The 72,089-nt window shown below is 43.0% G+C and overlaps 1 protein-coding gene across 2 annotated transcripts; it reads right to left on the bottom strand.

The window, feature by feature from the left end:
- Positions 1-14,847: 14,847 nt before the first annotated feature.
- PTBP1 (polypyrimidine tract binding protein 1) lies at positions 14,848-65,287 on the bottom strand. 2 transcript variants are annotated; one of them, XM_065422144.1, is made up of 15 exons: positions 65,164-65,287; positions 59,536-59,566; positions 43,568-43,643; positions 42,139-42,311; positions 40,387-40,533; positions 30,304-30,474; positions 28,187-28,297; positions 27,600-27,774; positions 26,426-26,500; positions 24,560-24,708; positions 21,732-21,765; positions 21,134-21,226; positions 20,445-20,661; positions 18,554-18,631; positions 14,848-18,088 (listed from the first exon to the last, which is right to left on the bottom strand). In XM_065422144.1, the coding sequence occupies exons 1-15, from the start codon at positions 65,169-65,171 to the stop codon at positions 17,956-17,958; spliced, it is 1,671 nt and encodes a 556-aa protein (XP_065278216.1). In that variant the 5' UTR covers positions 65,172-65,287; the 3' UTR covers positions 14,848-17,955. The 2 variants fall into 2 exon arrangements, with proteins under 2 accessions (XP_065278216.1, XP_065278217.1); XM_065422145.1 differs by lacking the exon at positions 43,568-43,643 and having other exon boundaries at positions 65,164-65,226.
- Positions 65,288-72,089: the final 6,802 nt, after the last annotated feature.

Genomic DNA, 72,089 nt, shown 5'->3' with positions numbered 1-72,089 from the left:
GAATACAAGATCACAGAGGGCCCAGTTAACACAAGAGATCAGCTTGGGCTGGCTCTACCAATCACTTCTCTACCAGCCCGGTCATTTGCTGCAGAATTTAAAGCTTTCATGATTGTTTTTTAAACACGTTTTTGGTTGCAAAGCAAACTCCCCCCAGGTGAGCTGAGGCTGCGCTGTTTGATAGTGTGCAGGACCAGAGGCCATGCTCCTCAAAGGCGTTTAGGTGCCGAACTTCAATTTAACTCAATGAAAGTTAGGAGCCTACATACCTTTGAGGATCTGGGCCATAGAAACCATGGCAGTGGCTCTGAGAGAGGTGTGAAGAGTCTGCATTCATCTCCATGGGTGTTAACTCTGAAGCTTAATGATGACACAACAGCCACACAGACCCCCCATCCTGCAGACATGTACACAGAAACAGCATGATAGCAGCACACTGTCCCTACGGGAACAAACAGATGCACGTGGCCTATATTTATTTGTATTATAGCAGCACCTAGAGACCCCAGCTGAGATGAGGGCCCCCTTGTGCTAGGCACTGCACAAAGTGTAAGAGACAGACCATAGCCATCTAAATAGACCCTGGCAAGGAAGTATCAGCACCTCCATCGTATGGATGAAGAACTGAGATAGACAGACAGAGTCTAAGTGACTTGCCCACCTCACCCAGTGCTCAGGGGAGGGCAGGGAATTGAACTGCGAGCTGTTGAGTCAGACCAGTGCCTCTTAGCTACAAGACCAGCCTTCGGCACAGTACAGCTATGGCTGCATGCAGTGGTCAAGTCTGCCTTGCCAGCCCCTGTGTTTACTCTCTGCTGCTCCTTCTCCTGGGCCCGCAAGCCCCCACCCCAGCCATTTCCATTCAGTGTCCCAGAGGCTGGGCACAGCAGAGGAATTTCCCAGAGACTAATTCAAATTCCGCTCAGCCTACCTCCATTTCCCCAAAGCTCCTCTCGAGACCGTGGCAGAAAAACTGAATCAGACCCCGGCCCCTGCTCATTGGAGCATCTGGTCCCATTTGTCACGGTTTATAATTCCGCCTAGGGGGCACTGGCTGTTACGCACAATATCCAGTGTCGTCCTTGGGGCTTTGCAAACAGGGAATGAGAAAAGCCAGGAAACGAAGGGAGTGGAAAACCAGCCCATGACATCAGGGAGTAGAGCCAGGTTGCGATTTATTCTGGGTCCCTCCCAGGGTGTGAAGCCAGATCTGATCAGATCACAATTCTGGGCCAGCATTAATGTAGGCATATGTCTAACAAGCCCAGCGCGTGGCTATCAGAGAGTGAGCTAGGAGTGATAGATGGATGGGTGTATATGGGGATGTATGGGGGTGTGTGTGTATATATGGGGATAGAGAGACAGATAGGGGGTAGATAAGCAGGATAGATTTTTGTCCTCAGACAATTTGACCTGGGTGGGTACCAAAACCCGGAGATAAAAGGGAATTCCGATCGTTCCGGAGTTACTGGCACGTGAATTTTTTTAATGCCAATCGGTCAATGAGCACAGCAGCCGCCCCCTCCCGGGCAGAGCTGCCCACGTGCCTCGGTGCATGGGGGAGGGGGGCAGCGCTGATCGAAAGAAAACGAGCTCCAATTCCATTTGGGGCGAGCTCCCCAGGGCCGCCCTTGGCCCGCTGTTCTCTTCACTTATAACACGAGCCCATTGGCCTCCCGTGTCAGCCCCTCATTGGCCAGGCCCCGCTCTGGGACCACCTCTGCAGTGCCAGTTTCCATCAAGTCCCCCACCCTGGATGGGCGCCGATGACTCAGTCTGACTGTGGGACGTGAGTTTGTAATTGCGTCCCACCTAGGGCCAGCCCCCGAGCCGCCTGGTGGCTGAATGACATGGGAGGGAACACGGGGGAAGATTACTACTGGGTATTGAGCCCCAGCTATTGCTCAGGACGATAGGAAGTGGGCAGGACTTTAAGCCCCTTTCTGCCACTCTGGCAGTGTAAAAGGACCTTACGGGGGTGGGAATGGCTCCTTGAGTATCCACACTGACTGTTGTAGAAGTGGGATGAGGCCTCTCCTCCCAGGTCCTGGATCGGGGGGATTAGATTGGAGGCACGGATAAAGTGCCCTACACTTGGTCTATTTGCTTCCCAGAGCATAAGTCAGAGCAGCCCTGAGGCTGCTCTAATTTACACCAGGGTCTGGGCAGGTGCCTTCACAGCCCCAGAACACAGGGAGCACAGAGGCGGCTCAAATCCAATGTCACACTCCAGCTGTTGCTGTCCCAAATGTAGGGATGCCGTAACTGTGAATCGGGGCCAAAAATGCAGATGGGCCATGAGCCAAAACACATAAAACCTAGGAGCTGGACTGGAGGCAGTGGGACACATTTCTCCTGAGAACGGACCCCAGCCTGGTAGGGACTAAACTAATATCACACTAAACTGCTCTCACACATTGGCTTAGCAACAAATATCCCAAAGCTTCAGGCTTGCAAACCTATGGATTAACCATCACAGCCCTGACTCTCCACACTGGAGAAGCCACCCAAAGACTGTGGGCACTGCCTGATGGCGTGGATGGGCACCAACTCACGTGGTTTTGATCTTGTCTGCTGCACGAGCCGGCTGGCTGGTTGCTGGGTGAGTTTTTTGGCGAGGGAGTCAGGTGCATAGTTACGCGATGCTTTAGCCGGTGGATGAATTGACTGGAGGGCTGGGATAGCAGGTGGCCGTTCGGTGGACTTGTTTGATTAGATGGTGGAGAGCAAGTTCTTGGCTTTGTCACTTAGTTGCTGATCAGGAGAGGTGTAGCTAATACATCAGATGCCAAGGAGGCCAGGAACCTCTCTGGCCTATAGATATGTAGGGTGAATATGTCAAAAGCAGCCACTGAATCTGGGTGCCTAATTTGAGAGCCCCGAGGCTAGCGGATGCCAGAAGCTCGCCCCCTGATTGTTAAGAGGTATTTAGGCATCGCTGCAAGGCCTAAGTGGTTTAGACACTGACTTTCAATGGGACTCGGGGCCTAAATCACTGCGGAAAATGGGGCTTGGCTTTGCAACGCTGAGCAGAACTATGTCTCATAGCCGGGCATCAGCTCCCGCGCAGGCACCAAAAGCAGCATCTTCACTGGGTGCTGCCTGAGCCTGATTTTCACCAGAGCGGAGCACCGGCAAGGCCCAGGGAAGCCAGCGGGAGTGATGGGGGAAGGGGCTCAGCGCTTTTGAAATATCAGGTCCCTGGTGTCTCAGGTCATACAACAGCTCAGACCAACCCGACCCCGATTATTCCCCCCCCCCCCCCCCCCGCTATTCCGGGTGCAACATTGGACAAGAGCGGCGTAACCACCCCCCAGCCACCCCCACGTCTTCATCCTTCACCTGCTCAAAGGTCAGTCCCAAGGCTACGGAAAAGAAACATTTCATACACGAACTGGCCAGGTCATGCAGCAGGAACAGGGAGAGGCTTCGCAGCTGCCCCACTGCAGCACGTGAAACCGACAATAGCGGCTGGGGATGGGGAGGCCCAGTGCTAAGCCTGGGGGCTGGGGGGTGTGTGTGGGGGGGGGGCGGGTGCTTCGGGGGGTACCACACAGGGCTGGGAGCTTCCAGCTACACAGAGTGTTTGTGGCATAATCCCCCAGCCCCCCGGATCCCTTCTGATGGGGAGAGTGAGACACACACAGGGGCTATTTGTTTTGAATGGACGCCGGGGGTGTGGGGTAGGCAGAGGGGGATGGGATGCTGCTTCCCTCCCCCGCCCCAGAACAGTTCTCACCCCTCATTAAAATGATTAATGGTTTCACACACTGCTTCATGCTTTCTCTGACCTCGCAGTTTCCATAGCAACAGCCATCCCCTGCTTTAATTTCCTCCCCCCTCCTCCTCAGCGTGCTGCACGTGTCCTCCTGGCTCCCCCCAGACCCTGGGCTGCTCAGGGAGCCGAGGTCCGTGTCATGCTCTGCATAGCAGTGGGGGCCAGGTCAGAGTCGTGCCTGGGGGGCCAGGGCGACAGGAATCCCCCTTCTGCGGAGATCTCCGAGCTATCCTTAGCGAGGCAACTCCCCCTGCCCCAGGGGCAGTTGCCTATTCTTCGCATCCCCATTTTACAGATGGGGAAACCGAGACACAGGGAGGGGACGAGGAGTCCTGACACCCAGCTCCCTGCTCTAGCCACAAATGCCACCAGCGCTGGGAAAAAAAACCAGGAGTCCAGACCTCCAGTCCCCTGCTCTGACCCCTAGACCCCACTCCGCTCCCAGAGCTGGGACTAGAACTGGAGTCCTGATGCCCAGCCCCTGCTCCAACCACTAGATCACAACCATGTAGCACTCCGAGCGCACAGCCCATGCTGGGGAATCGTCCATGACATTCTCATTACCCTTCGGCCTTGGGGGACACGCAACTCTTCTGCCCTCAGTCCCACCTCGAGCCAACTCCTTCCCCTGGCTGAGGGGAAGGGGCAGGTCATTGAATAAACCACCAACTCTGCCCCTGGACTGAGCTCCCTGCTGTTGCTTCTCCAGCCAGAGCTGAAGTCTCGAGATCCCCACACAGGAATTATTTTAGGGACGTGCTCCGGCCTGCGGCATACAGGAGGTGAGACGAGGTCTCAGTGGGCCCTTCTGGCCTGTGGATCTATGAAGCTCAGGGCACTACACTGCAAGCGAAGATGTGATTGTAACCTGCCCGTGCTAGCTTTGATGTAGCACAGGGAATAGCCACAGCATCAGTGTTACAGCATCGGCTTCAGCATGCGCTAGCAACCAGACTACACACTGGTGAGCCTGTCCTCTGCTTTCTAGAGCATGCTGAAGGCCCTGCCACCTCACTGACACTGCTATTTTTACCGGGCTAGCTCAATTAGAGAGCGCACAGCGATGCTACAGTGTCACCTTCGCTTGCACGACAGACATACCCACGGGGGACCAGCTCCCCTGGTTAGTTAGGGTGAAACAAAGGGCCACCTGGGGGAGACACACGGTACCTTGCAAGGACCTCCACTCTGCTGGGGGAGTGGATCTAGCTCCATTTATTCAAAGAAGCGTTTGCCTGTGAACTTGGGAGCCTTCCCCCTCCTTTTCCCTCTCTCTAGCCATAACTGGCTGCAGCAGCCAGGGGAGAAAGAGCCTCCTTTGGCTCAGGCAGGGGAGGTAATGAAGACAACCTCCTCGGGGCATTGATCAACCCTGACGTTCTTATTAACCCCATGAGCGGACGAGCGCTGCTCCGGCTGCCTGGCGGATTGGAGCGGACGGGGCCGACTGTAGGAGCTGGCATGAGGGACTTGCTCCATGCTCAGCAAATAGTTTTGACTGAAATGCCAAGAACCCTTTGAGAGCATCCCAGAGCCAGGACGGATTGAAGGAGACCACAATGAGGGGGGTTAAAGGAGCCAGATTCTTCCTGGCCTTGTGCCTTGCACAAGCATTTTGGCCTGTCTGAAGTGGCATGTCCAATGTTCCTGCTTGTGGGAGTAGAGAATTCTGATCTGGGAGCATTTCGTATCCACTATTCCTAGCTATGTCCTGGGCCAAGTCCCTGTCTGCCCGTTGTGATTCTGCGTCCCCTCCCACCGTTTAGCTGTCTTGCCCCCAGAGAATCGACAGTCAACCCAACAAGGACCCTCTCTCACTCTGTATCTACCCAGCATGTGGACAATGGGGCCCTCTTCTTGCCTTGTCTAAGTATTATGGTCGTACAAATAACTGATCAAAAAGTGCCCATAAACCCACCAGTAACCCTGTGCCACTGCTGTTGTAATGACCTCCCCCCGCTCCATTTACTGGCTAGGAGGTGTCTGCAGTAAGACTGCAAACTCCTCCCAGTAGAGATCATCTCTTTGGGAAGCAACCAGTACATCTTAACTCCCTCTCCCCCCTCTCCCCAAGCCGGTAGGATTCAAGTCAACACACAAATTGGTTTGTTCTTGTAGAGTCACGAAATGTTGTCAACACTGCAGACAAATCACACCTGCCCTGGGGCTTCCTAAAGCATTTCAAAGGCTGTTGCCGCCTAACAGAGCTGTTACATGTTGCACTGGTTTAGTCTTATGGTTAGTGGCTAGAGACCCCTGAGCCAGACCCCTTTGTGACAGGCACTGTAGGTGCAAGCGGACTAGAGCCCCTACCACCAGAGAGCACGGTGGAGAATCAGACCGGGCTGGGGCAGAGAACAGGGACCAGTAAAACAAAGGTCCCAGTTCTCCATTAACCCAACCCTCAGGCAACCGCTTACAGCGGGGCAAAGTGGGTATAAAATGCAACCAACACAAGATGATAGGAGTTACACCCCACTTTACCTTGGTGGAAAATGACTACAAGGTGCAAGAAAATGGAAAATCCAGCTCTGTATCAACAAACCATGTTATGACCGAAATGAAGCCCTTGGCAGCAAAGAGTATGGATTATCTGGGCTACCTTCCAGGTAGGGGGTGGATTACCTAGCAACAGGGGATGAATCACTCGATGGTTGCCTGTTCTGTTCATTCCCTTTGAAGCAGCTGGCATGGGCTACCGTCGGAAGACAGGATCCTAGGCTAGATGGACCTTTGATCTGACCCAGTATGGTCATTTTTATGTAGGTTTCAGAGTAGCAGCCATGTTAATCTGTATCCGCAAAAAGAACAGGAGTACTTGTGGCACCTTAGAGACTAACAAATTTATTTGAGCATAAGCTTTCGTGGGCTAGAGGTATGATGTAGGTATTGGCTGGTCTATACCAGAAAAGTAACATGGTTGCAAACGCCTAATGCAGACGAGCTTCAATTGGTTTAAACCTCATTTCGGTTTAGTTTAAAGCAGGAAGATCCATCTACTGAGGTCAGCAAACTTAACAAGGTATAAACTGGCTGAAGCCTGCTTATGTTAGGGGGGTTGCTCTGGTGAAACTATATTGATTTTCAACAGAGTGCATTTCTAATATAGACAAACTCAGTAACAAAGTTTCAGCTTTAAGGAAGTGTTGTTTACTACTTCTCATAAACACAAGAACTAGGGGTCACCAAATGAAATTAATAGGCAGCAGGTTTAAAACAAATAAAAGGAAGTATTTCTTCACACAACGCACAGTCAACCTGTGGAACTCCTTGCCAGAAGATGTGGTGAAGGCCAAGACCATAACAGTGTTCAAAAAAAGAACTAGATAAATTCATGGAGGACAGGTTCATCAATGGCTACGAACCAGGACGGGCAGGGATGGTGTCCCTAGCCTCTGTTTGCTAGAAGCTGAGAATGAGCGATAGGAGATGGATCACTAGATGATTACCTGTTCTGTTCATTCCCTCTGGGGCACCTGGCATTGGCCAGTGTTGGAAGACAGGATACTGGGCTGGATGGACCTTTGGTCTGACCCAGTACAGCCGTTCTTACGTTCTTGTTTTTGCTAGTTAGTTTTAAAAGAAAAAGGGCCCTATCTGTACTGGAAAGGGAAAATATGTCTCCCCCGGGCTTTTATTGGTAATATGGTAGCATCCAGCAGAAATCAAGCTGCTGCTGTGCTAGGAGCTGTATGTATCCAAAGGGTAGGTCTACACTGCAATGAGAGGTGTGACTGAAGTGCGCACGCACGCACACCCCCACACCTGCTTTGATCTAGCTAGCGTGAGCAACAATAGCAGCAAAGCCGCAACTGTACAACCCTATCCTCACCCCTGGAGCAGCTCGCCTGTGCTGCCATGGCTTGGGTGCTATTGTTAGTTGTTCGCAGTAGCTAGATCAAAGCTAACTTACCTCTGTCCATAAGTGCTGCATTCACCCCTCCGATTGCACTGGAGACATACCCCTAGTGACAGTCACTGCCCTGAGACGCTCACAGTCTAAAGGCAGATCAAGGATGGGTGGGGAAACAGGCACGGAGTGAGGAAGTGATTTCCCCAAGGTCACACAGCAGGTCAGTGACAGAGTCAGGAACAGAACCGAGGTCTCTTTTCTCCCAGGGCAATACTCTAGCCAGCTGACTACATGCAGCTGGGTGCATTCTTCCATATACACAGTGGCTGGAGTCGCTCTGCTGTTGGGTCTGTTCAGAAGTTCATCGGGGAGGTTCCCGTCGCCTGAATCCTACCGGTGGACCGTACTGTTGCCAGCTGCGATTTGCAAAGGAGCCCAAGTGATGAGGCCCACCCCCTTGCAAGTCTCTCTCTCTCTCCAGTGCTTAAACTCAAAATCCAGACAGCCCATAGCTACATTACAGCATCCCACGGGAAGTGGTGAAGAGAGAGAGAGAGCTGTGGGAGATGCAGAGGACTTTCTCCAACCCACTTTCTGCCCCCTTGCCTTTAAGATTCTACAGCAGAAAGCCTCTATTAATTCCTCTCTCAAATCATGACGACCTCTTCCTGGAGAGAACTTTTAAAGGGTTTTGTTTTCTACACAGAGTCAAGGCTATTGCACATACAGTCCAGTAATTCTCAAGCATCATTGGTCCACGCCTCCTTTAAACATTGATCTTTGAAGTCCCATTTGCAAATTTCTTTTAGTGCCCAATTATTTTGAGCCTTAATAGGCTTACCTGACGCATTTCCAGATGATTGTAAAACAGTTGCCTAAGGAAGCCTAAAAGTTTGATTTTCAGCACCTCAGGTTTTTTGTAAGTGCATCAAAAAGGAACAACGAAACAGCCATTGCTACTACTTAAGTCTTTTGTGTTACTCAAATGACAAGAAACAATTATGTACGTCATAAATGACGTCGATATATTTCGGTCGGTGCGGATGAACTATGTCAATGGCTCGACTTTTTACCTTGTTACAATTAGCAGCAACGCTGAATTTAAATTGATCTCGATTACTGCTGAACAGGAGCCAGCGTTGGCTAGAAGTGGGGAGACTTTACCTGGGCAGCCGGCAGCTTCTGATTCACGAGCTCTCTTGCTCCTTCAGTAGCTCTGGACCCCTGGATGCTGGCCCTCCAGTGCTGGGCAAACCACATCGGGGCTGACCCAGCTGGAAAGGGGTTTAAATCCCTGCCAGTGAGCTTTCCTTAGTTTGTAGGCAGGCTTTTATCCATCAGAGCTAACTGGCCTCTCCAGCATTGCCAACTGTGGTGATTTGGTCACGAATCTTGTGAATTTTGGTGCGTTTCTTAAAGGCCCGGCTCCGGGAATCAAGACATTTGCAGGAGGATCTCAGCTTTCAGGAAGGAAGGTTTCTAGCCCTCAGGGTTACAGAAAAAGCTTGAAAATGTGAATTAGGGCACATGAAAGGCTCAGAAACCAGAAAGCGAAGAAAAACCCCATTTTAATCATCTCAATTAATCATCAATAATCATCTCATGATTTTTTTTGGAGCCTGATTCCTGGATGCTCCGGGTTGGCAATACAGCAACCCTACTCCTCAACAGACACAGGAGGGAATTCCCCAGGTGCCTCCTGGCTCCCAATCTTGCATAGGCCAGGCTGCCGCCTCTGCAGGAAAGGGAGTGGGAGGGGGAGCTCCTGCTTTGCAGCCATGTCCTATATAGATGTGGGGGCCCACGTGTTTCATTTCAGGGCTCCCGGCAGCTGCAGGTTTTGCAGCCACACTGAACTGGCCCTGAACACACACGCCTTGGTGCTCCCGTGACGTGATATGGAACTTCGAAGTCAGCCTCAGTACTTCGAGTCACAGGGCAGCAGCAGCTCACCTTGAATGGGGTGACAGGTTTGGGCTCCTCAGTGCACTTTCCCAGCCCCGCTCCTGCCCTGTAAGGGAAACAGCCATCCCTCCGTCCCTGGTTATGTGGCTCCAGCCAGCTGCTCCTTCCCCACCCAGCCCAGTTCCAGCCTCTACCTCCCGGCAACCCCACTCCTCCGGCTGAGGGGTCCAGTCTACCCCATCTCACATGCTCCCTAGGTACAGTGGGCATACTGCAGGGGCAGACCCCACAATATTTCTATCATGGGGGTGTCAGTCCCTATTGCTCCCCACCCGGTTTGAGTTGTGCAGCTCAGTACGAACACCTAGCAGCACACTACCCAGCTGAGAGTACAGCACCCACGCGCACAGCCCCAACACTCCACACAACACTACGCTGGCACGTTCAGCCAGTTATACGCCATTACGTGACTGACAGCAAGCAGGAGAGGGCACCTTGAGTCCTAGACATTTCAAGGCACGCTGCAGAGCATGGACTGTTATTACCTTCATACTGAAAGATTTTTGAGTTCCACTTTCAAGCTCACCTACCACAGCCAAGGAACCCCCGTCTAGTCTGACCTCCTGCCTAACCCCCAGGCCAGAGAAAGTTTGCCCTCTGAGATGTGGTTTAAAAGTTTCCAGGCATTTCCTAAAGTTTTTCCCTGTGTGTTTGACCCCCTCCCCCCACTACACACACTTTCCTCTCCTCCATTTCTGACATTTGAAATCAACATGTGTTTTTGTTAACTCCCCTTCCTCAGGGGCCCAGCTTCACAGTTGTCAACCCAGAAATGTTTAATTGTTCCTGCCGAGCCAGGCATGAGCAGGCTTTTTTTTTTTTTTAAAGCAGTTTCTTAATGAAGATCCCGGTTGTACCTAAAAAAAAAAAAAAATCTGTATCTTAAGGTCTCAGAAAGAACAGTGGATTAAAAACAATCCAGCTGTTTAGAATCCTGCATCATAAAGTCAGACACTGAGATGGAAGAGACTTATTGATCTAGTCGAACTCCCAGTATAGAATTCAATAAAACTGTAGGAAGTGTCATGGAGGAAAGTATAATTTTTAAACTAATCTGGCAAATGGATCAGAATATAATCATTTTTAAAAAGGTAGGTCAGTTTTCTGACCTCACTATCAGAAGGTTGTTATAGCCTACACAGTAACAAGCCTGTACTGAAAGGTTAACACTGGAAATCTACCCTATGCTGTCAATTAGCATCCTTAGTTCTTTAAAACCAGCAGGAAAGGAGAGACTAAAGGGCCAAATAAAACCCAATGAAAGGCTGAACCAACAGATAAGGAGCTTGTGGCAGGAAAGGCAGATGTGGAAGATTCTAGGACAAACAGTAACCAATAATCCAGCACCACTTCTACACATTTAGAAATGAGAGAAGGGGGTTTTAAATCATTGAAGTCATCTTGTGGATCTCTCAGGATGAATGCAGTAAGACAATCTAACCTCAGTACAGCACGCTGGCTCAGGCCTTGCCAAGTCCACCTGGGGCACTGTGGCGGAAAGGAAAGGTTACACTTCCCCTCAAGTGCTTAAGTTTCTTCTCGCTAGTACTGTGAAGAGTTTTGTGACCAGCAGAGAGCCTGCTGAGAAACGCACTCATTCCTGGGTCAAGGGGCTTGTAAGCCATACAGCAACGCTTTAAGCACATCTGCATTTAACTGCTTCTAAAGACATAGCTCAGTGCCTCATGGAAGTTATTGATGCAGACAGGTTTATTCTTGTGTCAATATCGCAGTCTGCAATAGACGCTGGTGGGAAGAAATCTTGAGGTCAGCAGCTGCCTAGGTGCCTCCACACTGGTGTATTAAGACAAAGATACATAGCGCTTTTCCATCTTCAAAAAGTTTTAACAAGCAAGGCCTTGGCGACACAAGTTGTATTTTGTCTTTGCAAACATGGGTTCAACTGCACTGGTATTAGCAACATTGGAAGTGCTCATGTAGAATAGGTGCCAAATGTTTCCAACACTGGATCACGTAGACCTGCTCGAAGGAGGCTTAGAGGACACTATTTACAGCCCTGTTGATTGGTTGAAGTTTGCATAATTTCCTTACTGTAGGCAAGACATACCTAGATGCTTTGGGAAACTTAGTTTTTCTCCCACTAGTGCTTGATTGTGAAGTTTATTCAGACTGCAGGGAGATGCCCACCACAAGGAGGTCAAAGGAGATTGCACCTTTTGGATTGCGCAATTGGTTAGATCAAAGCTTTAGCACAAACCACATGTGTATGACAACTCTTACACGCTTTCCCTCCTCTCACACAGTCTTAGTCACACCTGGTCTTATACTTCACCTGGGCAGCATGTCTGTGTTGGGGAGTCATCTGGCAGGTGCAGGAGTCTTAGCGCTTTTAGACTCTCAGCAATTTAAAAAGTCACAAGAGACTAGTGGCGCTTATTGCACGTTACAGAGGGAGTGACGGTCCAGTTTAAAGCATGTGAATAGGAAAGAGCTAATTCTAGGGGTTAGAAGCAAACCTAGAATAGAAACTCCCATCATATATCCACATGGGTTTATGCCCAGACCAGAATGCACATCTGTTCTCAAGTTAATGCGTTGTCCCCTTTGCCTTTCCTACCCTCCACTAGATCAGCATGCCTCAGCAACCTAGTTTGGACAGACCACCCGTCAAGCTGGTGCCAGGTAACCGCTACAAACTAGATAAACATCAGTAAATGGCCCTTTAAAGAACCCTCCTGGCCCAGCTCTCTGCATTGTAAAGCTGTGCACACGCTGGGCCCCAGCCAAGGAGTTTCCATGGCAATGAGCCAGGCTGCTTAGCTGCATGTGCAGGGAGAGACAGGAAGTGTGTGTGGGAATAAGATGGAATAGCTGCCGGGAGCTCAGGATACACGCATTCTGATAGCCGCAGCCGTCTCCATGGAGATATGGTCCCAACTGTATGCTCCTGCCTGTCCCTTCAATCGATATTTGCTTTGCCCAGAGTGGCAGATCTGGGAGGGCATAATTACTGCACCAGACAGCTGATAATTAGCAATTCATTACTGTGCAAGGCTGAGAGGGACAGGAATGCAGGACAAGCCCTGATTCCTCTCCTCCTAGGCAGTCACAGTCTGCTCTAGGAAGCGCAATACTTCCCTTTCAGGCACATTTTCTGAAGGGGGAGGAGATCCCCTAACACAGGCCTCAGACCAACAAGACATTGCAGTGTGGCTGGTGGGATTTCAGCACAGCAGAAGGGCCCTCTAGAAATACCAACCAACTTCTCTAACTGGAAGGAAGAACTAAATGAGAAAAGGAAACAACTTTTCAGGACACAGCAGGACCCCTGGGGGCTTGTATGTGCCTGCTGCAGCACAGGTGTGGTCTGAGGGCCACACGTGTGCCTCTGTACCACAACCACAATTTACTCAGCATGGGTCAGGATATCGGAATTACCTGGGCACAGTAGCTGTGCTGCATTTGCTCTTGAGGAGCACTTTCCTCTTCTACAGCAAAGGTCAGGTCATAATGGACTTCCTGACAGTAATGAATGGAGACAGGAGTTACACCATCTGGAAACTTGATGGCAAGGATAGACCGGACCAGCTCCAGGGTTTTTGCCGCTCCAAGCGGCAGGGGGGCAAAAAAAAAAAAAAAAAAAAAAAAAAAAAAAAAAAAAAAAAAAAAAAAAAAAAAAAAAAAAAAGCGGCCGCGATTGCAATTGCGATCGGCGGCACTCCAGCGGCAGCTCCACCACACCGCTTTCTTCTTCGGCAGCAGGTGCTTCCCTCCGAGAGGGACCCACCGCCGAATTGCCACTGAACAGCCCGATGTGCTGCCCCTTCCCCTTGGCGGCCCCAAGCACCTGCTTGCTGGGCTGGTGCCTGGAGCCGCTCCTGAGGATAGAGGATCCACTCTGCCTAGAGTGGCTAAAAAGAATAGTTTTGTCTAACTAAATCTTTGACATTTGGCACTGGGCTACAGCCCTGGTAACCCTCCCATCGACAGAAACTTCTCTTGCACACTACTTCCATGAATAGTGATTAGCTCACTGGCTCATGGGTGATGCTGTTTATAGCTTGCGTGACATATCCAGTTCAGCATGAGCCTAGGTGGGGGAATGTTTAGTCAAACGCAACTGGGTTTTCATCACTTACTAGGCCCAGAGCACAACAATGCAGCCCCTCGTGCTGCACCAACACTTCCTTCCGGTTATGGACAACAGCAGTGACACGTCTCTGGCCGTTTACAGCACTGAACCTATGAATAAAAAGGATGCAAAGCATGTTTTTCTCAAGCATTTCTCTGTTACTGTATTGAGAGTCTAGGGATGAAAGTATATTGTTAAAGAACTTAGGCGAGATGTATTAATGGAGCAGCCACCCATCACACTTTCATAGAAATGAGAATACCCAGTTTGCCCACGATATATCAACACAGCTTTGTTAAGTACAGTCTAGTTTTAAGTGTTTGGATTACCACAGCTTCCTTTGGGAAATTCACCAACATTTTTAAATGAGATGTAAACTCAACAAAAGAGAACTAATGTTTTTCACTTTATATCCTTAAATCTCCAGATGAATTGGTTAAGGTTTTACCTTTGGTAATCCAGAACTGTTAATTCACTGAGTTGTTCAAGAAACACATTCTTATCGTCATTGTGATAATCACCAACTCAAAGAGACCCAGAATATTGGCTGTCTGGGCAGGTGCACACTGAAATCACATGCAACCATCAAGAGCATCTCTCATATTACCTCTGAAATGTGCTATACTGGTGTGACTGGAACAGGAGTCTTGCTGGGTTAGAGACAAGAACATAGGCTGTGGATCACTCACTGCTTTGATATCAAGCTAACCAAAAGTTTACAGACATCTCTAGAGCAGAATACTGCAAAGGGTATTACGTTTAACTTGAAGGTTAGGTTATTCCATGGATATTAGCTAGAGTATATGGAAAGTTTAGGAACATGAAGTAAAAAGTGTTGGAATGTGACAAAGGCAGAGCATCAGTTAAGGACCCTGTAACCTCATACCTCTGAACTTCACCCATTCAAACATGGAAGGACTGGAGTGTGAAGAGTTTGGAGTGGATTATTTAAATGTGCTATATTTGTCCTTTCTGGTTCTTAATCTGTCTCTCATTATCACCCTTTACTCAGTGTAGTCAAAAATGCTAATGTAAACACTCCACCAGCCCAGAGGTATGCGAAAGTCAAAGTTATATAAAATGAGGCAGCTGAAATTACATTAGAAGGAAAAATCAGAAGCAAAAACAAAAAAAGCACAATAAAAAGATAGGAAAATCAGAAGCAAAGAATACAGAAGAAATTTATTGAAAGCACAAGTACAGACTGGCCAATAACTGCTTTCTACAATCTGAACAGTAAATAATAGATCTACAGAAAGGTACAAAGTTTGTTATAAAATAGTTTTAATTTCAATTCTTTTTGCATTACAAACATTCTTTGAAAGAGGCAATGGAATTTTGATGTTATGTGTGGTCACCCTCCCACAATACTGAACCTGTAATAGCTGTTATCAAAATATACAATACATCTGTTCACCATAAAAAACTGGGTTTTGCTGCCCCCTCATGTCTTACAACAGGTATAAAAAAATTATAAATATTTACACCCTTTTGTTACTCATTCTTTACATGCAAACATAGGGATCCAAAGGATAAACCCACAGTTGTCTGGGTTCTAGGGTCACCTCAATTCATTTGCTTGCATCTTACAAAATATATAGTCTGTTTGCTGACTGATCCAATGTTAGCAGCTAGCAAACAGGTTTCATTCCAATAAGCCTCTTCCCAGTTTCTTGGGTGAGGTTGATTGAATGCATTTAAAAATTAAACTGCAGCTGTTCCACTTGGGTTGCGCATGGATCTCTCTTCAAGGTAGAATGCTGCCTGTGGCATGTTCAAGGGTACACATTCAATAGCTAGTGTCCCCTAGCTACAAGGGAAATTGTTTTACTGTTTTTGATTTGAGGGAAGGGAGATGAAGCAAATTAACTCTGGTTGTTAGCAATGACTAGAACGACTTAATTTGCTCTATTGAGTGCAAGATGCTGGCCAAGGAAATCTGGAGCTTTTCAGATAAGGAGATCATAAGACTTTTCTGTAACAAGCTTATAAGGATCTATGGTAATTGGAGCCGGCATCTACTTGTTAGCGGAGCCCTTTTTCAACTCGAAACTGTGGGCAACACTATTGTTTCATTTAAGATGGCTTCTAACTCCTTTCAGCCACAAGCAAGGAGAAGATGGAGATAAGGCAGGCCAGTACTACCAAGCTCATGCCAGCAACCCAAGCTGAACCCTCACTCAGACATTACACACTTCTCCAGCATAGTTCACAACCACAAGAGCTCAGAGAGGAACTAAGAAAGGTTAAGACTTTTCCAACCCCTCAGTGACAGGCAAGTCAGGAGCTTCCATGCTAGGCAAGGAAAACATAACTTGCAACACAAAGAGAGACAATTAAAAAACAAACTTTGGTCCACTATTTGCAGAAAAACCCTGAAAAAAGTATAAGATTATTGTTATTTTTGCATCCAAACAGGTTGCATGTTAAAGGGAAATGTAAGGCAACATCGGATTATACAAAATAGAAGGCAGAACGGCACGGGAAAGAGTTGTAAGCCAGAGGAATGGTATTTCAGTTTAACAGTGGTTTTGTCATTGGGAAAAAACCAACTTGCCGCATTCTACTTCTTTTAACAAATTTCCTTCCTATAACTTAAAAAGATCTGGGCTTATAGGTTTTTAAAAAAAAAAAAAAAAAAAAAAAAAAAGTAAAAACTTTAGCCTGGTCCATTTACTCAATCGTAATCAGAAGTCACTGGTGTTCACTATTTTGAACACCTTTTGCTTTTTAAAAAAGCTCTGCTTAGCTTAACATGTTGTATCTGTTTCATTACATTACTCATCCTCAGTCATGACCTCAGCCTGAAACTAAATTCCTGCCCTACAGTTTCAATTACAAAAAAAGAATAAAATAAGTACAGTATACAAGGGTAATACCAACAAAAGGAGTAAATTTAGATTACGTTTATATCTTATTGATCTATAAAAAAGTTACTTAAACTATTTCTTTTGCATATAAAGAGATTAGAATATTTGGTCAACTGGAAATATTGCTAGGTACAGATGACAGCAACTGCATCAAAAAGTATAATACAAGGATTAAAACAAAAGCTCAAACGCTGAAGACATGCTACAAGAATGATGGCGGAGCTACACTGGTCTTGTTAATTGTCAAATTAGGGGCATGAAGGTGACTCAGATAAACACCTTTCTAACCATGGGATATCCAATAATTCTTCAAATCCTAGTCAAGTGTTTAGATTTATGTACAATTCAGACAAGCTCATACTGATTTGTTTTCTTCACAAGTTTCCAACAGTGGTTAATTTTATAGCTTGATCAAGGCTCTTGTGAAGAGGGAGCCTGTCACCTTGCTACCAATATTGGAATATAATGAGGCCATAGGAATGTTTCCCCATGCAGACCTTTCTGCTTAGTTTGAATGAAATAAACCAAGCATAATTAACTCCCACCTAGAAGAGTATAGAGATGGAGGTAAAACCACATGCGGACTAGAAAAGTGGCAAGAAGATACATGATACTATGCAGATTATTAGACATTTCATGGACAGTGGGACAATCAACTGCCTAAGGAATTAAAGCCCAATATTTTCTTTATCCACTCTGCCAGCTTCACTTGTCCTTCATTATGAGTTGATCCAACAACCAGAACTCACTTGTTCTCCTCAACTCCCCCAATCTAATCTTTACAGTTCAGATGATGTTCTTCCCCCAATAAAAAGAATTTAAGGCACAGGATAGCAGATGCGCAGCTTAGAAAACATTACCCTAAAACCCTTTGCACTGGGTGGGTTAGGATCTCCTGCAAGATCCGGACTCAAAGGCGCTAATGTGAATTCACACAGTGGTTTCTGGGTCTTCCAAGGCTTGCATGGGTAAAGAAAATAAAAAAGGCATCAATGTGAAACCTGATAAGCTTGTTAGGATCAGTTTTTTTTGTTGGTTTGTTTGTTTTTTTGAGGGGGACGCGACGGAGGGAGGAAGAGGAAAATTCCCAGAGCAGTTTCCAAAGTGTAAACTTTAACTTGTGATTTTTTTTGTTTGAACAGCCATCAAGATTGTTATCCCATCACCGCAAGGTTAGCAATATGAATTAGATTTAATTTTTTTAAAAACCGGTAAACTGATTTCTCTTTAAAAAAATAAAATCTCTGGTCTTTAAGGTCACTTCAGCTGCATTTTTAAAGTGGCTTTTTTTTTTCTGGAATGATGGAAGTTGTCTCCTAGCATTCAGCCCTTTAAGGTCAGGGCTGAACCCATGAGGTTTTAGTCAGGTCCATTCTGTCTCATGCCCTCCAAAGCTTTAAATGGTGGACTTTGAGAAGGACACACGCAGGTGGTGATTCTCACCAAGGTCATGATTATGGAGCTCGATGAGTGACTGAATGGCTTCTTCCACAGAGCCCATCTGGATTAGAGCCATCTTACGGTCCTTCCTGCCAAGACAAGTCAGTCAGTTTTAGGTCACGTTTGGTACTGCGTCTGTATAGCCCCACTCTCACTGACTCAATAGAAGTTTTCTTGTTTGATGCTGAAAGCCAAACATACATCTCAGCAGGCAAAACTGCTCATTAAAAAGGTTTATTCCTTTCCTCCCACAGGACTGAGTAGTCTCTACGATGAAAACATGCATCCAAGCCACCAACCCAGTCATCTTAGATTAAATTTCATCTCCAGCACTCTATGTGCACTTATTATCCTTGCCCCCATTCCCTAACCCAGAGATATCCAGGTATGACAGTTCCATACAACCAGTAATTCAGCCAAGCTAAATTTCTGGTCTGAGACAGTTACTATCCAGTGCTTTTAGCATCTTCAGATTTGTGGAGAACTCACTGGTAGATTTCATTTAGCTTTACCAGTTTTCTCCCAAGAGGACAGTTTTAAAATCTTAGACTTACTGGAAGAATTTGAATCCCTTCACCATCCCACCATTGCTTGAGAACAGCATCTTAAGGTCTTCTTCAGTTATCGAAGGTCTAAAAAAGTAAAGAAATTATAGTCAGTTTTCCAGTCAACTGGTATGAACTAGGAATTTATGTCTTAACTATACATTTTACGAGTTCCTTTCCTGAGCCCAATTTCTTCCAAGCCATGGCTTCCTAAAAGCAGACTAATGGGGAAGCTCTGCTGGATACCAGGGGTGAAAATCCCTTGGGAGAGTGATTGCATACAACTGTGACATAAGATTCCACTTCCAACTTGAACTATGAACTGGAGTCATCTGAGCAAGCAGGCATGGTGCCTCTCTGAACCAAGGAGTTGTGCCGGCAGTCTGGAGAGGATGGCATTAAGGAAATCATAGGTGGCTTGCCATTCAACAGCACAGTACAAGAGGTACCAGAGTGGGCAGAGGTGCCCACGGTACTTGGCACTGAACCCAAGGGGCTGGCAGATCCACGAGTGTCTGTTGGCACCACGCAAAATGATTCTTGAACCACTGGCAAAGCCAGCACCAAGAAACTTAGACTGGGTGCCATGGTGTATGTCTCAGACATTGATGGCACTGGGAGATTCTCTTGCTGCTGTAGCAGCAAAGAGGAGACAGACTATAGCACCACTCAACAGGAAGGTGCTCCTTTAGAGATTGGTCTCCATGGCATCAGTACCCATGCTGGAGTTGAAGACTCTGCCGGAGGTGCACTGATATATGCACCAGTGTCTCAGCACCAAGCACGCACTACTCTCCTTTCCAGCTGGTTCACTGGACTTTCATGCTGGGGACCTTAATTTCCTGGATGCCAAATACCAGGCAGTCCTCCTTTTTCAGTACTGGAGAAGGAGACTGGCACTGAGACTCTCCCATGACTGGAGGAGTGCTGCTAACTGAAGCAGAGGCATTCTATGCCCACCCCAAAGGGAAAGGTTACGAAGATGGAAACAGGGTTCCTTCCATAAAGAGGTGCTTTGATGTACTGTCTAGTCCTTTTTAGTTCTGGGCTTAAAGTATACGGTGCAGATGTGGCACCCGCCCTGGTGTGTGCTTCTCCTAGATACTTCAGGCATCAGCTTCTTGCATCTTTCAAGATTTGAAGCCTGGGGACCAAAGCATACCATGGCACCGTGTGTTGGTACCTCAAACGGGCAAGAACCAGGAGTTTACACTAAGTACACTAGAACAAAAAGGAAATCACTAGTGTAGTTTATAGTCCTACTGTAGTTCTATCAACTATTAACGAGTACTAACTATATACAATAGAAATGCTAAAAAAGAGGGAAACAGAAGCAAGGTAGAATGCTCCAACTGCCACATGTGGTAAGAAGGAACTGAGAGGGGGTCGGGGGTAGTTCTGCCTTTTATACCACCAAGCAGGTACGCGAGGCAGAAGAGGGCGCATGTGCCACTCCAAAGGTACTACTAGGGGAAAAAAATCTGACTCAAGTTCACTGGACGCATACACACCTGAAGTTGGACATGTGCAAATCACTCTAAGAAGTGCTACCAGTATCAAATTATTTTCTAAAAGATCAACCATAGAAGCACAAACCTAATCAAGGACTGATGACTAAGGGGACCAACTTGGACAGCTGGTGTCTTCAGGTTTCTGGAAGAAATGGACCTTAGAACTAGAACTGCTGTGGGGAAATCTAGATGAGTTGACATAATGCAAGTTAGGCATGTGGAAGAGTTGACTGTCCCCGTTTTAAGATGAATGTGGCCAAACTCCACTATACCTAGAGAATGCAGATCTTAAATTAATGCTCCACAGAACCTGGTACCCAATATCCTCTCCACTGGCAAAGTGTGTCCCTTTTTCAGAGCATATGTACATTCCTCACATGGGTACTTACGGGATATTGGAGAGGTGAAGGGTAGCAGAAGGCGGGAAGATATTCTGGAAGTTTTTGGAGCCTGGCTTCTTGAAACGATGTAGAGGAGAGTTTCCATAGTCTTTAGTCAATCCTTGGTCTTCCTGTCCCTCACGGGGAAGCTGTACTGTCTGATGCTTGGACAGGGTGATACGGATGGGTTTCCCATTAAGCTTCTGACCATTTAAGTGACTCATTGCTACAACAATTAAAAATAGCGTAAGGGGAACAGAAGTTGAAAGACTAGTTAAAGCTGACGTTTAACCCAAACCTAGAATTTCAATCAAATCCACTTCCTTATACAGACTGTCCAAACACCAAGACACCTATCATTACTACTATTGATTAACCTGCACCTTTTTATATTCTTTGCCCTCTCTCATTTTACAATTAGCAGATTGTCCGGCATAAGAATATCTACTTGAGTGTAACACCAAACCCCAGCCTACTATGTAGGCAAGCAATTCAGCGCATGGATACTTATTCTGCACCTTTTGAAGAGCAACATTAGTATTGACTATCACTCTTCCACGGAGGAGGTGTTTTTGATTTATTGCTAACTTGACTGCCATAACAATATGATCCTTAGTTGGATGTTAAACATTTAAACAAGCAGAGAGTGCTATGAAAGACCACTATGCTACCAGAGCGATGCAACAGAACATGCTTACCAAGCTGGGCCTGGTTTCCATCAGCCATTTGAACTAAGGCATTCTCCTTCTTATTAAATAAGATCTTCACCCTTTGCACATCACCATAGACTCCTTCAGAAAGTGAGGAGACAAGGAAAAAAAGTCTTTAGGTAGGAAAAGAAAAGTCTCATCCAACTTTATAACAAATCAATTCACCACCACAATCATCCACAACCAGACTGATCTCATTCCAACCAAGTTGACTTATTCTGCTCTACTTAGGGGGAGAAACTTATATACAGCAGAATAATAATGGAACAATACATTAAAGAAAACAGATACTGGGTTTCAGCAAAAAGAAAAAAATCTAACTGCCAAAGGATTGAACTGGACAATTTAGCATGCTACCACAAATTTTAAACTCCTATAAAAAGACATGCAAAGCAATAAACCATGCATAACTGAACATAAAAATAAAGGCAAACTAAACTAAACAGCAAACTATGTAACAATGTAAAAAAAATGAAATTATGCATTCAAAAATGGCAAACTGCAAACTGTACATTTTTGAAGTATCAAAAAAGTAATCTCAAATAAATGAAAAACAAGGTAATAAAAAGTGTGAATAATAACATACCGAAAAGAATAAAGAGGCATTGGGGTGTAACTCTCTTTAGAGAACAGCAGAGCAAGGCAGCGGAGGGACAGGGAAGAGGTAAGGAATCGAAGGGGAGAGCGAGGTTGCACAAATCGTCCACAACGAGGAAGGGCAGAGTCCCCGCAGGAAATGGCGAAATTGGTTGATGGATGATGAAGTTTTCAAGATGGTTAATATTGAAGGGCAGGTTGGTTTCCGAAGAGCAGGGTTTTTTGGAGGGGGGATTTTTTTTATTTTATTTTTTTGTTTCAAGCAACAACAGGAAGCAGAAGTACCGTGCAGTCAGTTGGCAAAGAAATTCCGGATCAGGGGAAGAAAAAAAATTCAGGGATGGGGGAGAAAAGAAAAAAGTAGCAAAAAACACAGGTCAGTAAATACATAAGGAATATGTAGTGTTCCATCAGTCAGATTTACAGATTTCTACATACAATACTTGTTTTACAGGAATAGTTAATAGGTTTTACCTAGTGGAACACAATGATAAAGAAAAGCATTTTTACTTAAGATATACATAGAAGGTAAGAGACCGTATCACCGCGGAGTGACTTCTAGAACGATAACATTAATGATATCCCAACTGTCCTTCTCAAAGCAATGGTTCAAGACTTTTTTGGCCTCTAAAAGAGGCTGAAACCTGTACTAACGGTCAAACTAAAAACAGCGTGACAACACTCTGAAGTATCTGCTTAACATGGGAATGTTTAGTGGAGATGATTCGTGTTGCACACTTCACTGCAACTAAACTAAAGGAGTGCAGTCTCGACATGAATCATTGCTTCCAAAGCCAAAGATTAACTGGAATAACTGCTGCACCACTGCTACCTATATATCAGAATGAATTGCTAAAGGAGAAGTGTCTGCTGTAAGGGGACACTACCCACAGGTACTGGAGGGGAACGGAGATTTCCACACACTCAGCACATTAATGAAGCAAGTCTCTTACTGCAGAGGTCAGTGTGCCAATACTCATCAGCAAGGACAGCAAGCAGGAGGAGCCTGTCCTCCCAGGGCACAATGATAATTCAACCTGCAGGCAAACACCAGCACACCCAGTCTACAATAAACATGGAAACAATGCAAATGGGAGAAATTGGGACTGCTCCCTACTTATCCCACTTTAGCTCTTAGGATTTAGAAAGAAATTTCACATATTACTAGAGGGAGAGAGTCACTCCAGGGAAATACGGTCTCTTAACTATCTAGTTGTCGCATAGGTAAGTTTCTAAAATACTGATTACACAGGCAGTGAAAAAAGTTTAAGTCTGTTAGTTCACTATAGGTATCAAAGTCTCTCTAACCCAAAGACAAGCTGGATGTATAGTGAAGAGGTCATCAAAAAATGCAAGGCATGACGTAATTGCTTAATTCCTACATTCGGCAAAAACATTTGTTCACACTGTTCAGAAACGGCTCTTTAGAAGCCTAGTCAGGTTACAAAAATTTAATCAAAATTCCAAATTTTTAATGCCTATACAGAAAAATGGATTATGCTGGGCCTGTCATTGACACCTGAGCATAACACAACATCCGGAATCAAAGTGCACCTAATTTCACAATATTAATCTGAAAATTATAATGCCAGCCCTTTGCCAGTTAAGGGGCTCTCCATTTGTTTTGTTTAGGAAGTCACTGTTAACTCCTGAAGCATCATAAGAAGAATTTCCACTCTAGGGACAAGATCTAGCCTGTAATCAGACCACCCTGAGAGTGCCACTGGCATTATCTCATGCCCCGAAGAAAACCGTAATGATAGTCAGGTGAAAAGAATAATCTGAAATTTGATAGATTAAATTTGTTAATCAATGAATTAAATATTTTGATTATTCCTTATCTCATCCAGACTTCTCTTTTGAAGCAAAAGAGGTTTTACAGTTACTCCGACATGACTGATAAAAGTTTTATAATTACACGTAGTAGGAATTAAGTTTTATGGGCAATCTTACCAGATATAGTAAAGCATTATTTTTCAGGCAGTATAGACTTATCTTCTAATGCACACAAACTGAAATATAGTCTACACTTTCAATCCAACAAGCAGCCAAAAGTTGACTTAATTCTTATCAAATGATCTTTTATATTTCATCCTTTATTAGGATTGTTCCAATTTTACTTGCCTTCATTTAAAAAAAAAAAAAACAAATATTTTCAACTCTGAGAAAAGTTAAATGGAATTGAAAATGTAAATTTGTGAGTTAAGAGCATAAATAAAGAAAAACTTCAAGGAATCTTGGAAAGGAAAAAAATACATGTGCGAGTGAGCACATGGCAGAGGGAACACTGCAGAGGTACAATGAAGCCAAGCTGGCGGGGGTCAAGACATTAAACAGAAAGAGTAGAGGGCAGAATGAACTCTCTCTGTAGTTCTGAATTAATGTATAAAATTAGAACATGCCAAGGAAGGAAGGGAGGGACTTTGCTATTCTGTGACCCAAATCACACAAGATCCATGGGAGTGGGTGGGAGATTGTAAAAAAACAACAACAAAACAACAACAAGGGAGGGACACACTCTGTAGCTTTATGGGACCAGAGCAGAGAGGCAACACCCTTGGCTATCAACCAAGGAAGAGCGAAGATTTCAATTTAAAAGATAGACCTTCCCATTTCCCTTTAGTGGCTAGAGTATTGATCTGCTTTGAGATTTAAGACTGGCAGAGCACACTTCATCTGCTTTTCTAGTTTTGCCGTTTCCTTTAGGACACAGTAAGATTTCACTTTCAGTAAGTTCCACCACAATCTTAGTGTTCAGAAAGTGAAAGCAGAGGTAACTGGAAGGAGAAAAAAAAGTGAAATTACAACTCCACTAACCTCAGGGTTCAGATTGCTAACCAGCAGAACGGAGTTCCCTGCCCCAGTGAGGCCGGGAATGCCCATCCGTCCTGCTGCAGCCGCTGCAGCTGCTGCTGATGGGATAGCCAAAGGAGCAAGTGCTCCATGAACATTTGGAACTGACAAGCCTGGAAATTAAAGAATATTAGCCAGTAAAGAAATTAACAGCATGTACTCCAATGTGCCTGCTGCACTAGAAGGGAGCGCTTCAAACCCCACCAATCACAGTCCAAAAGCATTTACTTTAATAATGACAAGTGCCTCCAATTCTGATACTACTGATCGGCTCCTCTAACAGTGTATTTCGCTCTCTTGTGGTGCCGGCTGCATGACAGATGCCTCTGGATGTGATCTGGCTGGTTTTAATATTTTACATGTTCCACAGGCTGCAGAATTGTATGAGTGCAAAGCCTCAATTCTGTGGGTGCAGGAAGGGTACTACAAGCAGTGCATTTGTAACACTATTCCAACCAATGCATGCTACAAGTGCTTCATTCAGTTACCATGCATGCAATGAAAACAAATATTATACACTCCTACCAGTTATTCATTACTCAATCTGAGAAAGGATTAATTTTATGTACAGGCATTTCTATGGTGCTCATTGTAGGTACGCGATGCTCACAATATCAAACATACATCACAAAGTTTTTAAAGGTATATCTATACTGAAAAAAAACAACCACCTGTGTAGGAGCAAGTCTCAGTGCCTGGGTCGACTGACTTCGGCTTGTGCTACAAGGCTAAAAATAGAGATGTTCTCCCTCAGGCTGGAGCCTGAGCTCTGAGACGCACCCCCCTCGCCAGATTTTGGAGCCAGGGACAGCTGACCCAGGCTCTGAGACTGTCGAGGTTTGTTTGTTTTTTTACAGCACAGACTCCTTTCAATTTAGAGCTTTCCATCTTTAAGTACTGGTAGAGCTACTGGTTGATTTCTTTCATAAATGATTAAAAACATCTATGGGGCATATGTACAACCTCCTTAGAGGGATGACACATTAAAGAGGAATTGATGGCCCGACAGACCACCTGGTTCATGACTAAATTTTTACATAGACATCTCAAATTCCATTTAGCTATGCTGTTTCTACAGTTTATTGGTAACTCATTCCATAGTTTACTATAGTAAAAAGGAGCCAACCTAGTGCTTAGCCTACTAGTTGAAGTTCAATACAAGTATTTACTATCCAAAAACTGAGAAGGGTTTGAGAATGACATTTATTAAAATTGGCACTTCAGTCATATATGCATCATTTTGATATCGGCAATGAGCCCTGAAGTTCATAGGGCTGTCTATTTACCACACTTAAGTTTAAATATTAACTTTATTCAATTAAAAGTATTAAAACAGAATGGAAAGTGGTTTCCAGTTTCAGAAGAAGCTTCCATGTAAGTGCTAGAAAGTTAAAATTCTAGTGCCACTAACATACCAAATTTGCTACGCTTGGTAGAGAGTTCAGAAACAGATGTAATTATCTTTACTTTCAAAATACTACTCATGACTACTATTTGTGTCTTGCCTTCTTTCCCCTCCCACTACGTTGATTACTTCATTCACTACAGCCACACGTGTCCATGTAGATGGCTTCAAGGACTTCAGTATCTTCCATTTCCCCATTTTGTCTACTTATTACAGGATCATCTCATTCTATACCCTGTAATCAGCACACAGACTTAACAGTTCAGAGGGAATTAATATTTATTTTTCTAACCTAATGATCTTGAGACAACTTGGGTCGAAGTGGCTGTTCAGTGACAAAACGTTTAAAAAGGCACTGCTCTAGCGATGGCCAGCAATTGCAAGGCAACCTAAGGAATTCAAGTTTAATGTTTGAAATACAGTACCTGCTTGAGGAATTGCAAAGGCAGGAGGGAAGCCAGCTCCTGCATATGGAGAGGCAGAAATTATTCCTGGAGCTCCTGTGAAAGAAAGAGTAAGACAGTAAGTCTATGAATCTAATTCCAATAGACAAGACAACCCCACTTCAGACAGCCAGTTTGTCTCGTCACATGTCTTGAAATGTATGTAACGGAGGACAGACTAAGCTCCTAGACACATCACAAAATTAGAACTGTCTCTACAATCCAATAAAGCTACTAAACGTTTCTTTTGAGAGAGTGTCACCACTGAATGCCAAGAACCAGTTTCCTATTCCAAGTTTAGCTTTGAAGACACTTTCCTGCTTTGAAGCAGCAATTAAAAACGGTTCTCTCTATCTACTTTGCACTTTTGAAAAGGTCTGCTACTTTTTCCTATGTCATGTCAGTTTCAGTATAACACCACTCTCAAAGAGCCAGGGATATAACTAGTAACACCAGCCACTCCAAATCATTGACAGAACAGCAGGTGGCACTAATAGCACAGCAAATGGACAAGCATCTGCAAGGATTCTTGGTAAAGAGAAGCGAGATGGCTTATCAGAGATGCATGGTCTTTTTTTTTTTTTAGTACAACCATATTAGTGTTCCATGTTATTAGCTTAAGACTTATATGCCACCAAAGAGACTAAATGGAGATTAAATTGACTGATCCAATGCAGAATAATCTGTTGGTTAAGCAGTAAATCCAACTTTGGATACAAGAAGTCTTGGTTACCGCACAAATCAAACTGGCAGGAAAAAAAGACTCACCCCCATAGACAGTATTTGAAACTCTTCTGAATGGAGGTAAGGAGCTGTTGCTAAAAATGCATTCATGGGTTAATGCCAACATTCCGCATTGTGAAATGCAGTTTCAGAGCCAACAGTTAATTTCACTATAGAGGGGGTCATTATGAAATGAAAAGGAGGAACCAGATGTACTCCACTAAAGATTGATACTTAGTATTGTTCAGGGAAGAACAAAACATCTCATTCTGTACAGAAAGTGGTTTGAATCAACAGTGCAATGAGCAATTATGATTTGTGAGGTGTCAACACTCAGATACCTTCACTACTTGACTCAAGTTCTGAATGTTGAAGCCCACAATACACAGACTTTTAGGAAGAAGTCAATATATTCTTAGAGGGGCTTTCTTACCAAAAGCAGCTGCCATGGTTTGATCAAGAGAGGGCTGGCTATCCCCAGAAGGTAAATCTGGTCGTGTGTAATCTCTGCTCTTATCATTGTTGTATTTAACATTGAGGCTTGTGAGTTTGGAGAAGTCGATGCGCAACGTGCAACAGGCATTGTAGATATTCTGCCCATCTAAAGACTGCAGAAAAACAAACCAGAGCTCTTTTACCTTTGTCAAAGGTACCTTTATGCTAAAGAACAAATCTGATTAACTTGGATAGTTATTCAGACATCTTAAAGCTGTAAGAATAAGCGCAAACAGCTTACTTAGATAACATGCTATAAAATTATTTAACAAGATCCTGACACTGACTTTGTGTTAAAATTTCACTTTCAATGCACTTTTATTGGTGAGTCTCTCCCAATTACACACAGAAAACCTCAGTGAAACAGTTGCACATGTGTAACAGAGCAGAATTTGACCCTGTACTATTATAAACATTTCCATGTGACAGAAGCAAGACACAGCTGTTCCTAGATCTGTTGAAACCCTCTCTTTTACAAGTCATCCCTTAACGAGTTTAGGTGTGTGGAGCTGCCAGTGTACTCACCAGTTTGGCATGCTGAGCACTCATAGGGTCAGCATATTGTAACAGGGCCTGGAACTGGTTGTTCTTGGTGAATGTAATTATTTTCAGCACTGTGCCAAACTTGGAAAAAATCTGCAAGATAAAGTTTGTATACCATGTCATCTCACGTTTCTAATAGTTGTTTTCTCTTTGTATCTCTGCTTTTCACAATAAGAAACTGCAAATAAAGCCACTTTCATCTTTTAATCTAATTTTTATTAAGATCAGAATGGAAAAGTAACGTAGGAAATAGTTGAGAAATATGTTTTAACACCCTATGTTCTGATTCTGTTTAATGAATGGCTTGTGGATCTCTGCAAAGGCTTACTGAATTTGAATTTCCAAAGCTGTATTATGCATGATTTTAGCTTTCCTGTGTAAAAAACTTTACGATAATGCTGAAACCCTGCTAAGAGAAATACTTTAGTAGTTTCCCTGAAGAGTTATTTACTTCCACTGGAGTTAAAGATGTTTAAGCAAAGGCACTTTCCTGTTTTGTTAGGTTAAAAACTGGTAACTTTAATTTGCATCTTTGTCTTGCAGTCAAGGTGACTAATACTATGTATGGTAAACAAACAGTTTAATATGGATTCTTCACAAAAGAGACCTGAATGCTTCCTCCAATGAATAGAAACATCTATGACAGTTTTGTACGTGCCACTGCACGCATGCTTACCAACATGAGAAAAATATTATGCATGCATAACTAGCTACCTTTTAAAAGATACAATTAGGCCCTTTCCCTTTGTTTCTGAATCACGACCAGCTATTATTTTGAAGTGTGGCTCTTCTCGAATGGCTAGCCAACTACAAAAGCAGTTTCTCCTCCCTTGGTGTTCACACCTCAACTGCTAGAAGAGGGCCTCACCCTCCCTGATTGAACTAACCTCGTTATCTCCAGACTGATTCTTGCCTGCATATCTATACCTGCCTCTGGAATTTTCCATTACATGCGTCTGACGAAGTGGGTATTCACCCACGAAAGCTTATGCTCCAATACATCTGTTAGTCTATAAGGTACCACAGGACTCTTTGTAGCTCTTCTCAAAATTACTTTAAACTCAACTTCTAGCTGGATAACTTGTGCTGTTAAAGCATGTGTTGTAGTATTTGCACTTAGTGTATTTTTAAATGAGGGTTTGAAGGAAGAGGATGCTTCACATACAAAAATCAAGCTTTGCATTTTAAACTGAAAAGACACTGAACAGAGCAAAATTATTGTCCCCAGTGCCCTTTGCAATTAAAAAAAACTAGTGTAGCACAAGTGCAACAAAAGCATATGTTTAAAATAGAAACAAATTTTTACTCTTGTGCAACTAAACCAGGCTAATTTCTTTGTTATGGTTGACAGCATCTATAAGAATTTAAATGTGGCACATTTTAGTAGCATTATATGTAATGCCCATCAACTAAAGTTTCCTGGTTTAAGCCATGACACTATTTCACTGACACAAACTCCCTAACTTTACCAGTAGTCTCATTGAGACAGTTTTGCCCAGTGTAGTCTGCCTTACCGCTGCCTACACTTCGAAGTTTTCCTAGACAGAATTTTTTGCTTCACTGCATGAAGGATGCTCTTGTGTTTATTGGGCCACAAGTCTTGAACGCCTATCACCCCAATAGACTTCACAGGACTAGATTTCAGGTGGGGAGTGAACACTAGCAAAGTAATACAATGCAATCCAATACTGTGAATGTGACTTGGCAATTAAAAATGAGAGGATACTACAGGAAGTGCTATTAACGGAAATGCCTCTATATTTAATATTTGTCAAATACTTCGTCATTGACTATTCAGCTTTAAAAACAGCTGGCAATGTGAAAACTTTGATGTGCCAGCCAACAGTTTATCTGGATTCTCTGAGATGCTTGTGTGTTTTACATTGCTAACACACATTTATGTATCACTGTAAATGTACATGGTGCTTTACAGCTGTAAACATTCCCGGATGCAAGGACTTAACCTAAGACAAAGGAGAAAAAACTGAAGGGATGATCACATGAAGGAGGTTTTGGATAAAGCAACACTGCTCCATACAAACAGCTGTTGCCATTTCTTCCATATTGATCTGCAAGAGGCAATTTGAGCATGATCTCACCTGATGCAGGACATCCAGAGTGACAGGATAGAAGAGATTTTCCACAATGATCCTCAAGACAGGGCTCTGACCAGCCATTGCCATTCCTGCATCCACTGCAGCAGCAGAGGCTGACAGTGCCAGGTTTCCAGACTGAACAGAGTTCACTGCTTGCAGAGCTGCCTGGGCCCGCTGTGGAAAGAAACATCCTGTCAGGTTAATAATACTGCAGGTAGAAGTACTCAAGTTTAATTTTTTTGTTGCAAGTTTCCCACTTGGAAACTACCATAGAACACAACACTGACCACCACAATTGGAGACTAGGAGTTTGTATAAGGAAACTTACAACTAAGAGCCTGTTCATGTAACAGTACATTTCAAAGTTTCTGGCAGTGGTTGCCCACTTCAGAGCCAACAAGAGCATTGCAACATGAAAATGCGAACTAGAAGTTCACACGCATGAATTGCTTATAGGAAAAGACAGCTAGAGTTCATACTTGCTATGATCCCGTTACTAGTGATTGCTTCCCCTCCACCCACCCTCCCAAAAGCCTAAACCGAGTGATCTTGTTCAACATTTGTTGATGCAAGGTCTGTGTTATTCCATAATAAAGAACTTCAGGCTGGGCACGCCCACACCCTAGATGAAGAGTCTGGATTACTAGTATAATTACTTGGAACCACGCCAAACAAGCAGCACTAGTAACATTACACATTTCGTTTTATAACTATTAGGGACATGCTAGAAACACATGGAACAGGAGTGAGGAAACAGAAAAGGCATGGAGACAGAACTATCCTAAAAGTAACACCACGACACACTGGGGCTTCACCCTTCTAAATGTGCAAAGAATACTCCCTCATCCCCAGGACTGAGAATTAAACTAGAATTAAGGTTCTTTAGTTATGGTGTTTGCACGTGTCTTCTGCTGTAAAGTAATACTACAACTGGCAAGTCAGAGCTGAGCTTTTGACAAGCTATAGAAACTGACAAAACAATGAGTAATGAGCAACCTTTTTTTAAACTATTTAGGAAGTTCAAACAAGTTTACAAATCCTTGATGTTTTGAGGACAGTGAAGTTAAAAGAAACTTGAAAAAAATACTTTCATAAAATGGAGAAAGTCTCCCTTTGTGAGGTTCCTGTTCTGAGTCAGACCAATGGTGCATCTAACCCTATATCCTGGCTTCTGACAGCAGTCCATGCCAGATGCTTCAGAGGGAATGACCAGGACAATTTCAAAATGATCCATCATCCCCTGTCGTCCAGTCCCAGCTTCTGGCAGCCAGAGATTTAGGGACACCTAGAAAAGGGATTACATCTCTGACCATCTTGGCTAATAACCATTGATGGACTTATCCTCCAGGAACTTATCTAATTCTTTTTTGAACTAAGTGATAATTTTGGCCTTCACAACATCCCCTGGCAACGAGATTCACATTGTGCAAAGGAATATTTCCTTATGTTTGTTTTAAACCTGCTGTCTATTAATGTCATTGGGTGACCTCTGGTTCTTGCATTATGTGAAGGGGTAAACAGCACTTCCTTATTTACTTTCTCCATACCAGTCATGATTTTATAGACCTCTATCATATCTCCACTGGTAATGTCTTTTCCATGCTGAACAATCCTACTCTTTTTAATCTCTCCTCAAATGGAAGTTGTTCCTCACCCTTAATCATTTTTGTTGCGCTTCTCTGTGCTTTTTCCAATTCTAATATATCTATTTTTTTTTAGATGTGCAACTAGAACTGCATGCAGTATTCAGGGTGCGGACATACCATGGATTTATATAGTGACATGATGATACTTATTGCCTCGTCTATCCCTTTCCTAACAGTCCTTAACGTTGTTCATTATTTTGACAGCAGCTGCAGCCTGAGCAGATGGATTTAAAGAACTATCCACAATGACTCCAAGATCTTTCTTGAGTGATAACAGCTAACTTAGTCCCCATCCTTTAGTACGGTATGTATAACTGGGATTATGTTTTCCAATGTGCATTACTCTGCATTTATCAATGCTGAATTTCACCTGCCATTCTGTTACCAGTCACATTCTCTGCAGTGAAGATCAATGCAAAGAATTCATCTGGCTTCTCCTCAAGAGCCTTGTCTTCCTTGAGTGCTCCTTTAGCACCTCAATCACTCAGTGGTCCCACTGATTGTTTGGCAGGCTTCCTGCTTCTGATGTTCTTAAAAATTTTTCCTGTTAGTTTGTGTGTCTTTTGCTAAATGCTCTTCAAATTCTTTTTTGGCCTACCTAATTATATGTTTACACTTGATTTGCCGGAGTTTATGTTCCTTTCTATACTCCTCAGTAGGATCTGACTTCCAATTTTTTAAAGGAAGCCGGTCTCTAACCTCCTCTTTTAGATGGTGGCATTTGTTTGGTCCTCTTGCTTTTTTTTTTATTTTGGGGGGGGGGGGGGGGGAAAGAATATACATTTAGTTTAAGCTTCTATTATGGTGCTTAAATAGTTTCCATGCAGCTTGCAGGCATTTCATTCATGACTTTTCCTTTTAACTAACTTCCTAATTTTTGTGCGGTTCCCCTTTTTTGAAGTTAAAAGCTTCTTTTATATTTTCCTCTCTACCAGGAAGTTTAAATTTAATTATATTATGGTTGCACTTACCGAGCGGTTCAGCTATATTCATATCTTGGACCAGATCCTGTGTGCCACTTAGGACTAAACCAAGAATTACCTCCCCCCTTGTGGGTCAGGATTAGCTGCTCCAAGTAGATGACATTAATGTGGTCTAGAAATTGTGTCTCTGCATCCCATCCTGAGGTGACATGTACCCAGTCAATGTGGGGATAGTTGAAATCACCCCCTATTATTGGTTTTTCTGTTTTTGTAGCCTCTTTAATACCCCTGAGCATTTCACAATCATTATCATCATCCTGGTCAGATGGTTGGTCGTCTACTCCTATTGCTATACTCTTAAATTAATCAAGCATAGAATTTCTATCCAGAGAGAGTCTCTATGGTACAGTTTGATTCATTTAAGTTTTTTACTATATTTGACTATGCTTTCTTTCACATACAGTGCCACGCCCTCACCAGCATGACCTACTCTGTCATTCCTATATATTTTGTACCCTGGTATTACCATGTCCTGTTGATTATCATTGTTCCGAGTTTTTTGTGATGCCTATTATATCAATATCCTCATTTAATATCAGGCACTCAAGTTTACCCATCTTAGTATTTAGACATCTGGCATTTGTATGCAAGCACTTAAATTTGTCAATATTTAGGTATCTGTCTTTATGTGATATATTTACTAGGATACAGATAGTCTCCTTTAATAAATCCTCACCTAAGGGATATCTGAACTGTGTGCACCTCCACATCTGTCTGTTTCCCCCAGCCCTTAGTTTAAAGTCTCCTCTATGATTGGCGGCATATAAAATTAGAACAATCTGGTTCCGTTTTGGTTTAGCCTTCCTGTAAAGGTTCCTCCTTTCCCAAAAGTTCCCCAGTTGCTAATAAACCTAAATCTCTCCTTTGAACATCATCTCATCTATGCATTGAGGCCCTGCAGTTCTGCTTGTCTAACTGGCCCTGAGTGTGGAATTGGAAGCATTTCAGAAAATGCTACCATGTTCTTCACCCCCTATCATTTCAACTGATAATTTTAGCAGTTCATCTCCCATAGAATGCAGAAATGAATAGTAAACAGCATTAGCTACCTGAGAGCTGCACCCCCAAGCTTTCTAGATTGCAAAAGTTATTAATTTCTAGTGCTACCGGTTTAAGTTAGCAACAGAAAATTATCAGAAAGTGGAGGAAAAAGCAAGAGGGCAATCAAAAACATGTGATTCTAAGGTCCAATTTTTTGCAATCTACCAGGACTAGAAGTGATTATGTAAGACTACTGGAGACCTCTCCTGTTCAGTCAAGTTATCATGCCTTGGAGGCTGTCATGTCAGCCTCAGTCTAGGGTCTTGTTCACAGTAGGATATAAAGGTGGGATAGCATGTTAGTAGATAAGGACTAGCAGTGCTTTAGCATTAATCCAGGACTGAATTTATCCAGTTTGAGCCTCAAACCAGCATCATTTTCAATCCCTATCCCATATAATGGTGCTTAAATAATACATAGTATAAAATTAATACATGTAGCCCTTTCAGATCATTGAGCCACACCATTAGTGGAGCATCAGGACCAACAATGAAACCAAACGGATAGTTAAGAATGGCCACAGTGGGTCACACCAATGGTCCATCCAGCTTTTTACCCTGTCTCTGACAGTGGCCAATGCCCGATGATTTAGAGCAGTGATCTCCAACCTTTTTACGCCCCCAAGATCACTTTTTGAATTTAAGGGCAACCCATGACCTCCTCCGCCCCTTCCCCAAAGCCCCACTCACTCCATCCTCCCCTCTCTCCATCGCTTGCTCTCCCCCACCCTCACTCACTTTCACTAGGCTGGAGCCGGGAAGGGAGTGTGGGCTCTGGGCTGGGGCCGAGGAGTTCGCAGTGTGGGAGGGGGCTCCAGGCTGAGCCTTAGCCAGGGTGTTGGGGTACAGGAGGGGGTGAGGGGTGCAAACTCTGGCAGGAACTTTGGGTGCAGGATGCTGGCGCTGGGGTGGGGCTTGGGGTGCAGGAGGGGGTTTGGGATGCTGTCTCTGGGAGGAGGCTCAGGTCTGGGGCTTGGGGTGCAGGAGGGGATTCGGAGTGCTGGCTCCGGGCAGGGGTGCGGCCTCCCACCAGGTGGCACTTACCGTGGGCAGGCTTCCTGCCTGCCCCGGCCCCATGCCGCTCCCAGAAGGGGCCAACGCGCCCCTGTGGCTCCTGGGGGGGGGGGGGGGGCACGTGGCTCTGCGCACTGCCCCCGCAGCTCCTACTGGCCACAGTTCCCTGTTCCCGGCCAATAGGAGCCGCGGGGTCGGTACTTGCAGGCAGGAGCAGCGCACTGAGACACCTGCCCCTCCCCCCCCCAATATGGGGGCCACACTGGCCACTTCTGGGAGTGGTGTGGGGCCGTGGCAGGCAGGGAACCTGCCTTAGCAGCAGCTCCACTACACCACCAGAGATCGCGATCAACTGGGAGAGTCTCTAGGATTGACCAGTCGATCATGATCGACCGGTTGGTGACCACTGCTTTAGAGGGAATGAACATAAAGAGGTTACCCACCCAGTGCAGTAACTGTAGTTCAAGATGTGTCCACCTATGGGTGCTCCATTTCAGATGCGCATATGCACCTGTGACTGGAGATTTTCATTAAGTGTCTGTTCAGCCCATGGATGAGCCAGTGATATTCCTGTGCCCCACATCAAGGCTGTATCAGGCTGTGCAGGCGAACCACCCCCGGGTTCCTTCTCCCATGCCAAGGCTCAGAAGCAAACTCCGAACAAAGGGGAAGGAGGGCAAGTAGTGGAGCACCCACAGGGACACATCTCAAAGAACTATGGTTACTGCAAAGGGTGAGTAACCTTTCTTTCTTTCGAGTAGTGTCAATATGGGTGCTCCATTTGAGGTGACTCCCGAGCAGTATCCAATCAGGAAGAGGGTGCTTTGGAGTCAAGTCCATTACAGAGGAAAGAACCACACTCAACTTCTGTCTCAGATCTGGAGGCATCGATTAACACAGAGTGTCTGGAGAAGGTATGTACCAAAGATCATGTAGCAGCTCTGCAGATTGGGATTTTGTGGAGTGAGCAGACAAGATTCCAGAAGATGGAATGCTAGCAACACTCTCTATATAAGCAGCCCTGAAATCCATTTTGATAGCCTCTGGTTAGAAACAGCAGAGCCTTTTGATCTGTCTGCAAACAAAACGAACAGCCTAAGGGATTTACTAAATGGTTTAGTCCTATATAGATAGAAAGATAATAGCCTTCTGATATCTAGAGTATGGAGCACTGTTTCCATGTTGGATTTGTGAGGTTTTTGGAAAGAAAATTGGTAGGTAAATGATCTGATTCAGACGAAACTCAGAAGACACTTTAGGAAGGCCCCGGGGATGCAGATAAGGACACTAGCCATGTAGAAAATTGTGAAAGGAGGGTCTGCCATAAAGGCCCCAGTCTTTCTGAATCAACGGGGTGAAGGTAATAGCCACTAGGAAGGCTAGTTTAAGAAAAGGAACCTCTGCCCCTACACTGCAAAGAACCTTCCACCAGTCTAGGGAACGCTTCACCAGCTGGGAAACTGACACCTGTTTCTCTAGGCTGTGTTTGTCTGGCGAGTAAATTGATCCAAGCCACCCCTGGAAACAGTAAAGGTATACCCTCGGATGTTCTGTCTCAATGGTATAAACTACCACATGACTGAAGAGTTGAAGACTGTTTATGACTGAAGTCTGGGGGCTCCCTTGAATAATTCTGACAAGGTCTGATAATGTCACAAGCCTGTCCATGGGAAGGAAGGCCCTGTCTGCTAAAGAAGCCACGAATGTCCCTATAAATTGTATGTTCTGAATGGGTATCAGTGTAGATTTTTCCACATTCAACTGAAGACCCAAGTCTAAGAACAAGAAAAGCGTTTTTGCTGTGGCAGATGACTCCTCTTGGTATGTCCAACCCCTTGTTCAGCCAGTTGTCAAGGCACAAATACTATGACCACCTGATGCAGGTAGGCAGCCACCACGAAGAGAACCTTTTGAAACACCAACAGAGCTAAGGAGAGATCGAGCGGGAGCACCCGATACCGAATATGAACCTGGCCTACGACAAGATGCAGGAACCTTCTGAGAGACAGGTACATCACTATATGGAACTGTGCATCTTGAAGGTCAATGGCTGAAAACCAAACCCCGGAAGTTAAAGAAGGAATTATAGCTCCCCACATCACCATCCTGAACTTTTTAGGTTTCACAAATTTGTTTATGAGCCTTAGATTTAAGATGGGTCTCCACCCTCTGTTTTTCTTTGGTTCAAGGAAATACCATTAATAGAAGCCTCTCCCCCTATGCTGAACAAGGCCCAGACTATCGTTCCTAAACAAAGAAGAGAGTTTATTTCCTGTCCTAATAGGGACTTGTGAGAGGGATCCATGAAGGACAGAAGAGGGGAATGAGGGGGCGGGAGGGAGGTAAAATGGGTGGTGCTGCCCGATATTACATCCAACATCCATTTGTCCAAGATGATACACTCCTAGGCTTGTTGGAAATGGAAGAGTGTCTCCAAAGGGGGGAAATGGGGAAAACACTGAAGTTGACAAGCTAATGGAAGTCTGAGGTTTGAACCCTCAACCAGGTGGATGCGCAGATGCATCAGATAGGTTAGATCTTTTTCTCTGGAACCTGTGTCTTTCAAGAGGTTCCCTCAGCCTCTGAAACCGGAAGAACTGCATCACCTTTGAGCCATTTGTGATCTAAACTTCCTTTTGCTTGTAGGAGTGTAGATACCTAACAAGTGTAATGTGGCCCTGGAATCCGTAAGGGTATGCAAAAAACTCATCGGTATTTTCCACCAACAGCTTCAGTCCATCAAATGGAAGCTCCACCACCATATTCTAGTCTTCTCTGGGGAAGCTGTAAGCATGAAGCCTTGCGCATCACCACTGCCGTAGAGCTCAAGGGGGCTACAGTATCTGCAGCACCCAGAGCTGCTGGAAGAGATGTCCTGGCCAGTAATTGTCTGTCAGCAATAGTGGCCTGCAACTGTTCCCTTTGGTTAGGAGGAAGGTGTTAAATTATCCAAATTTTGTAGTTTATCGATGTATTCATATTTTGCCTTCAGTACCCAGTAATTTGCAATATGTAGGGTTGCTGATGAATAGGATTCTCTGCCCAGCCGGGCCAGGCACTTCTGGTCTCTGTCCTATGGGGAGGACTTATGTTGCTTGCCCCGTTCATTAACTGCATCAATCACCAAGCGTTAGGTGGAGGGTGGGAGAATAAGACCTCCGAGTCCTCTGACATGTGGGCATTACTGTAGCTGGGGTTTGTCAAATGGTTTTAGAAGGTTCCAGAAGAGCCTTGTTGAGAGGAAGGGCAATTCTGGATGTGTTGCGAAGTGCAGAATATCCAGCAGCTTGTGTTTGGATTCTCTGACCTCCTCAACAAGGTATCTAAGGATTCTGTCACTCGCCTAACAAGTTCCTGGAACTGCCAAAAGCCATCCACCATAGATGGAGGAGGCATTACAGATTCCTCTGGTGAAGATGGTACAAAATGGTATAAGGATTGGCTTCGTCTGACCTAGTTTCTTGGGATTCAAATGTTTCTTCCTCTTGCTGGAGAAGAGACGCTTGAGTCTCCCTTTCATTCCGATGGGAGAGGGTTGGGGGCCTGGAAAACTGTGATAAAGCACTCAAGGATTCCAATATCACCATTGAGGACCATATGGGGGAAGGGGTGACACCCAGGGTTGCTCCCACCAGGAGTTGAGGTCCTTGAGTACTGCTCCTACCACTCTGAGAAAGGAGGTCCATATATGGGTAACATAAGGGAACCCTGAACAGCAATCGATGCTGAAGGGAAATAATCATCCTCTTCTTTTATTGGTAGATATTCAACTGAAAAGGGGGTGATGGTACTGGAAATGTATAGAGCTCTGAAGACTGAGTGACTCAGTACCAAAAGGCACTCTGTAACCACCAGCAATGAGGAGACTGGTTCAGCAGTCACCGATAAGTCCTTTGTGTATCTAAAAATCTTGCAGCTCTGACTGATGTTGCGGTACCAAGTATTGTTGCAGCACCAACAGATCGGTATGCTCGTCCTTGCTAGTCAGTACCGATTGCTTAGGATGCTGATGTGGCTGGAGGCTTACATGGTACTGAAGAACTCCATGGGGGTATGGGGAAAGGAGTTAAGTCCAACAGTACTGTTCCTCTGTGTTTGGTCTGTCAATCTCCTGGAGACAGTACTGGGGCCTTCAGAGAACCATGCCTGGACTTAAACCTGATTTCCTGCTTACCAGCACTGGAGGATATTTTTGCCTCCATGGTACTGAGCCTCAAGGATGTAGTCTCTGAGACGGTTGACCTGGTGAGGGAATGAGATCTCTGAGGAGGGTTCTTTGGGAGGGGAATTAGCGCTCCTCTGCTTAGGATGTTTAGAAGAGGACTCTGAGGATCTCCCCTTTCTGGAAGAGTGCTGTGCCAAAGTTGAAGGGGCGCTAGAGGCCCCCAGGGAGTGATGTGGAACTCCTTACCTGAGGAGGTTGTGAAGGCTAGGACTATAACAATGTTTAAAAGGGGACTGGATAAATTCATGGTGGCTAAGTCCATAAATGGCTATTAGCCAGGATGGGTAAGAATGGTGTCCCTAGCCTCTGTTCGTCAGAGGATGGAGATGGATGGCAGGAGAGAGATCACTTGATCATTGCCTGTTAGGTTCACTCCCTCTGGGCACCTGGCATTGGCCACTGTCGGTAGACAGATACTGGGCTAGATGGACCTTTGGTCTGACCCAGTACGGCCTTTCTTATGTTCTTATGATGTACATGGGCGTTGTTACCTGGCTCCGAACAGGGTGAAGGGAACGCTCCACCATCAGTAGTCACAGCCTCCCTTCTCAGTTCTTCCAAACCCTACATTAGGGGGCTAAACAGAAGCTACACTTCTGAGGAACACGTGACTCTCCCAGGCAGCAAATGCACTTTAAGTGTCCGGCACTGATAGGGATATGTAAAGGGAGGCTGAGGTGTAACATTTAAATCCCAGTAAACCGGTTATGCCCCACACTGGTAGGATTTCCCCAGAGGAAAAGAAAAAACTCCTCCCCTCCCCCCAAGAAACTACAAGCTATGATTACAAACTAAGAACTAACTAGCTAGCTAAATTGGGATAAACAAGCACTGCAAAAGCCAAGGCAAACACGCCACGCTCCACCTCAGGTCAAGGTGGTGGAGAAGGAATTGAGGGCAGTTCACTCGCACAGCCTGATATACCCTCAGCACAAGACGAGGATATCAACGGCGCAGGCTGGACAGACAATACTAATGAAAATCTCCAATCAAAGGCACATGGGGCACAAGTGCACATGAAATGGAGCACCCATAGGGACACTGCTCAAAGATCAAGGCAATTTTGAATGATTCGTCCTGTCATCCAGACCCAGCTTCTGGCAATTGGAGGTTTAAGGGTACTCAATGAAGTGCTAGGCAGTTGTTATTGAAGGACAATAAAAAGAATTACTACTCACTGCTTGGTTTGGAGAGTTGTCTGTTTTGAGTTCCTTGTGGTTGGAGAACTGAATGTAGATGGGCTGGCTTCGAAGGACTGGAGTGACTGTGGTGTAGTAACTTACCATGGTGTTGGCTGCTTCCTCGGTGTTCATTTCTATGAAAGCCTGCATAGGATCACAAATGTGACATGTCTCGGTTATTACCAGAGATGCTTACATTAAGGTGGCAATTTGAATGTTGGATGGTATCATGATGTGACCGATGGAAGGTCTTCTGTACAGGATATTAAGTGAGATTCAGGAAGATGTACAGTAGTAGTGTGTTGACATGCAAGCTTTCAAGGCCACTTGCTTGTACAACAGAATTGCAAGAAGTTTTCAACTAAGTCTTGTTTTTAGAAGAGACAAACCATATTGAAAACAAGTGAGAGTTTTCACTATGCAGTTAAAAATACCAGCTTCATTTGCTTGGGTCTCATTTTTAGGACTTCAGATCACAATTTTTGGCAACAGATCTGTTATAAAAAACGGTTTGCAAAAGAATTTCAGTAATCAGACTGAAGAGATCATCAATTCTGACAGTGCCAAAAGTGTGACAGTGACACTAGCTCAGACTGAAGCATTACCCCAGATTTCAGCCTACTTTCACTTTTTTCTTTTGTAGATATAAATCAGGCCTTACTCTTGTATATTTTAAATTTACTAGCTAAAATCTCCCACTTTTTAAAAATAGCATTTAAAAAACTAAACAATAACGAAGTGTTGCATGAAACCACATGAACTACGTATTAACACATGTAACGTAGAACCTCACTAATTCTCTGCTAATCTTAAAATCTGCTTATTCTTATGATCTCATACTACTTCTAACTAAGGGCTGGTCCACACTAATCCCCCCACTTCGAACTAAGATACGCAACTTCATCTACGTTATTCACATAGCTGAAGTCGAACTATCATAGTTAAAACTTACCGCGGGTCCACACACGGCAGGCAGGCTCCCCCGTCGACTCCGCGTACTCCTCTCACGGAGCAGGAGTACCGGCGTCGACGGCGAGCACTTCCGGGATCAATTTATCGCGAATCGATCCCAGAAGATCGACTGCTTACCTCCAGACCCAGAGGTAAGTATAGACATACCCAAAGATGCAAATGTGCTGCAGTGAGTTATTACTTTTATGATACACAGCATAAATGCAATTTATATACTATGAAATATCAAATCAAAAGAGCAACACACTTTATTCTGATTTTTTTTTTTTTGCAAGTATAAAAGTATTTCATGTGATACAGTAACTGTAAAACGGTTTGCTTCTTTGCTTTCCAATTTATAATCCACAATGGATTTCCTGGTCACCATGAATTAGTGCTAACCTACTACATTGTCCAACTGGGGTTTACTCGTTACATTTTTAGGCCTCCTTTAACTTCAAAGGTTAGAAGTCCAAAGAAGCTACTGGGCCAGCATGACTAAGAGCTGGCTCACATCAGTCTTGTCTAAACTACTCTCCTGCTTTGTATTTTACAATCAATTAGAATATAGAGAAGTGACTGCATGCAAGCAGTGTTTGAAGCCCCTGAAGTCAGAAAAGGCGGTGTTTTTGAATAGCTCTTAAATTAAAATCATCTTGAAACAAAAAATGTATCTGGAACTTAGTAACTACTATCTGGCAGTTGTATTAGCAACATACATCTTATTTGCTGATGCCATGACAATGGTTTCAATCAAATCTCCCATAAAATCCCCACTTTCAATTGCTGGGACAGTACCTGATTTTTTCCTTTCAGCATTAGAAGATTGGTGACTTTGCCAAAAGGTAATCCCAAAGAAATGACTTCTGCCTCTGTGACGTCACTGGGGAGTTTACGGACGTGGATTACTCGCGAAGGGACCCCCGCACTTCTACTGTCACCTTTGAATTTTTTGCTGTCGTTTCCATTAGCTGAAAAGAACGAACAAGCATTGTTGGTTGTTACAGTTCCAGTTGATCTGAGACAGGGCATCAGGTTACCACTTTGTCTTGCATTTTGCCTCCCACATTCAGTTTCCAACTCACCAAATTAAGAGAAATTCCAGGCTCTAAGGCAACCCAAATATGAAGACACATGGTTCTACTCATTTTTTCAAATTATATAAGTGAGCTGAGTGACATAGCAGCAATGGAATCACAAGTTAACTCTCAAGTGGCCATTTTACCATTTATGTCACAGCCCATACTTCTACTCTAAGGTTTGAAGTATCAGAGGGGTAGCCGTGTTAGTCTGAATCTGTAAAAAGCAACAGAGGGTCCTGTGGCACCTTTGAGACTAACAGAAGTATTGGGAGCATAAGCTTTCGTGGGTAAGAACCTCACTTCTTCAGATGCAAGAAGTGAGGTTCTTACCCACGAAAGCTTATGCTCCCAATACTTCTGTTAGTCTCAAAGGTGCCACAGGACCCTCTGTTGCTTTCTAAGGTTTGAAACACTTTCAGTCTGCTTTTTCCTTTTCACTTTGACTAGTATTATTGGTGGTGAAGCTGCTTTTTCAGGGGGCTCACGCCTTAAATAGGCAATATCAAACAGCGAACATATGGCAACTCTAGACTTCATCTTAGCTCAGCTGGATTCTGCATCATCTGATTGCTAGCCATACATTGTTAGCAGTATACTAACATACACTAGATGATATAGTTTGGCAGAAAGGCCAGAAGTTAAGCAGAACATAAGATAACTCTGGAGGATTGTTAGCTCAAAGCTGCAGAATTTGAGGCAAATAAAGCAAACCATGAAATGCAGCATTCTGTACTCAAATACTAATGAGTTTATCTAGAGCAGGATTATGAACTCACCTCCATACTGCGTAAGACTGTTTCAATAATACCCATCATGGTGACTACATATGTCCGAAATCAACCAAAGGATCAATTTATGCTTAACGGCAGAGGTTTATCGTATGAACTGTGTGGTCTAATCCCTTAAAGGGCCATTTTAGCAGTTGTCCTGTGATACCAATTTTGTTCAAGCTGCTAGGCCTTTTAAGGATGTAGGACAGCAGCTAGTCAGATATTTTGTATGGTCTTACACAAACCCTAACCAGAACAAGCAGTGAGAATGAAAGCAGAGATTTTAAACCAAGAGCAAGTGGAATAAAGTAGCCCTGCTAATTGTACCTTCAACACTCATCGTGGGCTGCTATACTTTTTTGCTAGCAATTTTACCTGCAGAAGCAGAGTTGCTGCTCATGATAAAGGGTCCGTTAGTAACACAAGTAGAGAAAAGCTCGTCAGATCCCCGCTGGAAGAGAAAAAGATGGAAAAGGGTAAGTTGACAGCATTTTTCTAAATTCTATTCAGGTACTTTGAGAACAGGAGGACAATTCAGAAATTAAGATGGTAGAGAAACCAAGCAGAAGTGTGTAAGGGAAAATACTTTGACAGTAGATCTACTTGGCCTTTCATTCACCTGTATGTAATTTTAAGTCAGGCAAATGTGTAGAGCTACATAAATTTGGTGGGGGGGAGTAAAGTGTGAAGACCACCAGGAACAAAAACCTCTGGACTGCATACCTTCCTGAGTTATTAGGATAACAGGCACTGAAACTCTAGTGGCAGAATTACCTATACCAGACAAGATTTTCATCCACTCTTTAGTTTAAAAACACAACAATACTCCATTCACCCTGGCAGCAACATTAAACTAACCCACCCTTCCTAATATTTGCCTTAGGTTACAAAGAACGAGTCAAAAAGCTCTAAATACTACGACTAGTTAAACCCTTACTTATAAGGTCTAAAACCACGCCATCTAAAAACGCTATTGCGTGACATTAAGTCACACACTATGTGAGGTGCTGCTAAACAAGACGTATGATGCATGTTTTTCAGTGGCAAGGAGAAAACGCAGGTTACAAAGACAGATCAGGAACTGAAAATGCAATGCTACAAGTCTTTCCCCAGATAGGACAATACCAAATAAATGGCAAAAAACTATTATAAGCCTAAGGGATGTTTTATTTTATTAAATTATCTCCAGATAGCCAAGTCCAAGTGTACACTTTCAGCAAAAAAGTATTGCGGCCATTTGTCTGCCATCTTACTTTTAAGTCCTTTAATTTGTATCTCAGGACCTAGAGTCTGGAGAGTAACAAAGAGCACCCAAATTTCCATATAAAATAAGTGCCTGGAGAACTAGAATCAAATACTTGGATAACGTACAAGTTTAGTCTAATAAAAATGCTGAACAGACTAAACTCTTCGAAATACAGACAATATTTATTACCAAAGCACTGGGCCAGACTGTGATACCATCACTTTTCAGTGGGACTACTCAAGGCATAAGGTACCGTGCGATCAGCAGGGCTCCTTGTTGAGCAAGTAACTATCCAATGAACATAAAGGTAGCACAACCTGCAGCCTCTGAGTAACTCATGGTAAAGTTACATTTCTATATGGGACAACATGCAAATTTCTTTCTAGAGCAGATTTTTAAAATCAGTTTGGATACAAACTATTGTTGCTTTCATTAACAGAAATTGTGTTTCTACCAGTGAGACTACATAGACAGACTTCTGATTGCTACTGTAAATTTAATGGAGACAGTTAAAAATTCCACATTTTTCACGGATCACAACTATGACAATTCTGACCCTTGACACTAATGCAATTACAATACTGAACAGTCTGGTACTTCTTTATCTCCCAATACCCTGCAATCGACAGTCAAAAGAACATCGCCAGAGAAACCAGACAGATCTGTGAAACAGTTGACAGTGACTGATGTAAGTATTCAACTGATTCAACTACCTAGTTTACTTCTATTGATCAAGGCCAATCTTACTTAAACAGCATTAGCTGGTCATACTATTTTTACTATAAAGAAAAAAGCAAAACTGCATATAACCTCAAACTCATTAACTATCAGTCTGGCTTATATTCATATTGGTGTATGTCGTTTTAGAACAAGCTAACCATCTCCCTAATTTTAATTTAAGTTAGTGCTACACAGCAAAACAGTCTCAACCCTGAAGTCTAAAAAAATTATACAGAAGATTTGAAAACTCAGAATAAGTAAGTTGGGTAGTACCAAAAAGGGCATTTTTTTAGCTGTAGGTCAATTATTTTTTATCTTGATCCACACATGAAATTACTGCACAACAAAGACTTCCCCTGGTAACTGAGAACTTGGTTTATCTACTTCTATAGTCTCTGCCTCAATCAAATGGGAAGTTGTTCTGTTTTCCAACATCTTGATGAAACCATACTCCCTTATCATCTCACACTCCAATTACTGGAAACAATCTCTGTTAACATGGCAGCTATCTAGTGACAATTGAAGGAGTAACAGTATCTGTGTAAAGATGAAAGCACTCTGCTCACTGCATCTGTGCAGGTTTAAAAAAGTAGGTCATACAAGAAGCTCAAAATGAACTGGAGTTATAGTCTAAATAAATTTTATCTATTTGTGTGTTGAATATCCTGATGGGCGACTTGCTAACTACTTTCCAAAGCCAAATGCAATACTTTGGTGCACACCACAAGATAACTTGGGAACCTGATCTAGTTTGTGGTCTATGGGTCACTGGTCATCTGCAAAGCATTTGCTGGGGTCTGTAGAGAGTGGAGTAGGCACACTACGTTGTCTCTCCTTGTTTCCTACCAATAAACTGCATTAAGAGAACTTCACTATTAAGATGCAGTCCATCTTGCGAAAGTTTGGGAACCCCTGAACTACAGCAATTGTAACTGAAGTATTACACCATTTTAAATTTTGAGGGTTTTTTTTTTTTAAATCTGAAAATAAACTTTCGTAAAACTTAAGATAAAGCTGTTCCATGACATTTAAAAAATCCCAATAAATCTGTTCTCAGGAACATTCCTCTGCTGTACCTAAACACTGCAACATTGCTAGTGCATGAGAAACTAGGAGTCAAATTGCAGCTGGTTATTAACAAGTGCACCTAATTAGTCTCTTATTGTCCAAAGAGTGAAATACAAGCTAAAGCAGCATAATCTTGGTTCACATTTCACTGTTTAAGTGTCCATCTACTACGGCATTCATAAGATATATATATATTTTTTTAAATAAAAAGACTTTTGGTTGGGATTTTCAAAATCTCCCTTGGAGATTTTGAAAATCCCTCTCAAACACTTTTGCAAATCCCAGCTTTTAACCCAAGTATCTTTAAAAAAAAAATCACCATGATTGCTAAATTTTCTATTTAAAAGACCAGGCAAGGTTTTATGAAATCAGAAGTCTCCAGTATCAAGTTGATCGCATGCAGAGATTGGTTCTGCTCACACAGTAAGTCCTCATGATACATCTATAGAAACACTAGAAGAATAAGCCACTTATTTGCCCTCTGTGGGAGGTAAGTTTAGGAAACTATCAACTGGAAAAACAAACATTCATACTATGGCAGAAAGAATTTGGCTCCTCCAAATCTGCCAGCCTGAAGGATGCTTTTGTAGTACTTTGAAGATTTACACCATTTTCTTCTTACACTTAAAAATATGTCAAGTGTATATAAGCATGAAATGCTTACTGCTACTAGTTTTCCACACTTCAGGGTTTCTTTAATCAAAGTGTAACTTCACAAATCCACACCCCTCTTATCTTCAAGACATTCTAAATGCCTGCTGTGACAAGAGCCAGAAGGTAGAGGGGGAAGACTGTTTTACACCAAAAGAAGCAGCAGTCTATTTGTAAGCTTCCCAGCTGGAAATGTGAGCTAATGAAGAGGGAGAATTGAAGAGACTGGAAAACTACAATTACACTGTCTTGCCTACATGGGGAAATTTACAGAATTATTGTACCAGTATAACTTTGTGTATACACTCGTTCAGAATAACAGTGGCCTTTTTCAGTTTAGCACAAGCTATGCTATGCATATAAGCTTCAAGTTGTACTAGTAATATTATTCCACAAAAAGCAACTTCAGGAAGCCAGCCAACCAATTTGGTGCTCTTTAAAGTCTCCTGCCATCAAAAAACACAAGGAAAGGTTCACCCATTTCTTAAGTTTTGGAACCAAGGAATGCAGTTTATATTTAAAGAGCCAGTATTAAGAATCACTCAATGCTGGATGTCTGAAGACTCAGAAGTCTACATGTGTTTTAAAAAACAAAATAACTAAAAAAGCTTAGTAAACTGATTCCCCTTTTACTTCCTGCTAGGGCTGTCAAGCGATTACAAAAAAATTGCATGATTAATCACGTTATTAAACAATAGAATACCATTTATTTAAATATTTTTGGATGTTTTCTACATTTTCAAATATATTGATTTCAATTAAAACACAGAATACAAAGTGTACAGTGCTCACTTTATATTTTTATTACAAGTGTTTGCACTGTAAAAAACAAAAGAAAGTATTTTTCAATTCACCTTACACAAGTTCTGTAGTGCAATCTCTATCATGGAAATTGAACTTACAAATGTACAATTATGTACAAAAAAACTGCAATCAAAAATAAAACAATGTAAAACTTTAGAGCCCACAAGTCCCAATCAATCCTACTTCTTGTTCAGTCAATTGCTCAGACAAACAAGTTTGTTTACACTTGCAGAAGGTAATGCTGCCTGCTTGTTTACAATATCACCTGAAAGTGAGAAAAGGTGTTTATATCACACTGTTGTAGCCGGCATCGCATCGCAAGATATTAAGAGGTGCTAAAGATTCATATGTTCCTGCATGCTTCATCCACCATTCCAGAGGACATGCGTCCATGCTGATGATGGGTTCTGCTCCATAACGATGCAAAGCAGTGTGAACGGACTCATATTTATTTTCATTATTTGAGTCAGATGCCACCAGCAGAAGGTTGATTTTCTTTTTTGGTGGTTTGGGTTCTCTAGTTTACGCATCAAAGTGTTGCTCTTTTAAGACTTCTGAAAGCATTTCAGATTCTTAAATCTTGGGTTGAGTGCTGTAGCTATCTTTAGAAATCTCACATTGGTACTTTCTTTGCGTTTTGTCAAATCTGCAGTGAGTGTTCTTAAAACGAACAATATGCTGGGTCATCCGAGACTGCTATAACATTAACACAGTTTTTTAAACGAGCGTCATCAGCATGGAAGTATGTCCTCTGGAACGATGGCCAAAGCATGAAGAGGCATATAAATCTTTAGCGCATCTGGCGAGTAAATATCTTGCAATGCCAGCTACAACAGTGTCATAGGAACGCCTGTTCTCACTTTCAGGTGACATTGTAATTAAGAAGTGGGCAGCATTATCTCCTGTAAATGTAAACAAACTTGTTTCTCTTCGCGATTGGCAGAACAAGCAGTAGGACTGAGTGGACTTGCAGCTCTATAAAGTTTTAGTTTATTTTGTTTTTGAGTGCAGTTATGTAACAAAAAAATATATTTGTAACATGCACTTTCATGATAAAGAGATTGCACTACAGTACTTGAGGTGAACTGAAAAATATTTTTTATCATTTTTACAGTGCAAATATTTGTAATCAAAAGTAATATAAATGAGCACAGTACACTTTGTATCCTGTATTGTAATTGAAATCTATGTATTTGAAAACGTAGAAAAACACCCAAAAATATTTAATAAATTTCAATTGGTATTCTATTGTTTTAACAGTGTGATTAATCGTGATTACTTTTTTTCAGTTAATCGCGTAAGTTAACTGCGATTAATCAACAGCCCTACTTCCTGTAGATCTTATACTGTAGTGCATTCTTCCCCTTCTAATTGCTGCATCATCACTTTTTACAAGAACATTGCAATTTTGTTCCCAGACTATTGTCCCAAAGGCCCAGGACTATACTCTACCTCTGCACAAATAGCTCTTCAGATACTGAAGTTAACATTTATGATGACAGGTAACACTACGTTATTCATCTTGCAGTGCAATTTCTGAAAGCCATCTCCCTTACCCACCTGGTATTTCAGAAGAGTAACCGAACACCATGAGGAATGGTGTTAATGCTAGTGTAAGAACTCCTATTAATTCATATTTTCTATTATAGCTATTGAAATATTACTTTTCTTGTTGTTTGCAGAAAACAAAGCACAGCAAGTGTATTTAAATATGTTGATTAGTCTTGTCCACAGTAGCTGTATACCTTGTCTTTGTAGTCCAAAAAAATCACTGATGATTAGCTACATCATAAAATATTAACAAGTTAAATACTGACTGTGGGTGTTTCTATGGCAGCAGCCTACTTTTGTCTACCACACACATAGCTACCGGTTCTTTGCTCTAGCAGCATTTATCTAATAAAATGCACCTATACACCATGTAGGCTAGCTGTACAATATTAACTTCAAATAATTCCTTCCTCAAAATGTTTGGAAAGGAAGGTCTATACTCCCAAAAGTGGAAGTTGCTGTGGGATAAAATATATAAACATTCGCACACGTTTTCTAAATTATAGTTTTGAATTCTCAAATGCCAGCTCCCATTTTCCCCTCTTCTTGTAAAATAAAGGCAAAGCCTTGTCTTCACTAAGAAAAAAGTGTCTTTTACCTTGAGTTAGCACACAAGGCAGTTGGTATTTTTCACATAAGTTAGTGGGTCAAGTTAAACACCATGGGGGAAACCCAACCTAATTCAACCCACTAACTCATGTGAAAATTACAAACTGCCTTGTCTTGATTAGAATTTTACTTCCAATTAGCTAGCTTGAGTTTCTGAGCAAAGACAGAGTGCTTGTATGAATACAAACATCTTAGGGTAGGGCCTTGTCATGTGTCTCAAAGCACACCTATGGAACTCCATAAATTTTCAGTTGATCTGTATAATCCTTCATCTACTTAAAGACTAGTCACCCATAAAAAATAAATTAGTTGCATTCTGTCTGAGCAAAGGGCTAGAAAGCAATCCAAGCTAGACAGACTGTTTAGTCATGAATAATTTAAAGACTAAACCTAGTGATGTTCCATGGTGGCAGCTAATTGAAAACCTGAATACCAGTATGTTCTGCATCAAAGCTACTAATGAGAGAAAACTGTAATAAAGCTTTAGCAAGCATTTAGATAGGACATGAAATTGTGGGACTCCTCCACATTTTCAAGTTATTACACAAAATTAAACCTGTACTTCCAGAATATTGTATTTCACAGCCTGTCAGTGGGGGCAGAGGTAACGTTTAAAGCTATGACAAGAATTAGAAAAAGGCTACTCTGCTGGTTTACTGGCAGTATAAAATATAGATATACAAAATCAATTTAACTTTGGGTCAAACAGTGGTAAATACTGCCAAGCAGCAGTACACCCAGCCCTTGGATATGAAGTGCCTTACTCTGCTCCATCAACTATGTGAAGATGGAAGGAACAGCATTTGTTAACCCGCCTCTCTTTAGGATCCTGGGGGGAAATGTTCAAAGGCACAAAAAGGCAGGCAAGTGCTTAATTCCTATTGACTTTCCCCTATATTGTTTATGCCAATGAGACAGTACTGACACCAATTTAAAAAAGCACAGTAAGAAGGCTTGCTGCTGCACCACAGTGCTTTACCTTTCTATGAAATGTACCCCAAAACTCCTGAATTGATAGAGACATCAAGGCCAGGCCTACACTATAAGCTTATATCAGCATAACTACATCGCTCAGGGGAGTGAAAAGTCCTCACCCCGAGTGCACAGTCATACTGACCAACTCCCTTCCCCCACCCTCCCCAGAAGAGTAGACAGCACTATGTGGATGGGAGGGCTTCTCCCATCGACATAGCTACCACCTTGCACAGAGGTGGATTAACGACACCAATGGGAAACACTATCCCATTGGCATAGTAGCATCTTTGCACAGCTGCACCAGTCACTGCAGCTTTTTAAGTGCAGACCTGCTGCAAGGCTTGCACTGAAACTGCCATCCAACTGTGGTACCGAGAGCCAGAATTACTGTTGTGAGAACGAGGGAGACAGACTATTTAATTAAGTCCATGCCCTGCAACAGCTTCCTCCTATGTCACATATACACTAAAATGAATCATAATTAGATTGTAAGATCTCTGGGGCAGGGCCCATCCTTTTGTTCTGTTTGTACAGCACTTAGCACAATGGAGTTCTGGTGCATGACTAGGGCTCCTGTGCACTAAGGTACTACAACCAAAAATAGTTTAAAAAAAAAAAAAATCAGGTGCCCTCTGTCCAATGTAAAATGTTTGAGCTGATAGCGCAGGCTGAAACAATGTTACAAAAACCATGACCGACACCATGCTCCACCATCTATCACATTTTGTAACACACTGGATAGCTATGCTAGCTAAACAGCTTTCAACACTAATTGATAAGGTCCCTGGGGAGACTGTGGCTGACAGCCATTGTCAACAGGCCATTTTCCTTGCAGAAAGGAATTTTGTCTATAGGCCCTGAGAAATTAACCGATTTATCTGGTTTCTGAAGGGTTAAGTTAGACTTTCAAGATACAAGAGGGATCCATGTCAGTAAAATGAGACACTAAATTTAAATTGTAATAGCACACAACAGTGAGCTCTTCAAAACTGTATCACTGTGGGAACTTTCAAAGCGATCTACCAAGAACAAATTTTGAAACACTTGCTGGATATACATGCTCTTTAATGAGCATTTTTAGAAGCTTCTTTATGAGTAGGAAGGAAAATTCGAGGGTTGTCTCAGCTAGATAAACATTTCTCTTTCAACAGGGATGATTCACCCCCTCCTCTTTCCCCCTCTAAAAAAAAAAAAAAACCAAAAAAAACACCACCCAGAAAAAGATCACTGCTAGAGTTTTTTCATTAGACGATTCAACCAAATGTGCGTCTATGAGACTTGATTTCACATATCAGATACATTAGAATGGAAGTTAACAGGACAAATGAATGCTTAATGGCATGAACATGAATTATGATGCTGTTATATGCCAATACTCTTTGTGGAGTTAAGATACAAGAGTGAGTTCACCCAGAAAAAGGAATTGTCTGAATTACTAGGGCAAATCTCATGTCTATTTTCCTGATTTTATACAGGAGATTGCCTCTAGTAAGGGACTTGCTCCTATTCGCATAGTCTTTCCCTCCTACCTCCCAGTAATCTACAGGCAAATTGATCAATGTCACAGGAAATTAGAACAGTCTGGGTCACACTGAAGCAGCAATCTGGTGCATTTTCACATAAATCAGTTAAAAAGAACTATTGGAATACAGAATTACTTCCTTCCTGAGCTCAAAATTGAAAGAGAAGCAGAACTTAACATTAAGAACATCAAATTGGCCATACTGGGTCAGACCAAGTCCACCCAGCCCAGTATCTAATCTTCTAACAGTGGCCAGATGCTTCAGAGGGAATGGGCAAAACAGGGCAACTATTGAGTGATCCATCCTGTTGGACAGTCCCAGCTTCTGACAAAATGGTGCAAAATGATCTTGTGCCAAGTCTAAAGATTGGAATCTCAACGTTGGATGAGTTCACCATCAGATCTTACAAATGAACTGTGATTATAGTACAGGTTGAACACCTCTAATCGGGCACTCCCTGGTCCAGCATAGGCGCTGGAGCACCCATGGGGAAAAATTAGTGGGTGCGGAGCATCCACCAGTGCCAAGTTCCCCCCTCTGCCCCCTCCCCCTGTGCCTCTTGTGCACTGGTGGGCCCACACTTACCAACTCCTCCTCCTCTCTCCCAGCGCTTCCAGAGCACTGCGAACAGCTGATTCAGGGTATTCAAGCTCCAGGAGGGAGGGGGAGAACCTGGGGCCGGCAGCTGGGACCCCGGGCCAGGGGCCAGCAGCCGGGACCAGCATCGGAGCCCCTGGGCAGGGGGTTGGCGGTCAGGCCCTCGGGTGACAGTGAGGCCCCCGGGTGGGGGGGGCCATGCTGGGTGCAAAGCCTGGGTGTGCTGCAGCACCACCACTCCCTCCAGCCCCCGCACTCTTACTCCCTGCATCTATGGAGATCTGCTGGCAGTCTGCATTTACCTCCCGTGGTTTGGCAAATTCTCTGGTTGGGCACCGGTCAGGTCCCAAGGGTGCCGGACTAGAGAGGTTCAACCTGTACATGAAAGTTATCTATTGTCTATTTAATACTTTAGACCAGTAGTTTTAAAATTTGTTTGCTGCTATGATTGCAAAGCAGGTGTCAGTCTTCAAACAGTCAAACATCTAAACTTCAGCTTAGATGTTTCTGGAGGCTTTTCTGACCAACTGAACTCAAAACAAGTGCTTTGCACTCTCTGTAGCGGCTCCAGTGATCTTCAAATTCAGCCATAATCAAGTGTGTATCATAACTCAAAGCAAATCTAAACCAATGGTGGTTGTAATGCCTCTTCCCTGTTGGCTGCACTCAGATGTTATTGGCGTACAAGTGGTACCACATGAACCTTATTCTTTTAGGCAAAAAAGATTTTTTTAAAAAACATCTACTGCTGGCTAGTCCCATTTGAAACACTACTTAATACTACCCTAAGGCATATGCAGATTAGGATAAATGGTTAGTTTTAAAAAAAAATTGTAGCTAAGACGTTTTAACACATTTTTAAGACTTGTACCCTTGTCTAGAGAACCCCCTCCCCAACATTAAAAATGGAGTCTAACTCTAGGCTACCTCTAGGATCCACTCTGAATAGCTAACCCAACTTTGAAGAGATTAAACTGCACTTATATTAGATCTTAAGAGATGTTTCAAATATATTTAGCTAACAATTTTAAAAATACCTTTTTCCTAGTTTGGGCACTGCTATGATGGTTAGCACATCCTTGAGTTTCTACTTTAGTTACTTTTTAAAAGTTACTTCTGATTACACCTTGCTACAAACAAGATGACTTGAGGTCCTGAATGCAGAACAGTATATAGTTAACGTAAGTAAATCAAAGCTTTAAAGAGTTTCTGCTTAAAATCTGTTACAAGATTAAGTACACACAGCAACTTGTACAGCTATTGAGGGCTTTTTGTAGTATCAAAGTATACCTTTTGTCATGCTCTTTTACAGTGGTACCATGGCTACTTGCTGCTTCTGCCCCCTTTTAAAATTTAAACCCCTATTCTATTCCCATCTCAGCTCAATGATAAGCTAAAGACTTTCTGCATTAACAGGAAGTCCCTGCTCCTCAACCCTCTCATCTAGTCTGCCTCTCCCTAACCTTCATTCTCACAAAAACTAGTCTTGACAGCTACTATGGAGACACCCTGTAAAACAAACCTGCCCTTTGAGCGAATAAAAGGTGTGGCCATTTTAACTGGCCCAAAATTCCTGTGCTAAAAGTAGTGATGTAAGGTAGTCATTTCTTGCTCTATAGGGTAATACACACCCCAGCTAATAGCCTTCAGCATTTATATCATTCATGTTCCAGGCTTCCTACCTAACTTAACCTCTTTGTGACCAACAAGATGTTTAAAGATTATTTGAGAGTGCTTAAAACCAAAAGGTTATATTTTATATAGCATTAATAGGAAACGCTTAGTACAATTAGTGCTTTTCTACATGCCAGAAAATAATTGTTAACTGAATGACTCACCTCGCTTAGCAAAACAAGGGATCACTTAGGAGAGCTTTAACATCTTGTGACTACATGAATTACTCTATAAAATTTCACCCTGTACATGCAGTTTAAGGAATGCATACACAGTTTAGATCAAAGACTAACCTAAAAAGTGCAATTACACAATAGTGAGAAGGTGTGTCAAAAACCTGCTTTGGTAAATACTAGCAACCTTTAGGTCAGAATTTCTATAAACAAAACATTGTTATGTTAGAGATGAAGACCAACTTCCAATCAGATTGTGATTATGAAGCTGGAAAAGAAACTGATCACTTTGGATTTTAGGTTTTAGATAGAGCCCCTTTATTCTGGTCTAAGTACACTGATCACAGGACTAGAAGCCAGGAAAACTCAATTCTAATTCCACCACAGACTCTGACTCCTTCTGTAGCCTTTGATGAGTCACTGAATATCTCCTCTTCAGTTTCCTTAACTATTAATGGAGATGATAAATCACAGGAGTGAGGAGGATTACTCAATGCCTGTGAAATATTGTCTCAAGTATTTTTAACTATAATAGCTAGTCTAAAAAATAAAATTCAAGTTTCAGATCTGGAGAGAAATGTTTTCATTTAACCATTTCATCACATGGGGTTTTCTTAAGAATCCCCTTATGGAAAAATAAAGTTATAGTAGTAACCAGAGCAGGAGCTTAAGCAAGCTATGAATCAAGTCATTCTAATTAATTTCTACATAAGAATGAATGAGTAATTTAGAGTAAACTAAGGTTTAGATGTGATTCAAGGCACTTCTCAACAATGATTTATTGGCAGATGAATATGTGCTACCTGGAATCTCTTGCTTACAACCCATAATGCAGGTTGAAGTAATATGTACAATTCATTGTTGCAGATAAAGCAACATTTGAGTTCCTATACTCCATTAGAGGGAGTTTTCCATTTGCTCATAAAGATGAATAATCTATCCATAAATTGAAGTAGCTGTACATAAAAATCTATCAGATGACATTAGATTCCTTATGTTCCTTCCACAAAACATGTTACCATTCCTGTTACATGCAGCTATTTGCCTCAATTTCTGATCACCATGCCATTGGGATACTGCTTAAACACATGTGGCTTACATGTGTGATCACGCCTGTAATAGCAAGTCCACAAGAGCCAGCTTGTTACAGCCTTTGAACTAGAGCCATAAGAGGGGACTGGAATTTCCTCACCACATTCTTGGCCTACTGCCTGAAGCCATAATTACTTGTTCCCATGGCAAAGAGCCTGGCTTGACCACAAAACCACTTCTATGCAGTCAGCCTGTATCATACTCTAACAAAACTTGTTCTACAATATTTTAAGAGTTAACTTTGCAGATGCTATTTCTCTGTTTTCAAACTGTATATTTCTAAGGCCATGTGTCTACACTAGCGGACTTACAGTGACACAGCTGTATCGATGCAGGTGCGCCACTGTAAGATCACTCGTGTCGTCACTTTATGCCGATGGGACCCGTCGACATAATAAAACCACCTCAACGACTGGCAGTAGTATGTTGGCGGGAGAAGCTCTCCTGCTGACATAGCACTGTGCACATAAGCACTTACGCCAGCGAAACTTACGTTGCTCAGAGGGGTGTTTTTCACACTCCTGAGCAACATAAATGGTAGTGCAGACACAGCTCAGGGTCTGGTACTATGGAGCTTTGTGTTTAGGATTATCCAATAGGTAGCTATTTTTACAGCAATTCATTGATATGAAATACAATACCATTTGTTCTCTTCCCAAAGAATGGTGCATTGGCACAAAATAGTAAATCACCATAATTAATTATTTGTATTACTAGAAGATCTAGGAATGCCAACTAAGATCAAAGTCCCACTGCACACACTTAATGAAACAATCTCTGAATTGAAGTGCTTACAATCTAAACAGACAAAACAGAGAGGCTATATTACCCCCATTTTACAGATGGAGAACTGAAGCATGAAGAGATTAAGTAATTCACCCAACATCAAACGGAGTCTTCGACATGGCCAGAAAAATAATCCAGCTTGAAGTCCAAATCTAATGTCTCAACCTCTATCCCCTTCCTTTCTTTTCAGATAGTGAGTCAGTTAGCTGAAAGAGGAAGTCTTAAGCAGATCACATGTTTATGGCTGCAGCACTCTTTCCATCAGGGTCTCCAATAATTGTGGGGCTTTGTAAGCAACAGAACAGTAATACATTTCCTAAACTAGCTGTATCTGCATATTAAGATGTGAAGAAACCCACAGTTAGGACACGTGATATGCATATTTTAAACCTCTGGACTGGCTAACTTGCACTATGATCCAGAAAATACTTAAGATTATCCAGCAATGCACTAAAGCACAATAAAATTAGATTACAGGACTATTATTCTCGAGACTGAAATACTGCTTAGCGTTCTCAACAGCAAAATTACTGAAGTACAATATTTCAAAGACTTCAGAATAATAAGAAAGAGCCCACCCAAGTATCTAAAACAGATTAATTAAGGGTGGAGATGCTTACTCAATTACTGTGTGCCTGCTGGGCTGGATGAAGTACAGCACACTGGTCTAATCCAAGTGCCTGATTTAAAGAACGTGAGTGTGAACACCACACAAGAGCTGCCTGTAAGCTTCTAAAACATTAGGACTGACAACATAAAAGGAGACTTCAGGAAAATAACTTGTAACTTTTCATTCCCCTATTGCTTTTCCCTCCTTTCACCTTTCCACATTAGTCTGCTGGGTGTGTCTTCACTTTTTTCCAGTATATTGACTAACATATAGTTCAAGAGATGTTTACCATTCTCTCTCTCTACAGTGCTGCTTAACAAAAGGACCAAGACAGTCTGGAAAAAAGTCACTAAAAATCGATGATCTTTCAAGCTTATAATGAACTGAAAGGAATATGGTTTCTTCCATCTCTGCTCATGCATATCCTGAATATAATTTGGGATGATAGGGGAGGGAGATCATTTAACACTTCTGATTTAAAATAAATATATTTGTATCTAACCAATACCCATGCCAACAATTTAGGGGCACAGCCAGCAAACACGCTCTCAGAACAGTTTTCAGGAATGGACACTAGTTGTGTAGCTTCTTTCATTCCCAAGTGAATCTTGTCTTGTGCTAGAAATGGAAGTGCCGACATGTGATTTCTTCCAATCCCCATTTAGATGACAAACTATACCCTCCTTAAGGGATTAAAATCATGCAACATACAAGAACTGCATGCCCAAAATGTAATAACATCCTGAAGTTCTTGCCATCACTGGAGCTTGAATATCAAAAATTAACCTTTCACAACTCTTCTGGGCAAAAGCTTTCCTTTGCATAACTATAGATCTTCCTATGGCTACAGCACCTTAAGTACATTTTAGCACTACAGTGAAGTCATTAAAAGTTCTACTACATGGAAAGATCCTCCAGGGGTAAGGTGATTGACTCATTCCAGGAAGTCTAACCTATATGATTATATTCATCTAATAATAAATCTCTCTCGTTAATGTCAAAACTCAGTTTTTTCTCCCTTCCCCATAAAGCAGCATGGCAACCTATTCAAAATGTGAACTCCTCCCTGTAGCAGATAGGCTGAAAGCCAGGATAAATTCAGTCACAGTAGAAACTACACACTAAGCCATTTTCATACTTTTTAATAATAAAGTTTTAAATACTGTAGCACAAGTAGTAACCTCCCCCCTATTTAATAATAAAGTTTTAAATACTGTAGCACAAGTAGTAACCTCCCCCCTATAGATGTTAAACCGATCTCTTCTCCATCTGTCTGCTGCTCACTGGAACCACACAGAACTTTAACAGACTTGCCCACAGTTATGGTATTACTAGTATTTGGTTCTGTTCTTTCAATATGAAAGACACTACACTTTAATAGCTTCCCTGTAGTGCTTTTAGATTTTATGTAGCAAAAATGGCCCTGTGCTTAAGACAATATATAAAATAGATAAATGAAATAACAAATTACCTGTCTCACCATGAATCTTTAGCTCAGTTTAAATTCTTAGTCCTGTCCCAAATTGCATCATTTCACCGACAGTTCGACTTTTCACATTTGTCACATCTGATGAATCTTTCCAATTTAACTCTTTAAACTAACAATTATGATTCTGACAATGAACTAAGCTGAGGAGTGCTAGTCTATCCTGAACATTCCAGTTTAGCAGTTCTCAGGAATGAAGTTTCCTACTATGAACAGCAGCCTATTATCATACTCCATTGATAAGGAGGCTCCTGTCAGCACTTGAGTCTCAGGGTTAGGGCTGCACTTTCAAAACCAGACACTAGCAGGGTAAAGGTCCTATTTACTGTACTCCCAAGAGATAAGAATCAATGTGTAAAATGCTTTTTATTTTAGCATTAAAAGGATTATCACAACATCCAAATGAACAGGAGATCCACAAAAACATGAAGTAAGTTGAGCAGTCTCAATCCAATGAACTGGCAATTTCTCTTTCAAGATATATTGTCCATTATATGGATACAACACAAGTTTGTCTGAACACCAACATCATTTGTGTTTTGTTTTTGAACATCTCGTCCGACAATTACAACAGTCTTTCTGCCCTCCAACAGCAGAGTAAAAACAAGGCCATACATATGAAAATTAAATATGCCTTCTGGTTAAAAAACAACTGAGATGTAGTATAAGAAACAGTCCCTTTAAAATTGAAGTGTTAATTTTTGTAAGTTTATAACTAACACTAAACTAGGTCAAATGCTAAGCAAGTGCAAAAAGAGAAAAAGTGAGAAGTGCCTACCTTTGTACCAACTGTTATATCTTGGACAATGCTGTAGAAAAAAGAAAGAAGAGGATTAAGTTACATAGGTTTGCCACAAATATCCAGCAGTAAGAAAAAAGCTAGTCAAAGTGCACCCATCTTCACAAGTGAGCCAAAGAGTTCATACAAGAAAAAGAAAAAAAAAAGGTTGCGGTGAAGACCCAATGCCCCGAAGTGTTAGGAATGTGCACCTCTTCCACTTCTAACAGTGGAACTTTCCCCTTTTTGCCAGTGAACCATAGAAAGGAGTATGCAGGTACCAAAGCCAGTATTCTTCACAGGAATGTAAGACAAACAGTGTACCACCAAGGGCCAAGTCACAGCAAGAGTGAAGTGTCAAAATTACTCTCCTACAGTCACTAGTATTCACCTGTATAGGCCATACAATCCATATATAGAGCATTCTTAAAACAAAACTTTATACTTAGACTATCAAGCTGGCACAAATATTCCGCAGAAGAATTCAAGGGAGCTGACCCTCGGGGTGGCTACCTCTACAAAGATGGGTTAGTAATGCATCCAGAATTCACCCAAGAATGACGCAATACCAATGGTGCAAGCAACAGTGGAACTGCTTGCATAGACTAGACAGGCTTACCACTGCCTCATCTAAACCTGAATAAAACAGCCTGTGCCTGATGTACAGTAGCCCTTCCACTACAGTGCAGCTCCACTGGTGACAGCAATTAGACTACTAGCAGGACGACTGCTAAAAGTGCTTAGTGAAAACAAAACCTTGTTAACCCCCCCAAACACCCAAAAGAGGATACACTTCCTACAATGAATAACTTCCACCCAGCAAACAAAACACAACAACAAAGGTGATTTCTCAGTGTTATATGGATATCGAGTGTGATTCTAGTTAAAGGTATGTCTACACTGCCCACGTTACAGCATGGCAGCGCTGTGACGTGGGCAGTGTAGATATGCTTTATCACTGGGGGAGAGCTCTCCTGGCAATAAAAAAACCCACCTCGAATGAGGGGTGGTTGCTCCTGGTAGTAAAGCGCTGTCTATACTGGCACTTTTCAGCCTAAAACTTTTGTCGCTCGGTGGGGTGTTTTTTCACACCCCTGAACAACTCAAGTTTTAGCGCTGAAAGTGGCAGTGTAGACACAGCTTAACAAATTTTGTAAAGAACACTGACGTATGCCCTGATGCATGAGGTTTAATCTGTTGGGGTACGTCTACACAGGGATGAAAGACCCCTGGCACGGCTGCAGCTGGCCCAGATCACCTGACTCAGGATGGCGGGGCTAAAAATCACTATGTAGATGTTCGGACCCAGGCTGGGTCCCAGAGCTTGGACTTCAGCCCCAGCCCAAACATCTACACAGCAATTTTTCAGCCCCAGAGCCTGACCCCTGAAAGCCTGAGTCAGCTGACCCTGGCCAGCCACAGGTTTTGTATCCCTGTGGAGACTACCATTAGAGACCTGGATGACACCTAGTGGTGGGTACAGATTATTCTACGTCTGCCTACCGCAGGGTTTTTACACCTTCCTCCAAAGCATATTGCACTAGCCACTATCAGAGACAGGATACTGGACTATATGGACCACTGATCAGATCTTGTATAGCAACTCCTGTTATTGAGAGTCATTAGTCTGCCAAATGGAGAATGCAGTTCAAGGTAATGAGATACTCATATTACCAACATTTACACCTTTTTTGTAAAACGATTCACGATGGAGGGAGAATTCTTTCAGTATGTTCGAGGTTCTCTAGCACAGGGGTTTTCAAACTTCATTGCACCGCGACCCCCTTCTGACACTACACGACCCCAGGAAGGGGGACCAAAGACAAAGCCCGAGCCCTGCGCAGGGGGGCCTGTAACCTGAGCCCCGCCACCCTGGGCTGAAGCCCTAGGGCTTTGGCCCCGGGCTCAAGCAAATCTAACACCAGCCATGGCGACCCCATTAAAATGGGGTTGCGACCCACTTCAGGATCCCGACACAGTTTGAGAACCACTGCTTGAGCATAACTAAAGTACTGGGCTGTAGGAAGTCCAAAATATGGTAAAGTAGTGATGTAAAGTTGGGCAGCACATACCCATTGACCCTGTAGCCCTTCAGGGTACACACCATGCCACGAACCTTGAATTCTTATGTCAGCCTTCCCCAGTACAGGGTACATTGTACAAATACTTGGAATGAGAGAGGATCCTGCTGTCAGTCACAAGCCAACAGGTCTGCAGTGACCCACTACTGAATCACAGAAACCAGCTAAAAGTTGGGTTCTACTAAGTCCTGCATAGCAATATGAAAAAAGTAACCATACTTGCATCAAGAAAAATTTTAGAATTCAAAGGGATTTAATTCTACCACAACCTACGGTTGCTACACTTTCCCTTGCATTTTAGTAATTTTTCAGGTAATTAAACACTGTTCACGCTTATTACAAAATCATTCAGGTTTCACCAATTTAAACAATTTTTTTTTTTTAAAATGGAGATATCCTATCTCCTAGAACTGGAAGGGACCTTGAAAGATCATCGAGTCCAGCCCCCTGCCTTCACTAGCAGGACCAAGTACTGATTTTGCCCCAGATCCCTAAGTGGCCCCCTCAAGGATTGAACTCACAACCCTGGGTTTAGCAGGCCAATGCTCAAACCACTGAGCTATCCCTCCCCCCTAGTATCCCTGGTACTAGCATAAGCCAGCTCAACTTCTCATACTTCTGCCTCAGAACTAGCCTGCCATGTCATCATAACCCAGCAATTTTACAGCTGGAGTCACAATCTACTCCAATGGCTGATGCCAGGAAACTACACTATGGTTTCTCTAGCTCAGACTGCTATTAAAAAAAGCTCTGAATGAGACTGCAGGATTTTACAATCCCACTGGTGTTCAGAGTCACCAATGAAGACAGATGGGTTTTGTTTTATCTTGAGGGGGAGACTTTAGTGGAGTAATTAAACCCATCTGTACATCAGTGGAAAATCCAACTGAATGCTGCTGCACGTAACCACTCCAAAGTTATTTAACATACTGGTGTTTCTTCAGTTTAAAAAAATACCATTTCTGCCAGAGTGCTTCTTGCACACCTGAATCAAAGAAAAACCTCCCAGAGAGGCAGAAAAATAATGAGGAGCATCTAAAGTTTCCAAGCCTCTCAAAGTTATCCTTGAGCAATTTCTTTTGCTTCCTGTTCCTCTTGAGGGCCTCATACACAGGAAATGTTTTACATAAAGTAGCCTTTACAGGGAATGGTATTTAAAGTTATCCAGCAAGGGCAGCTTTTTTATTTGCCAAAAACTGTTTGGTTCCGGAATATTTTTGTAAATCTATCTGATAACTAAGGCCACATGAATAGCACACAACACAACAGCTTTTAGTCAATTTTTTTTTAAAAGTATGCCCTCAATTTTCAGTTTGAATATACTTTTAAACAGCTGTTTCTCAAGCAAGTTTCACTGGTCCTGGCAACCAAGTCTAAGTTACCGAGTTTTCTCCTAGTTTAACAGTACGGGCCACCAATTCTAGCAAAATTTAATTTCACATAGAAAGAACAACACTCCCTTTGGAATGATGGACAGAAAACTGAAAGTAGTGATCTGGGATGACATTCTTTCGGGCCATTTTCTAATATGCAATCTTTGCCATATCAAGCTCCCTTGCATATTTAACAAGACAATTTATACCAAAAACAACTTAAGAACAAAAAATGCAACTAAGCAGGATTGTAAGCATGAGAAATACTGATGAAAGGTCATGGACAGTTAGCTATGCAGAAGTGGAACAATTTCCAGAAGAAAGAAACTCCCCACATCTCATCACGAGCCCAGCGAACAGCAGCTAGGCTCTGAAAGGAAAAAGTGAACCACGTCCTGGGATCTTTAACTGACATGGAATAATTACAATTTTAGGCTTCAGCCCATATTGCCACCTCTGCTGCACAGGACGAAAAGCTACAACTGTCTAAATAAGTATTTTAATTTACATAACTAAGCCAGCTTTCCTACAATCTACCCTGAGTAGTAGAAAGAATACTCACCACAAAAACAATAGAGTTTTTCAAATTAGTTACAGCTGTAAATTAAGGTTTTTCTATAACTGTTTTATACCAACTTAACATGTTGAGCAGTTATCTGTTAAAAGTGTAACAAGCTGAACTGAAATTCCTGAGCAAACTAAGGTAGTCTTTACATAAGGAACCAGACTCTGATCCCTTTCAGATCTAGAGTTGTGAATGAAACTTTTTATGAAGCCAGTCATTAATCTAGGCTCTCTAATTTAAGGTTTTGGGATACTTAACTACTGTCTCTTTGGAAGTGCCAAATATTTTGGATTGACTAACAACCTTGTTCTCTTTAAAAGTCAGCGCACTGCAGTAGTTACCCTTCCAGACAAGGTAAGTAGGAAGAGGCCTCATTTCTGTTAAGTGATGTCTTCATTAAGCACCACATTTGGAAATGCCTCTAAAATAGATGGGGTGGTCACTAGAGAGAGAAGCAACATTACTTGGCATACAAAAGTTGCTTCCTGCAAAACTACGGGGGCCACATCATTAGCAAGGCAAATTTTATCTGGAAAAAGGTTGCTAGTTAAACTACAGAAGGGCAAGGAAACACTACCACAAGGCTTGTTGTGTTGTTACAGCTTAACCTGAGATGCCCAGGTAACACGGCAAGGGAAGCCATACTCCCAATAAATTCCCTAACTATGCCTGAAGGCATTAAAGCTCCTCAAAGCGTAGCGTGAGCGTGTATAAACCAAATTACACTTCAAAAAGCGTTTGTGGAAAGGCCAGGGCAATGGCAGTGTAACCCATTACTGAGGCAGCTCTGGGTGCGCCCAAAGCCACAATCTTGCCGCCTGCAAGAGTCCCCGCCCGGGACAACCGTGAGTGATTGCTACTCCTAAGGTGAGTGGGTGCCTGTTGCAGCGCTTCCCAGGCACCTCCCCAAGCAGACGCTACGGCCCACACCCAGGCAATTTACAGGAAACATGGCAAACCTCCTCCCACTCCGCGACCGCACGGGGGAGTCTGGATTATTTTGGGGGAAGGGGGGAAAAGAGCCATCCCCCTTCTCTAGGTGCACGGAAAGGGGGCGCCACAAGGGGGGAGCGCGCGTCCCCCACGCCCAGGTGCACGGACCAGGGCAGGGCCCAGCCACGCGCCGACGAGGAAGCCAGTATCATGCGCCTCTGTCTCCCAACGCACTGGGGGGCGATCCCGCCCGGGCAGCTGAGCGCGAGGCGGCTGGAGGCACCCGGGAGGGGAGGGAAGTTCCGAGCGCGCGCGCGGCTCCGAACGCCGGGGTGGCCGCACGAGGCACCGCGCGCTCTCCGGGCCTCGCCTCACTTTCGGAGCGGAGGCATCGGGGGGCCGCCCCTCCCCCTTACTGCGGCCCCCACACGGTGACACAGGGGCCCGGGGCGGAAGTTGGAGGCGGCGGCGACGACGGAGGGGATCCAGTCGGGCACCCGCCGCCTCAACGGACCCCTCTCAGGTAACCCTCCCCCCACACGCTCGCTGCCGCCGCCCCCGCAGGTAACGCCCGAGCCCCCTTAGGAGGTGCCGAGTTCCCCACGGCCCAGTGAGGGCTCAAACAACTCCCCTCCTGTCTCCGCCCGTAGCAGGGCCCGGCCCAGCGGGGACTCACCCGTCCATTGCACAGAGAGGAGACCCGCAGGGAACGGAGTGGAGGCGCCGGAATAGCAGGAACGAACCCAACGGCTCCGTGTTATAGACTCACAAAATGGCGGCGCCGTCCGGCCCGCCTCACCCTCGCCAACACCCCATTGGCTGCCGCCGTTGTCGGCCAGACGACACAGGCGGGGATCACTCGTCTCACGGGGAGGGGCCTGGGGCGGCTGCTGCGAAGTCTATTGGCTGCAAGGGAGGCAAGGGGCGGGCTGAAGAGTGGGTGCGCAGCGAGATTGGATGAACGTCCGGCATTGTGAAGGGAAGCCATTTTGAGAGCGGGTAGGAAGCCCAATGGCCACACTGGGTAGCCATCTTGAATAGGGGCAAAGAACGGAATAACCCCACTGGGCAGCCATCTTGAATATGGGCAAGATCTCCAACGCGCCTGTTGATTTGTCATATTAAATATGGGTACGCATGCAGCGGGTAGCCATCTTAAATATGGGGAAACCGTCCAAAGATCACGCTAAGCAGCCATAGTGAATGTGGGCAAGGAAGCCCAAAAAGGTCTCACTCACTGGGCAACCAGTGTGGACAGGAAGCTAAAAGGTCCATGTGCCTGTTATAAAAGTACATTGTAACTACTTAAATATTTAGCACATTGTCATTTGTGTTTTTTTTTTAAATGCAGTTAATTAACGTTTACAAATACATCAAATTATTTTACTTTTTAAAAATTATATAATAAAATCAACTTTATTTTAACTGGAGTTGGTGTTTTGGGGGAGAAAATTATTCTATGTGTCTATGAGAGCACAATAATATTTTATTAAAGAGCTAGAGAACTATCTGCTCAGTCCAGAGATTAGGATTCTCTTCATAAGAGTCAGGGTTGCACCAGCTTCCTTGACCCCAAAATCTCCCCTTTTGTTACCCCGCACACACACATACACCGATCATGGGTTGCATTAATTAGTTCAGTGGTTCTCAAACTGTGGGTCAGGACCCGAAAGTGGGTTGCAACCCCGTTTTAAGGGGGGCCCCAGGGCTGGTGTTAGACTTGCTGGGGCCTGGGGCTGAAGCTGAGTCCCAAGCCCCACCACGCAGGGCCAAAGGCTTCAGCCCTGGGTGGTGGGGCTCAGATTACAGGTCCCACATCTGAGGCTGAAACCCTTGGGCTTTGCCTTTGGTACCCCCGCTTGGAACGATAGGGATCGGGCTCTGACTTAGGCCCCCTGCCTGGGGCAGCGGGGCTGGACGGGCTGAGGCTCGGTCCCCCCTCCTGGGGTTGTTTAGTAAATTTTTTGTTGTTGTTGTTGTTGTTGTCAGAAGGGGGTCACGGTGCAATGAAATTTGAGAACCCCTGGATTAGTTGATGCCTTCCACTCCAGAGGTAGCTGTCTTTCAGTCATGCTGTGTGTATTTAGGCCCCACTCCTTCAGAATGATTCATGCAGATAGCTGCTTGTGCCCAAATGAAGTCCCACTGTAAGCTTTCTAGGACAGGCACTGTATTTTTACTTTGCCCCTATGCAGCACAAAGGGGACTCTAATCAGGTCCTCTAGTGCTTACTGTAATTCAAATAATAATCACTCCTCTTCGCCCTTACTAACCTGTTTATGGTGCACCTTAGTTATTTGGTTTCCGTTCTCTAGCTTGTTTTGCTGTACAGCAGCATGCTTCCGTAGACACAATGATAATTTTCTGCTTAAATGTGGATAAGGTCTGTTCATCTGGAATTCTAGCAGCAATTCACTTTCATTGTTCTTATTTGTAATAATCCCATCTCTTAACCACTGCCACATCCTTCAGTAAAGGCTCAGAGCTCACTGAAATCCCCTTTTGCAGCACTGAATGAAATGCTCCATCCACCCTGGGATCAGAGCTGCACTGGTTACAACTGTGTTTGAAAGGTTGTTGTAACTTACATGTTTCTGATCGCCATGTAGACAGAACCTTTAGTATGACATGTTTCCTTCTCTTGCTGGGCCCACACTAGACATTTTTCTTTACAAGTTCTCACTGTTGCACTTCCACCAGCATAGCTTCACTGGTGGTAGCAAAATGGAAGCACCTGGGTAAAAGAGTGCCAGTGACACAGTGGTAGAAACACCTGAACTCTGTCTACAGTAGCCATCCCATCATTGCTACCACTGGTGGATCTGTAATGACAGAAGATATATAAATATAGATATATAAAAATAATAGTCTAGCATAGATTTGGAGGCAAATCCTGCAGGCTGCTGATTCCATGTAGCGTCAGGCAAATTGATCAGGTATACCATAAGTGCATTTCTTAGGCTAAGGCTTTACTGCTGCCAGATTGAAAGAAAAGGTAAAAAAAAGTTGTGAAAGTGTTGGAACATACCATCGCTTTTCCTCACACATGGATCACTGTGTTGATTGCTGCTCCTGAGGTGGGGAAAAGGTAAGTTCTTACCTGTTAATACTTATTTGTATTAAATAGCGCCTAATGGCCTCAACCAAAATCAAAGTTCTGTTCTAGGTGCTAAAAATAAGAAGTACAGACTGTGCTCCAGAGCATTTACAATCTAACATGACAAAGGCCTGATCTACATCTAAAATGTAGGTCCATCTAGGTTACTTCACTCAGAGCTGTGAAAAATTTCACGCCCTATGCAATGTAGTTAGGTCAACCTAACCCCTACTGTAGATACAGCTAGGTTGATGGAAGAATTCTTCCAACTTCCACCTCTCTAGGGTGTGGGATTTATTACAGTGACAGAAAAACCCTTTCTATCACTGTAGTGTCTACACTCCAACACTGCAGCTGTGCCACTGTAGTGCTTGAGCATAGACATATCCAAAGGATGGGGGAAAAGAAAGGATTATCATCCCCATTTCACAATATGGAAAGATGTGGAAGCAACAAATTAGCAAGGGAAATTTCATTAGCACTAAATCCAGTGATTAATTATAAAAAATAAACCCAATTTACTGACAACTATTAAAATTAACAAATCAATTTATAGCATATGCAGACATCCTACTTATTTTGAACAAAAACAGGCACTCAACATCAAGGACCTATTGCTTGTGCAAGCCATCTTTCGCATGGTCATGATGTGGTTTATAAAAAACAGAAAGAATGAATGAAATGTAACTGAAACTTGTTATTTAATGTCATGCACTCTTCAGATTTCCCATAAATATATCAGATAAACAGATTTTCAGATTGAGCAATATTTTACCAGCTTTCTTCCTACAGTGCTTGATTGTGGACAACATAAAAGCAAGTCTGATTTTGAAGCGTCCTAGGTTACTCAGCTACTCATTTGTTCAGTCCTGTGTGCACTGGTAAGGGTGTTGCCCAGGTAATAAAGTTACTCCGTTGTTGTTTTTTTAATTATTTTTTTATCATGTCTTTTTCTTTTGACAGAGAAAATTAGTGCATTTAGTAAATATACCATCTGGTAATATAAAATTTTTCTTTGGAGCGAACATGATGCATTTAAAAAATATCCATTCCCTAGGAAACTTAATGGAAAAAGGAATTGCCTCACCTTCTCTCCACCAAAAACAAAAAACAGCCACCCAACTGAAAATGGGCTAAACTCCAGCATGATTCAGCCTCTTTTGTACAAGTCAGCAGGGAGCCCTGCCTGATTTACAGAGCTTCTCCCTGACCCCCAGTCCTGTGGTTGTTCATGTCTCGGTTGAAGATTCTTTGGGAGAGACACCCAGGTTTCCCCCCCCCCCCTTTTAAACCTTTACTGTATGTGTTATCTTCTGTTGAGTTTAACACATTCTTCACAGAAACTTTCCCTGCATCTCTCTCGCTGTATTTTTTAAAATGGTTTTCAAGCTGAAAATGCTTTGTGCAGGTAACTTTTCCATGCAGTTATTTTCTGTGAAAACCAGCAGCCTCCATGACCTTGCTTTCCTGACAGCTGCTCTGCTTTTCAAGATAAATGAAAACAAACAATTCTTCTCTCTCCAAGAAGGTCGTCTGTGTTCAAATATACTGTACACAATGATAATAATATCCTAAATAATTTGTTATAGAAAAAAACATAGTCACTTTCTATTTTTCCTTATCCTCATCATTGTTTATAATAGTTTCTTAGGTCCTGATCCTGCAAACATGTATTTGTATAACTTTTACTGCTGTGACTAGTCTAATTGAAATCAATTGAACTAGTCACAGTAGTAAATGGGGGTGGAAGGGTATCCACCAGTGCAGATGCATGCTTGCAAGCGTTTGAAGGAATGAGGCCTTTGACTTTTAAAAAAATCATCCCCAAGGCACTTCTATCATTCTGCAAAATGGAAAAAAATAGTCCCCTTATTTTTTAAAAGTGACCTACAATTAACATGGCTGTTTTGTTTTAAACAAAATTTGCAACTTTTGCAGCAACTTAAGATGCCAGAACATTCTCTTGTGCATTGTTAATGATATCACAGTGCAGCTCTGGAAATCCTCAGGCTAGACCTAGTGGAGAGCGCACTCCCTGTTGTATTTCTGTTGCAGAAGTATCTTTGTATTGCTGTCAGTCCTGCTAAAATACTCCTTGCGTTTGATTTTGATTTTTTTTTTACATATTTCTCAGATATGGATTCAGAAGCAACCTAGATAGTTAGAAACTGGAGGATTTTCCCCATCGGTTCAAACAGTTTGGGGATACAGAAGCATTAAAAATGAAAATAAATTAAATTAGTGGGCTTGCATTCTGTAACTGTATCTTACAAGTAGCAACTCTGTATTCCTAAATAAATTGGGTTTGGAACTGAGACCTTTATATTGAGATTAAGTTTCAACGAGGAGTGAATTTTTTATAACCAGGCTAACAACTCCCTAAAATAGACTTTTGTAATGGAATTTCTTTGTTGGCACAGCCAAATGCTGGTTCTTCCTGATACTTGTCTTTCAGGGATCAGTTAATACATTGTTAAGGCTCAACTTAACTTGTAATATTGTGGAAATTGTGGATTCCCCAATATTAGGCTTCCACCATTATTTTGACAGCGGGAGCCCCCGCCATGCAGAAAGCTGATAGTGGGAGCCCTGGCCACCCGGAGGCTGAAAGCTGAGCCCCTGTTGTCAACCCCAACCCCCCCACTCTCAGGCCCGGGACCCTACTTTCAGCCCCAGGTGGCCGACAGCAAGAGTCCCCACTCTCAGCCCTGGACCCTCGATCTGAGCCCTGGGCAGCCGACAGCGGGATCCCCGGCTCTCAGCCCCAGGCGCCCGACAGTAGAAAATCATGGAAAAGTAATAATGGACTTTCTTACCCCAAATAATAAGGTCCATTATTACTTTTCTCCAATTTTCCAAGGCATGTCCACAACTCAGCTACGATTTTTTGACAATCATCCCGCAATTCAAGTAGGGCCTTAAGCATTGTACTACCCAAGCACTATTCTTGAAATGTCTGTCAGTGTTTCCATTATAAATTTTGGGTTTTGGATTTTAATGTGATAACTGTGTCAAATCAAACCTAGATATAATTTGTGTGTATACAACTGAACAAATGAAAATTCCAAGTTTAACTACAGAATCTAGTGATTATTTTTCTTTCCCTCTTTAATCTATTACAAATTGAGAGAATGCTATCTGTCTATGCCCTGGGGTTCTGCAGACTATGTCTAAAGGTGTCTGCAAAAGGCTGTCATTACCACAGAACCGTGGTTGTCAACCTGTGGTGCCCGCAGACTTTGTCTATGATTTCCAAAGGAGTCCGTACCTCGATACAAAATACTTTAGGGGTCCGCAAATGAAAAAAGGTTGAAAACCACTGGTCTATGCTATTCCAGTCTTTATCCGTTCATGTTGTTTCAGCTCTTTCCTGTCTTCATTGCTCCTCCTGGATGCGTTTGGGTGACTCATTTCCTGTGCAGAATGAACCAGCCATTTCCTGGCTATTGAATTCAGGAACTTCTTCTACCAGTCAGCGCTAAGTTTCTGAGTGGGTTGATGTATTGTTTGGTCAGACCTCCTACCCCGCCCCCCCTCTAAGTTAGGTTGGAACAGTGAATGTTGATTTCAATGTTATGAAAGGGTAATATTGCCAGATTGTCACAATGTTGCTTTGGGATCATTAGCATGCCCCCTACAGTCTGGGTTTCAGTATCCTTTTTTGTGTGTTGGAATTAAAATAATTCCATAGATCCAAATTTCATGGTACTATACCTTAGTGCACGAGAACCAAAACCTTTTCTTAATTTCATCCAATCATTTTCAATGCATGCAAATAGGACATTTAAAAAGATATGATGTGCCAAATTCATCCACAGGATAATGGCACTGAAGAAAATGAAATTACAGGAGGTATCTGGCCCAATGACTTTTTGATTATTTTAATAAATGGCAGCAAGGTTATGTGCACTGGAATTAATTTTGTTATTGACTAGTCCAGCTCATAGAGATATTGGTTTTCATATTAGATACGGACCAGAATAACTCTTCTGTTTGACATTGTTCTTTTCTCTTAATTTTGTTTTCATAATTTCAGCTCATCTCCAGCCCCACACCCTTAATTTCCTGCACAACTATTTCCCAGTTTTTCATCTTAGTGCAACCCTATAACTGTGTTGTGGAAAGCCACCTTGGGCAAAATGTCTTATTCTAGAGGTTGGCCTTGCTATGGTGACCCAATTGAGAGTAGTGTTCTCCCCAGCCTGCAGTGTCCTAACTCTTTGTTGCTACAAAGCAATTTGCTCCTTTTAAAGTCTTCTCCCATGATTTTTTTTTTTTGGAATATTCTTGTTTACTCGCCTGTCGTACATCTGTTATGTGTTGAAGAAAATTAAACAATAGAATTGTTGGGTTAGGGATACTGCCCTTTTTGAGTTTGCATATAGCACTGCTGTGTGGATTATCACTGAATAATTCATACCCTTAATGATTGATTCATGCACAAGAGCTGGATACCTCCTCTGTGACTTTCCATTAACTGTAATAGAATGAAAGTTCCTATTAAA

The sequence above is a fragment of the Emys orbicularis genome, chromosome 24 (assembly GCF_028017835.1).
Source record: "Emys orbicularis isolate rEmyOrb1 chromosome 24, rEmyOrb1.hap1, whole genome shotgun sequence".
Classification (NCBI taxonomy): domain Eukaryota; kingdom Metazoa; phylum Chordata; order Testudines; family Emydidae; genus Emys; species Emys orbicularis.
The sequence above is the reverse complement of the archived record's forward strand: the minus strand, read 5'-3'. Positions and strand labels throughout refer to the sequence as shown.

Bases quoted from the DNA above. Each gene is read 5' to 3' on its own strand.
- PTBP1 (XM_065422144.1), bottom strand. The intron at 43,644-59,535 runs GTAGGCACTTCT...TTTCTCTTCCAG, and splicing joins ATATAACAGTTGGTACAAAG to CGGGGATCTGACGAGCTTTT. The intron at 40,534-42,138 runs GTACTGTCCCAG...GATCCTATGCAG, and splicing joins TGCTGAAAGGAAAAAATCAG to GCTTTCATAGAAATGAACAC.